Source organism: Etheostoma cragini, chromosome 16 (genome assembly GCF_013103735.1).
Source record: "Etheostoma cragini isolate CJK2018 chromosome 16, CSU_Ecrag_1.0, whole genome shotgun sequence".
Taxonomy (NCBI): Eukaryota; Metazoa; Chordata; class Actinopteri; order Perciformes; family Percidae; genus Etheostoma; species Etheostoma cragini.
The window spans coordinates 14,691,808-14,763,896 of record NC_048422.1 but is presented as its reverse complement, the minus strand read 5'-3'; the positions used below and the strand labels follow the sequence as shown (position 1 = coordinate 14,763,896).

The 72,089-nt window shown below is 41.3% G+C and overlaps 1 protein-coding gene and 1 long non-coding RNA gene across 3 annotated transcripts; one reads left to right on the top strand and one right to left on the bottom strand.

Annotated features, from left to right (window-relative positions):
* Positions 1-12,094: 12,094 nt before the first annotated feature.
* On the bottom strand, positions 12,095-62,066 carry LOC117959459. The gene is made up of 3 exons (XR_004659940.1): positions 61,709-62,066; positions 48,292-48,511; positions 12,095-12,449 (listed from the first exon to the last, which is right to left on the bottom strand). It is a non-coding gene; the product is annotated as an uncharacterized LOC117959459 (long non-coding RNA).
* On the top strand, positions 62,059-70,038 carry tbx3a (T-box transcription factor 3a). 2 transcript variants are annotated; one of them, XM_034896620.1, is made up of 7 exons: positions 62,059-62,450; positions 63,612-63,894; positions 64,401-64,547; positions 65,377-65,453; positions 65,989-66,146; positions 66,659-67,296; positions 68,218-70,038. In XM_034896620.1, exons 1-7 carry the CDS (start codon positions 62,059-62,061, stop codon positions 68,656-68,658), a joined length of 2,136 nt encoding a protein of 711 aa, XP_034752511.1. In that variant the 3' UTR covers positions 68,659-70,038. The 2 variants fall into 2 exon arrangements, with proteins under 2 accessions (XP_034752511.1, XP_034752512.1); XM_034896621.1 differs by having other exon boundaries at positions 63,612-63,879; positions 68,218-68,658.
* The last annotated feature ends 2,051 nt before the right edge of the window (positions 70,039-72,089 follow it).

Genomic DNA, 72,089 nt, shown 5'->3' with positions numbered 1-72,089 from the left:
TTTTTCTTTCTCCTTGCTGAGCATATTTCAGTGCCGCAGGACCCTTTAACCCCCCTGTCCCTCCCTTTTCCCCCATCCGGTCATCAAACATGGGCACCAGCTCCCAATGCCACCCTCTTCCCACCTGCCAAACACAAACAAACCCTCCCTTCTTTCATCTGTCCTCAAACAAAGAGCACTCCCTCTCTTTTTCTTTTTTTCCCTGTCACTCCTGTCCAGCTTTTCACTTACAATTAGCTGTGGCGGCCTTCGCACTCATCAACTGTCATTAGTTTAGCACCCAGTCATGAGGGGCCTTGACAGATCAAGCTAAGGCACCCTGACACCACTGGTGTGAAAGAAGATTCTAATTCTGGATAATTAGCTGACGAGAGCATGTAAGAGGGGAGGGGGGCAGAGGGGAGGGACGGGGGGGGAGTTGAGGCAAAGTGGCAGTGCGTCGTAAGCACTTTCTGTCAACTTACTGTTGATCTCTGTCCTCTCTCGCTGTGTCTCTCTCATCCATCCATCCATTTCTCTGTCTGTCTGTGTCTCTCTCTCTCTCTTTCTCTCTCTCTCTCTCTCGCTGTCTCCTTCACCTGACCTCATTTACACATCTCTCCAGGGACCAGCAACAACACACTTATTCCTGTAATGCCAAAGACCTCACAATAACTTGGAACCAGGTAATTCTATCTCAGCTCCATAATATTAATCAATTTGCAGTCAACGATTTAGACTTCTGCTTTTCAAAACTTCCTATTTGTAATACTGCTTAGCATTAGTGCAATACATCCTGCAGTAAGCAACAAAAGTGACGTAGGGTCTGGCCAGTCAACATTGTCCAGAACCTGAAATATCATTCAAAACAGAAGTAGAGTTGTACACAATGTGACTTGGAATTGGATTCCAGATTATGGGATCCCTTTGGAAATTCTAAATTGGGTGTTTGAAGTGCTTGAAAATGCTGGCTGCATCTGAAAATCCTGGTTTATGGTTGTAAATGGTACGAAATATACTGAAATATTAATAAAAGACAGAAGGCAGAGTTATCTAAATAATGAAAACTGACCAACCTGAAGTTTTTAATTTGGAAAACACTGGGAATAGTAGACCTTTTGAAAAGGGCAGATTAATGGCATACTGTGGTCTAATGTATAATACACTTCACACGTTGTGTGTATGTTTATTAAAACAACGCAACACAAATTCTGATGGCAATCTAACCAGCTAATAGCTGCCTCAGCACACATAAGTAGGTGCACCATATTTGTACATCTCCTTGGATCCGCTGACCCATATCCAGGTGCTGCGACATGGACTCTTGTTTGAAAAGGATCACCCATATCTGTGAGAATACCAACCCTGTCTCCTGAAAATGTTACATGCTAATTTCCAAAAGCAAATATGTTTTGAGAAAAACACTACGCGGAAAATATCCGGTCATAAAAGCTAAAGCAGATGTCAAATAATGCACTTTGTCTGACCATCATGTACCAGCATCTGTGCCTGATGGGCATAGTCCTTCCTGTACTTGTATGTGCGGCCAGTAAACATAATCCAGGCAGCAAATGCATTTCCTTAAAAGATATATTTGGCAAAATAATTAAGTAGTGTATAAATGGGATTCAGGAGACATGGTTGGTGTATATGTGTGAGCCAGCAAGTTTAACACTGGATACTCACTGCATCCTATGTATATTAAAATATAAGTGCCCCACTAGCTCTATAGTTGGCTGAGACAATGCATTCCCTATTATTTTTATGAACCTTATAATTTGCTTGTGGCAATTTGTCACTTGAAAATTCTGTAAGGAGACGGTGTCATGTGCTGTTTGGATGCCCTAGTTTTTGTGGCAGTCTATGGTGTATTAGCCATTGCAAATGCATAGATGATGCCAATGGTGTTGATGCTTCACTTTTATAAACAGAGGTCCATGAAGGCCAGTAACACAAACTGCCGAAACATGCCTGGCAAAGGTTTAGATGTGTGTGTCTGCTGTATGGAATATATGATTATGACAGGTGCTTGCACTGTGTATGTAGTTGTGCATGACTGAACAATGCAGTGAATGAGGAAGAACAGATGATAGTGAAAGGTTGCACAGGTATAAAAAAACATAACACATATATAAAGCCTCAAAGCCTCATAGATACACACACATGCACATGACCACGCACAAACGTTAAATACACACACATTCAAAAATACACAAACGTTCAAAAAATACACATTCGCATGCTCAAAATACACACACGATCAAAAATACACACACACACACACACACACACACACACACACACACGGTGTCTTGGAGGGAGTCTTGACATAATGTCGGCCTAACGCAAAGTGACATTTGTGATGTCAGATTCTTTGCACCACCGGCTAGGTAGTTAATGGCCATTAGAGACTGCACTCAGGCTCTGATTGGTGTAGGAGGACAATGCGACGTGTCTGCGTGTGCATCAATGACACCTCAATGTGATAGCTAGTTGAAAGAGTTACCAAACCAGACACGGACCATATCAGTGCATTTATGCCAAAAATGTCTTAAATCTTTTCTACGCTTGTAAACCTGCCTCACATGACAGTACTCATGCCTGACCATATTCCCAACCATCCAGCTCTCTAGCCATATCAACACATTTACTGAGTTAACCATCCATGAACGTCTACATATCAGACCGTGACCCAACAGTTAAGCCCGGCGCCGGGGCCCCTGTGTGCTGCACGCAGAGTATAGGCCCATCCAACCATAGCCAAGGTGGGCCCCAGCCACTGACTTGAGCCAGACACAATGGGCAGGACCGATGGTTTTGAAATGATATCTATTACTGTTAGTGACAGCAGTCCCGGACAGCGCGCTTTGATGCTCCTACGGACTGACAAGCCGAGCAGAGTGACACTGATGGCTGTGGGCACAAATCAGAATTGCTTTACTGCATCGGCGGCGCCCCTGCGACTCTACGCTCTCCCCAACCTCGGCCCCAAACCTCTCCTCTCCTCTTCTCTGCTATTCCCCCCAAACTGAGGGTGAGAAGTAGGAAAATCTGAATAAGTAGGAAAGCAAAAGGAAGAAACTGTGTGTTTGGTATAGAGAGACAGATTTGAATATTAGTATCAAGTGAGAGGAAAGAAAATAGGAAGAAGAAACAAGGGGAAAGAGGAAATGTAAATGCATTAGTGAATTATCATTAGGTTTGAACTTCTCAGCACCCTGCATTCAATCACCAACAATATCACCGTCTTCTCTTTTACTTAAACAGTAACCGTCTTTACTCAACACCTACAGTATTTTAGACTCTCCTCTTTTTTCTTTTCTTTGTAAGAGACTTGTTCAGATTTGCTTTACTTACGTTTTGACGAAGATTGTTTTTAGAGATAGAATACTTAAAGGGATGAGCAATGACTTAAAGTGCAAGAGTAAAGAAAATAGAGAGAAAAAGTTGAATTGTTCTTAATACCTCCAGAATGAGCCATGCTACTGGAACGGATTCCCCAGTGAGGAAAGAAACCAGTTATTTCAGGATGTGTTGACATTTCTTTGGCTTGAAGGTTCCATTTCCACCTTTAATTGAAAATACTTTACAATGCCGCAAATTAAGGTTGATCTCTTATGACAGTCTTAACTTTATACATTTGTCCAGGAATCTATAAATAGGACATGTTAATCAAAACATGTTAAAAGATGTTTTCTAAACAAAATGTGGAAGTATATTGTTATATTCCTCTGTGCTACTGTAGTTAGTTTCTGCCAACATACAGTCCATATCTATACCAACACACAAATATATCATGGCTATAATGTATCACGCACAGTTTGCCTGCTGGCGCTGTAAGAAATCTCATCAGTTAAGTGATGCTGTGGTCCCAAGATCTGAGGACTGATCTGAGGTAACATAATAAACAATGAACATACTGTACACACAAGCAAGCACACTACTAAATACATAAATGCGTGCCTGTGATTTAAAGTGCACAGACAGACGCACACACAGCCACACGCACACACAGCCACAGATAAACATGGTAGCAAGTGAATGCAGGCGGCGAGGCCACAGCGGTGTCTGACTCTGTGTGTGTGTGTGTCAAACACACTTCCCAGCATCTGAGGGAGAAAAGAGAGGTAGTGGTGCACACTCAGCTGAAAGGCCTCTGGCCACCATGCCAGCACAATCTCTTCAGCACTTCGGGACCCCCGTCACTTGCTGCATCTCCCTTACCCTCTCTGCCTCTCGCCTCTCCCCTAACCCACGTTTATTTCTGTCAGCTTCCATATTCTTGTCTTCACAGCGTGTTTGCCCGTACTCACGAGACATTTCTAGTCCGTGCAGACGAGGCGCTGCCGCCAACTGTGGGGACCCCTGGTAAGATGGTAAACAGGCACACCAGCATCTGCAGGCAGGCTCCCCAGTTGTAGTCAGGGCCTGAGGACACGTTGGAATCAGACGTTCCCCTTATACTTATTCTCTACAGGGACGATCAGTAGGCCTGCTCAGGCCCTGGTGTGACACCGCCTGTCCCATAAAATACACCAACATAGGCACCAGGCTCTTCCCTTGCGGTCATACGGCCTCCATATGCACACATCACTACAATGAGGGTCCTTCAGTGAAGGCCCCAGCTTTCCTGATATCAGGATATTATCTGGAAAGATTGTTGCCAGTGGACAGCAATAAAAGGTCAGAGGAGCATACGCTGATCATGACCATGATAAAAACAACAGTCTATGATAAGAGTGTAGTAAATGTTGGGTTTGAGAGCTGTATTGTCATATAATAACATAAATAAAATAAAAAAAATTCCATATGTTATAGTGAAGTGGATAACATACATTCAATAACCTTTGAACATAGTAGCATGTTCAGATTGTGTTTCCTCTTTGGAAAAAAACAGTTTTAACACTCTAAATATTTAGTGAAGATCTCATCGTGAGGCAAGAAAATAATTTAGAGCAACGTGTTATATTTTAACAACTTATAGGTGTATAAACTATAGTATATCAAATCAACATATTTATCAAAAAAGAAGAGAGTCCAAATATTTTTATTTTTGATTGTTGGAAATTGATGTCTGTAACAGAAACTAGCTGGTAATAAACCCATTTACTGACAACTAACCCATCTTTTATACAAAACATGAAATAAAATGGCAATAATTAACTGTGTCATTCATAGCCAGGTAAATGTTCGGCTTAATTTGAATCATCCTCATTTAAATTATAAACACAGCTTTAATCAGAATCCCTGCCTGAGTACAAAAACAATGTTTCCCTTTAACGTGAGCAATCTTTCCATGTTTCACTCTCTAACGAAGAGAGTAATTCTTGCTATGATTCAGGGTCATACAGAAGATCCGCAGCATCAGCTTGGGGTTGTCATGACTTATCAAGGCTGCTCTAAATAAGGGGAGACCTGAGTTGAATTCAATTCTACAACAAAAAACTGAGGTCAAAGCACTAAAAGCGCATATGCATGATTAACATATGAACCATTTGGGAATGAAGAGAAAAGAGTGAGGAGGGGTGGGAGAGAGGAAAATGATAACAGAATAGTGGTGGCCAGGTTGTCTTACATGAAAAAGGAAAGGATGTAAAAGATAACAACCAAAAAAGTCGCCACCATGACATCACAATTCTAAATCTTTTCCACCTTATCTTGCCTTTCCATGGGTTTTTCAACCATCCCAGCTTCCTGTAGTCTCCTGATGGTCCCTTTCTGATTGACGTGCTGGAGCCAGCAAGTCGATCTATCTGCCCTTTAATGAGATGAGCAGGAAGGAGGGGTTCAGGAATTGATAGCTGACATTCTTGTAGGTTCCCTCCTGCTCCTGCCTTCATACACCAGTTAGGGGAGGTAAAGGCTGTACATAATAATAAACCCCAGTGTACTGATTTACAATGCTGACCCTGGGTACACCCTTCCAGCAGAGACAATAGTCTCTACACAGGGCAATAAAGGAACATGTAACAGATCCCAGGGACTGGCTGTCACCATCCCTTGTTTGGCTTTATTTACTGTAGCAGCCAATGGCTAATTAATAATGGGGAGAAGATGTAGACATCAAGAATTGTCACATTGACTATTTGTGTTCAATTAAACATAATCAGCATTATTTTCCTGACACCAATTAGACATTGTTATATTTGGAGCAAAGAAAAGAAATTAGAATTTACTGCAATTATGTCTTAAAAAGATTCATGTTAACTGCCTGAAAATTTGAGAATGTAATTTTATATATAAAAATGCAGGAACCATCTAAGAAAAAGATGGATTTTTTTTCCCAATTGGTAAATAAAGATGTTTTTTCAAATAAACTGACATTGTGGGACACCTTGTGGTTGCCTATGGGTTAAAACACTGTCCTTGAACTGCATGTGCCCAGTTTGAGTGCGGCCAGAGACCTTTGTCTCTCTCCTCCTGCCATCTCTCAGCAGCCAGCTATCTGATACAGTCATAAAAAGCCAAAGAGGAAACAACTATGGCATTGACTTCAGTTTCTTTATCTGTAAATGCTGTATCTGCATATTGCTGCCCCTTTCAATTACATGCCTCCACACAGCCAGAAAGACCATAAATAAAGCATGTAAACAGGCATCTGACATTACACTGTGGTTTTGGCCACCGGTTGCCCCTCTAAAAAAAATATTTAGAAATTGAGAATGAGTATGGGTTTACAGCATAAAATGAAAGAAATGTAACACTTAATCCACTATGTACAGGGTCTCCACTATCTCCGCACCAAATCAGTGCTGGTAGGCTAGCTTCAAGGTTAGGTGCACGGAACAATAAACTAAATGTGAATCAAACATAAATGTTAAAAAAGGGGAGACACAAATGGTCTCAGGTGACAACTTGTGTCCCTCCTCCGAATGGGGACCTCAAAAGCCTCCACACAGCCAGTGTTTCTGGCAGGTCATAAAAGATAATTGCATTGCCTGGGCTTTTTAAGAGTTAGCCAACGAGTGCTTCGGGGTGGTCAAGGGGACTTAGTGTGTGTTTACCATGACACAGAGACAGTGAGACTATACTTAGCCACCCACTAGACAATAGATAAGACATCAATATACCCCTCCTCTCCAATTTAGGGAAGAAGGGAAGGTGGGATGGGAGGAGAAGAGGATCTGTTCGAGGGATGGGTGGCGCTTTCCCCATCCACCATGCAGTCATTTTGGGTTGCATGCACCATACCTACACACTGTAAACGTGTGTGTGTGTGTGTGTGTGTGTGTGTGTGTGTGTGTGTGTGTGTGTGTGTGTGTGTGTGTGTGTGTGTGTGTGTGTGTGTGTGTGTGTGTGTGTATTTATGTGTTTACTTATGTGTTCATGTGTTTCTGTGTGTGTGTGGGCCAGACCCAGCAATCTACAGGGAGTCGTTGCCCTATAGCCCCAGTCCTGCTGTAACTTCATTAGGTGTGTGTGGAGGTAATAGCATCGTGGTCCAGGAGCTCGTAACATAGAGCCAGAGGCCCATCGGCTGCCCGCCAGCCCAGCCCACACAGATACTGCACTGGTATGCCTCTGTATAAGCTCCAGTTATATGGGTAGAATTAGCGTGTAGTGAAGAGCCGCAGTAACTTAATCTGATACTGTGCTTATATACAGTATATTGAAGTGAGTGGCATGTTCGAGCAACATGGGGATTGAATTGGGGACATGGGGATAAATTAGTGGATTAATTCTCACTGGACATATATAATTCTGCTGAGCAACGTGAATAAAGACTTAGGGCAAATGTAGACAAAAGAAAGTAATTGATTCTAAACTCCAAGACAATCCATACCCTTCACACCAATGATGTAATAAAGATGGTCCAAATGCAGTCCAAATTCCGCTGACAGCTAGATTGTGGTTACTGCTTTGTTGGAGTCAATGAGAGAATGAGCAAAAAAAATGTGCTGCTTCTTCAAAAATAATATATTAAACTCTTAGATAAAGCAATATAATCTTAAAATGTTGCACCCCAAGGTGTAACAATCGATACCAAGTGGAAAGGATTAAATTGCATTATGTCATTGTCTGTAGCCTATTGTTTTGTTAGTTGTCACTCACCATTGGCAGTCTGCCAGCTGAACACAAAGTCAGAAAAGAAGAAAGTGTTTCTATACAGCACGGATATATTTATAGAAGTTGTAGGGACAGATACACAGTAGATAATGCAGTCTATCATGCATGAAGATGTTGGTAAAACTTGCTTTTAACCTCCCTAATTAACATTTATAAGCAGCATTTAACATTTTATAAATCATTTATAAGACAACAGTGTTTTTATCCAGATGTTTCTTACTGAATGCAATGACAAACTAAAATGTTTTAAATCTTAACTTGTTTTGGCACTACAACTAAAACTAATAAAGAATTTGAAATGCAATATGATATTCTATATTATGTCCAAACAGGTCCTTTGTTTCTATTGAAAGTGACTCAGGACTGACGACAATCATACAACACAAACTACTTGTCATTTCTGGTTTCTTCCGTAGACTAAAAGGTACAGCTTATTTGAATAATCAGAGAGAGAGAGAGAGAGAGAGAGAGAGAGAGAGAGAGAGAGAGAGAGAGAGAGAGAGAGAGAGAGAGAGAGAGAGATTGAGTGTGCATCCCACTTCCCAAGGAAGCCTCTGTTTATTTATTTGCTATATGTCTGAACTTGCCTGTCTTGATGTTGTTGTGTTGTAAGTGAGTCAGAAAGGGGCCCTTTATTAAATCACTGGGCTCTCCTGCTGGAGTGAGACTATCCCACAGATCTATGGTAATACACAGCCTGGGGTGGAGGACAATTCCATTAGTGGAGGACAGGGGCTTGGGCTGATAGCTCTACATACAGGGCCCCCTCCTCACTACAATACCTCTTGGCTGACTGGCCGTCAGCCTGTTTAGCCTGAAGTTTTATAGAGCTAATCACCACTGTTTGCACAAGTCAGAATAAATCTGCCCCCTGCACCTGAGTGGTAGACACACAAAGTATTGTCGTCATGATCCAAGTACCTGGCTCTGAAGGTTTGTACAATATAGAGACTGCAACAGAAAAGTTGATTAAAAGGGAAATCTAAGTTTCATACAACCTTGGTCTCATTTTGATTGTTGTTATTGCTACTGGTAAAAATAACAATTGCTGAAATCTTGCAAAATCATTAAAAAAAAAAAAAACTTATAAAAGCAAGAAACATGAAAAGTCAGGCCAGACAGGTTTTAAGATTAGCCAACATTATTTTGATGAAAAGAAAATTGTATAGGGCACCCAAGTAGCCTTGTGGTTAATGTGCATAGCACATGCCGCAAAGTCCATTATTTGACCCACAACCGACGGACCTTTGCATTACTCATACTGTCTGTTGTAAACATTCATCACAGTTTACAGACTGACCCTATACTTCAACTTTGACCGATACTTAGCATAGCTTAGTGCAAAATTTCCATGTGCAATGAGAGACTAATAATGCTATTTTGGGTGTCCTAAACAAGGTACATTGTCAACTGTATGCAGGTTGGAGCCACTTCCAGCGCACAGCTCCATTTAGTTTACATTTCTGAGTTGCCCTTTACATAGTTAGGCCAAATGAGTGCGCAAGAATAGGCCAGGATTTGGTAAAGCCTGTGATGAAAGCCCACCACTCTTGTTTTTATTGTCCACTCTCCACCAGGCGGGGTGTTGGGTGAACTCTAGAGAGTTGTGGCTGCCGTTTGATCACACCATGGGAGTCTGACCTGTCAGTAAGTGGTGGCAAACATGGCCCACACACAGAGCAGTGAACAACTATGCATTTATATGTGTGTATGTGTTTCCCACACACATTGCTACATACCTCACCAGAGGAGGCAGGTCACAACGTGTCAGAGTGTTGAGGATCCATAATGGCCATTTAGCCTTCAACAGCTAATATCACCAGTGCTGATTTACAAGCAATTGGGCTGTGTGGTCGCTGGAGTCAGGAGCTGCATTCATCAAACCTGTTTGACTTTAGCTGGTATGAACATAAAGCCAAAAAGAAACACATAATATACCAAATAATTAAAAAAAAATGAAAAAGAGATAATGAATAAACTAGTTACTATGCATAAGCTGCTCCCAGTACTGCATTTGATACCAGCATGTACCATACACCCCTCCATGTGATGGCACTGGCTCTGGTAACCAGCTGTTTCCAGCCAGGCGGAGTGACAAGGGACCGGAGGGAGCCATCGAAACTCCGGGGACTATGACAGAAGCGTGGTGACAAGTGACGACGACGCCCTCCCTCATGCATGTGTCCCTGCACTGCACAGGACAGCACCCTCAGCAACAAGACAAGACGGAGATCACGCACCATGCTAAGCTAATAGCCACGATATGCTCTGCTGAAGTCAACTCTGATAGAGGGCTGGCTCTGTGATCACTGCTGATAGGGGAACAATGTGACTCGTAGATGTCAGTTTGCATATATGGCAATGGCAGCTTCTCTTGTCCCCAGAACAGTTTCTTTATCCAGCAATGAAAACTTGAAAAAGAATGCATAACTCCAGAGTTAGATAAATAAGGATGTGTAATTGCTTAAAGATTGGTGATCTGCAGGACTTGACCAGAGGTTCACCTTCACCACAAAGTGTTGGGAAGTATCACACTGGTGCTAATGAAGACTGTGTTTGTCAGCTCTATTTGTTGCAAAGGCATGATGTAAACAACATGTGCATGTAGGTTTAACTAGACACACACACAAAAATTAAATCTCAGCATTAAAAGCTACGACTCTTTGTACACAATCATGTACACACTGCACTTGCCCCTGTGACCAACTGGAGACCAGAGAGACATTGACATGACCCAGATAATAGGCCTAAAGTATTGCCTCTACAATTTGATCAATTTGCAGTTTCCTCACAATAGCAGCCACAGCGCTGTCCCCCGCAGCTACTGTGTAGCTCCCCACGCCTAGCCATGCAGACGCATCACCGCTCACCACAGCAAGATGCTCCGCCTTTCACCCCTTTTCCCCCCAAATCACCGCTAAGCCTGCCTGATGCCTGCTGCCGGGACACAAACGTGCTCTTGCTCCTGTCATCTCTAAGCAAGCACAGACAGGAGGGAAAAAGGCTGACAGTTTGTCTTGTACCATATGCCACGTGGCAGCAAAGCCTAACTGATATGGCTGGAGTTTGGGCCACAGCCAAGGGCTCTTTTTTTATCCATTTTATTCTCTTCTTTCTTGCATGTGGCTGTGTCTTGGGCGGAAATGTGAAACAAAATCACTGTCTGGCCCTCACCAGGCTGGATTTACTGTCTGGGCGAAGCCAGTACAGGGAGCTGCTTTGATCATTATTTGTGCAATATTTCAGACAGTACTCACAATAGGTCCAGCCACTGAAAGCGTGAATAGCCTCTTCACTGCTCATGGGAGACTTGGCGTGCTGAGGGGAGTCCGAGAAAACACTTTTCCAAAAGGAAAAAAAAATGTGATAGGAAGTAACTATCCCATTTGCCTGAAGACATGTTTGTCTTCAGTAAAGCTCATCAATCATGGATTCACCTGTGGGGTCTTTCCACCCAGTGAAAAGCTGGAATTTTAACAATGTTGTCAATAGTTTAGAATTTACCTGTATAGCAGGCTTAGTGGAGACAAATTTGTTACTGCTAATGTTTTAAACCTTTAAGAGTAGCATTGCTTTGAACCTTTTCCTCAAAACAAACCCTTAGGCCACAAAGAAATCAGAAAACTATGTTGTCACAGCTGCCAAAAAAGAACAACTTTATATAGGTAAATACCTGTGTTGCTTGGTCTCCTGAAACTATGGGAAATTACCAAAATGAATGTGAGATCTTCCTTTGTCTTCAGAAAAATAAGACAAATCTGTTTTCTCACTGAGAAAGGATCATGTAGAAAAGACATGAATGGGGTGATGAATGAGGATAAATGTTAAAAAATTATCCAATTTGCGGCAGAGAATCTTCAAAGGTTTTGGTTCTTATTTCAATTTACAGTAATACAATGAATCAATAGCAAAAGGAAACAATAGTTTAATTAAACAAAATCTTAAGAATCTTTTTCTTTCTTTCTAGCGCATCTCTGATTTCTCATTATTGCCAAGTACACTAAAAAGTATTGATATGTCTTGGTAACACTGGTGCAGGACTAACAGGTCCCTGATGTGTCATAATTCGCAGCAGCTAAACCTGGAACTGGGGCAAAGTGGTCACCATTTTCGCTCCAATGGTTCCCCCCCCCTCGCCGAGGCCCAATTCAAGAAAGAAGGATGGAGGCAGGAGTTGATGAGAGAAATGACAGGTGAGTGACAGATGCCGTGAGGAACAAGAGGTGGGAGGGATGGGGGAGGATAGAAGCGTGCTAGCCAGGAAGGTGCAGCGTAGTGCCACAGGTAAAGAGATGCCAGGGTTGAAGATTGACGCACCTTGATGGCACTGGGAGGCAGATGTGACACAGGTGAGGGGCAGAGTTGGGGGACCTTCCAGGCTCCTCACAGCTGCTTCTTTGCTCCTGGGAGACAGATGCACAGAAAACCACTGAAACACTGGAAAAAAACGCAATCATGTGTGTTCATTTTCACAAACAAGCTCACACTCACAGTTTTATGAAGTCAAGACAACACAGAGGAAAGGACCAGTCTAATTCTAGCTTGAGTTTTCTTCTATAAGTGAATTATTAATTTAGACATCAACCAAAGTTACTGGCTATTGACCACCTCCTACCACCTATTTTCTTTCTCTACTGCCTCTTTACTTCCAGCCTTGCTGCCACAACTCCACAACAGGTGCCACATGTAACCCTTGATCGTGTCACTTTCTCCTCCTTCCTAAATCTATACTATTGCCATCTTCCACACTCATTAGAATTCAATTTTATGTTGATTTAACTCATACAACATACCCCTGACATAGGCAGTGGATTCTAGCCATCTTCCTTCTTCCGAATTAAATAATGTGGAGCCATCACAACCATCTGTGGGTAATCATGATGTGAGCTTTGTGTTGTGTGGATAGCAAAAGTAGTAGGAGTAATTTCATTGGCTCCACAAAATCTTTGTTGAACAGTGATATAATAGGTGACATATAAAAAATACTACAATTACCGAGGCAATAGGTTGTGAGTCAATTTGCAGAATTAAGCTGCAAAGGCAGTTGAAATGAAAATATTCTTCGTAACTGAAAAACTCTACACAAATCTGATGGACTGTACAATAGCATTACAAGAGAATGAGACTAATTAAGAGAGAGACAGCAACAGAACACCACCTCTCCAGCTCACTTATTAACAAGTCATATATTTTTTTATTTAATCCCTACAAAATAGGGCTGTCAATTGATTAAAATGTTAGTGTTCATTTAACTGTTGTTAAATGTACTTTAAAAGGGATATTCTTTCAAGATTTTAATGCTCAAGTGGTATTTGAGTCTCTACTATTCCGCTGCTAATTCCGTTCATATAGACAGTACATGCAAAGAACTTCAGTCTCGGGGGAGAACTATCTGAAAGGTTCTGAAACTCATTCATCCATTTTTGCTTGAGAAGCTTTGTTTCTGCCAGCCATCCACTCCCATTCATGGTTCTAAAGTATTATAAGATCCGTAAGAACCGCTCCTGTTCCGCTGCTTTGCCTCCAGTGCAGGCAACCCCACCCCTACTGACTGCCTGCGCAGTGCTGCTGTGCTGTGGACAGAGGGGAGGAGAGCAGCACTGCTTAGTGTTTAACAGAGGGTGGAATGCATGCATGGGAATGAATAACACAAATGACTTAACAAAATTATAAACTCAACACTTTTGTTTTTGCCCCCATTTTTCATGAGCTGCACTTAAAGATCTAAGACTTTTTTTACGTACACAAAAGGCTTATTTCTCTTAAATACTGTTCACAAATCTGTCTAAATCTTTGTTAGTGGGCACTTCTGCTTTGCCGAGATAATATATCCACCTCACAGGTGTGGCATATCAAGACGCTGATTAGACAGCATGATTATTGCACAGGTGTGCTTTAGGCTAGCCACAATAAAAGTTATACTGTATTGGGGGGGTCCTAACTGAAAACCAGCAGTGAGGGTTAGGGTACATCCGTGAAGAGAACACCTCTCCAAAGTGTCAGACGCCATCGAATGTGAAGTCAAGTTGGTCGGTTACGACAACGAACTGCAGTCAGGTAGAGAGAGAGATCCCCCCCCCAGTACAGTGAAACTGTACATTTTAGAGTGGCCTTTAATTTTGGCCAGCCTAAGGCACACCTGTGCAATGATCATGCGGTCTAATCAGTATCTTGGTACGCTACACCTGTGAGGTGGATGGATTATTTTAGCAAAGGAGAAGTGCTCCCTAACACAAACTTAGACAGTTTTTTTTATATTTTTTGAGAGAAACAAGCCTTTTGTGTACATAGAAAAGTCTTAGATCTTTGAGTTCAACTCATGTTCAGTGTATTTATGAGTTGCTAAGAAGGTCTGAAAAGTCGTAAAATCTAGCAAAAACGTCAACACAGTCTTGCAGCTTCTTGAATTCCCTAACAGATAAAAATCACAGGTGCGTGCGTTAATTACCCGTTAAAAAAGTGGGGTTAAAAGGAATTTGCGATTACTTTTTCTTAATGGAATCATTTGACAGCCCTTAACATACTAATTAAAATGTGTAAGAACAAAGAATGGTGGTTTTACAGAGGTATGAGTTGGAGCATTTCCTGACCAGGTGCAGTGACTTCACAGATCCTTCCCCCCTTTCTCTCCCTTTTCATGTCTAAGCTTTCCTAATAATAAAGGCCTAAAATGCCCAAAAAAGTAATCTTAAACATAACAAAACAAGTATGATCAATTAAACATTACAGATAATTGTTGCATAGTGTAATGCTGTTGTAAAATCAAAATGACTTGCTTACGATTTATTTATATCATCTTTGGACCAAAATTATTAATTGAGTGACTGGAATTCAATAACTTAAGTGTACCATTTAAAGTGTAAACAGACAATTCATTGAATTAACCTGAATCAACAATAGATGCCATCTGAACGGCATCTAAAAACAACAATGCTTTTCTCTATGCAGATAAAAAATGAATTAATCAGAAGTATGATATTTTATTCAGGGGGCCACAGTAGCGAGAGGGGCGCCCATCTGTCTCTCATCTCTCTAGTCAGTCATGTGGGACTGAAGTGAAAGAGAAAGAGAGCCTCTGATTGCCTGCCACCCAGCTCTTTGCTGCTGCTCAGTGTCACTGCCACTCACTCGCCGTTCTGATGTGTTCGTTCCTCTCCACCTCCATTAACGTCATTCTTGGTCGACACGCTCGCAAATGGAAAGGCGTACAGGCCTCCAAAATATGGAAAAGTGAAACGCTTCATTTATGTTTTAGGTGTACATGGACACTTGAAAGGCAGAACAAGAGTGATATATTTTTTTATTTCCTTAAGTAGACTTGCATTAACGAAAATGTCTCTGAATTTCTGCTTTGAAATGTTATTCTCGTACTCTGAGGAACTGGTCTACAACTAGAATCCTGCAGTTGTTATCCTATCAGCCTGGCTTAGGCCCCACTGTCAGTGAATGGAGATGTTTCAAGCAGACTGAGTGACGAGGTGCATAAGAGGTCAGCATTCTAAAGGGGGCTACCAATTGGATCATGACCCATGAGGGACAGATATGGGCAAGGGATTTAGTCTCAAAGGTCACATTGGGGTCAAGGAGTGTCTTGCATTCCAGACTCCTAATCCTCTCCCTGCAGTCTGGAACGCCGGGCTTCGCTGCTCTACACACGCATGCCCACACAAACAAACATGTACACCTTCACATACTCTGAGCTGAGTCTCTGTGTCAACATATACAGGTTGTGGTGATAGATTGGATTAAGAGACTTAAAATAAATGTATGCCTCCTCCTCTGCCTTACGTAGAGAAAGCATGGCTTTCGGGTGCCCTCGCCACTCAATTCCTTGACCTTGCACTTATCTAGCCACCTCCTACTGGGCCATCAAGTTTCTGCCATGTTAAGAGACCAGAGTGCCGTGGATATGGGTAATTTGTCAGGGCAACCCAACCCCCACTTTTCAAGCCCCTGTGTGTCAGTATGCAAGTATGTGTACGCACCAGGGGCTTTCTCCGGGAATCTCTCAGACCATGTCGCCAGTCCAGGCAGTCCCAGACAAGTCAGTGTCAGTGGCTGTGCAAGCACTGCCCGTGCTAGTAGCATTGGAAGCTGGGGTATCCTGGTCACAGCAATCTGAGCCATCCATCAGCCCAATGTCACATGCATGTCAACCAACACCGTGCAGCATTTGTGGGCCCCCCTCCCCTAAACACTTATACATGACATGCACAGACACAGTATACAATGGAGACTATACACCACAGATGATTTTGGAAGCTGAACCTGTTGACATTTACACTGCAAATCCCAATACACACTTAAAACAGACAAACATAGTGACAAAATTGCTCCATCTGTGACTTGGTCTGCACCTAACACAGCAGTATGTGTGCAGCAAGGCACACCAGGCATTAGCCTCCTACTGTTTGTGTTGGAGTGGCCCTCATGCTGAGCCTTCAATTGTAACCCCCCCTCCCCCTTCCCCACTTCCTATCCCACTACACTCTACCAAACAGAGCCAAACAAAACACAGGCTAACATAATGTAGCAGCATGTCAGTGGTAGGCCCTGAAGCAAGGATGAAACATGAACCGCTCTGTACCAGCCATTAAGACAAGAGTAAACGCAGCTACAATTTCTTTCTAGCCGTTCAGCCCTTATGCTGTCCAGTGTAGAGACTGTGTGTGTGTCAAAAGCAGATTGAGTAATGTATCCTTTGTGGCTGTGGTGTGCTCAGTGGGCCAGAGAGAAGTCCCAGCAGGGAACTTATACTCCCTTGGCCCCCAGGCCACTGCACTTCATCAATCTCTCCACTGGGAAAGGCCTGCTACTGGATTGTAAGAGTCTCTCTCTAACTCACACACAGACACACACACACAAACATATACACGCATGAACTTATTCAGAGAGAGGATGCAAAAGCAGAAAAAACAATGTATACAGACTACAAGGAATAAAGTAATGTTCAAAAACTGTTTAACAATGGTTTGCATTAGAATGCCATGATTTGTACAAATTAGTAAGCAATTTGTTGCACACAGTTGTTCTTGTCAATGACAGCTGTCAAGCTACAAAGCTAATGTTACATTACAACATGAGCAATCTTCGATGTATTTAAAATCTCCTAGATTTAAAAAGAAGATCATCCAAATGCACATCACATTTTTTTTATAGACTGTATTAATTCTCTCTGTCGGTCGGAGGGCCCATGTTTGTGAAAGGGTGTGGTGGCGGAGAATTCTGGCGCTGGATCCTATAATTTGCTGGAATGACATTGATGAGGTGAGAGCTGATAGCTGCGGTGTTCAGGTCTAACTCTTCTCACGGTAAGAAATACTTTTGTCTACTTGCAGCATTGACAAAATCCCAGTCAGGATTACAGTGTTTAAATCCCACATGACGCTAATACAATAAATTAAAAAGACATTTAAAATACAATCTGGTTTACGTGCCTTGGAGTAAAAAAGGAAGTATGAGCACACACACATGAACATGTAAACACACATGTTCTGGTACAGTTCCTGACCTTATGAGGGCTGGGTGTACAGATTGAGCAAAGGTGAGAAATAGCTAGCCTCCTCTTGAGTTGATGAAGAGCCCAAAACTTGAAACATTTAGAGAATTTCTCATGCTTCAGCGGGAAGCAGGAATCGCCTCTCACTTGTTCACGTAGCCCTCTGCATTCTACAGCACACAGATTTAGAAGCCAGGTAATGCCAATGAAAATCTTCTGGTTATGACTTAGAAAATTGGGTATGATGCACACTCTTGTCAAGTAGGATGAAAACAAACTCATTCCTAACTTTAAAAAAGAAAAACGACTGGGTTTATAGGTGAACATTAAATATCGACATTCACTGAGCAATCGGTGGAAACCCTTAAAAATAGAAGCAGAATCTATGGCAGACTATTCCAGCTAAGCGGCTTTTAGGAGTTGAATCATTGCATTGTCAAGTCAAGAGGAAACTGTGGAAGGAAAGACCAAAAGAATGAACGAGTAAAACGGAACAAGAGCCAGAGCGGGTGAGGAGAGTTGGTTTACAGTGCAATCAGCATTAAGGAAATTGGGTAGCACTAGCGCTGCGAGTGGAGAGAGGTGATTGATGCTAAGCTAGGCTAGCAGGAAGGAAGTGGAGAAATTAGCAGCAGGCCAGGGCACTGAGAACTGTCAACTACTTCCTGGTCAATCTGGGGTGTGAAGTATGCGTCCACTGCCAGCGCTCAACACACACACACACACACACACACACACACACACACACACACACGGCAGGCATTTTGCATCAAGCATTAACTGCATTTACAGCATTATGTGAAACCTGAGCACAACCCAACTCTTCCAATCCTAAACCCGAGTGGAATATATTGATTTAGTAGTGAGTTTACACCAAGGGGTATATCTTATGTGTTAACTGTGTGCTTAACATGCTGTGAAGTACACATACTTTGACATACAAACACACACACACACATGTAAATTAAATGCACACACACACTCTTAAAATACCCAATTTTTAACTATTTTAAATCACAAAGGGCAAACATGACCCCTATCTTGAGCTCAACTCACTTGCCTCTGCACACAAGCCTTCAACAACAAATACAAACAACACAGTGCAGTCTCCAGGGCACTGTGTCAAAACTTGGCTTCATGCATGCCAACAGTGAAGCCACGTCAAGCCCCTGACAATAGCAGTAGTAGCGTACATTCAGTGTAATTAAGCAAGGCAACAGAGGACAGGCACAGAGGAGGAGAAGACACAGAGATGCCCTTGATACTTGGGTGTTGGCACTGACAGCATTTCCTCTGACAGCTTCATCTCGTTGGCCACCACAGAAGCTCTTACGTCTCCTGACATGTGCTTTACTCATGTCTGCCTCACTTCTCTGCTCCCCCAACATGACAGTAAAGAAGGGATGGTTGGAGATGGATGGGGGGATATTATGATGGCCAGTGCTTGTTGGTATCAGCGATAAAAAAAAGGAGTTATTGTACACATTTGTCATTGGCCAACATTGAGACTGAAAAAAGGACATTTATTAGTGTTATGTTATGAAATTTAAGGAATAAGGAACTAGGTCAGTATTTATGATTTAAAATTGTCATATTAATCTTTATAAGTTTAACAATAATGAACTAGTTGCTTATGATCTTAAATTGTCCTATTAATCTTTATTGAAAGTTCATATTGGTGCACTAATTAAGAAAAGAAAGAAAAACACTGCAGAGTGATCCTCTAAGAGCTACAGTGTCTGATGAAGATTGAGAGTCATCATTTAAATCTAAATGGACTTCCCTCCAGAAAAGTAAAGTATGGGGGCCTGAGTCCTCAAATATGTCATGTATAATAAACTGTATTATTTGAAGGTGAAGGGTGCCTGAAAAGTAATTTAGCCAATGCTGCACTGAAGGCAGATCTGGTATTCTCAAGTTGTGTAGGTTTCTTGAGGTCATGCTGCACAACATCACTTTGGACAACATTTTGGAAGTATAAAGAAAGGTTGTGTAATATCTATCTCTGAGATTTTTGCCTCCACTTCAGTTTAGTGAAGGTCCATGAAATTGCATTTAAAGATTCAATACTCTCTTTCCAGAAACAATGTCCGGTTTACTCCTGATTCACAGCCAACAGTTTTGGGGAATCTTTAGAAAGTAATAACATTAATAATGTCGATTTATTAATCCCACAAGGGGAAATTACAATTTACACTCTGTTATTACACACATTACAACACACAGGCCTGAACTACAATTCACTCAATGGAGAGATGTCAGAGTGAGGGAGCTGCCCATGAAAAGGCACCCCGAGCAGTTTGAGGTTCGGTGCCTTGCTCAAGAGCACCTTGGCAGTGCCCAGGAGGTGAACTGGGACCTCTCCAGCCACCAGACCAAAGAAAACTGTTTTAAAGAAAACTGTTGAGCAGTAACTGGGACACTGATTCTGGACATGTTGGTGTAAATGTTTTTAAAAGCCATTTTTTGTTAAATGCAATAAATACCACAAAATAAATTTTGTACCAATTGTGTCAGGGTGGAGGCAGATCTCAAAACTTGCTCAATAAAACCCTAAATCTCTGTATATAGTTTACTTGGGGTAATTGAAGAAATATGATTTTGTTTTTGGAATTTGAACGAACATCCTTTAAAAAAAGTAGGGAAAGAGACTTGCATGCAGAAAGAGAGATGGCTATTTTACAGAGGCCCATCTCCAAACCCCTCCATTCCTCTCAGGCAGGATTGAGTTAACGTCCCTTCCCTCCCTCTCATCCCTCCCCTGCCCCTACTGTTTCACTGTGACTTGCTGGCTTGATTTATCTGATGGAAGGAATTCTGCAGAGGGCTCTGGTGGTATCCCTATACTGTAACCTTTTCCCCCCACCAGATGTTCCTCTCTCAAAACCCGGTAACGTTCATCCTGAAATCCCCATACAAACATATCAAGTGGTCACTACTTGTTGATGTAGGCCATGGCTGACAGGGACAGTGACATGAGTACTGGGGGGTTAGAGATCAGACAAGGAAGAGCGACACAGACAGAAGACAGACAGACGGAAGTGTCGGACATATGTCCACGCCAGCTGACAACACCAGGATGACCCGAGGATTAAGCAAAGACTGGGGCAAGAAAGGGGTTGTTAAATCGCAAAAATGTTGTAAGGGGTGATACTTTGAGTTCGGCAGTTTGCCTGGTTGAGGGCCTGAACTGATTTATTGTGTCCTTGCTTTTTACAATGAATTTTCCTTTTACATGCTTTTTCTTTTTATTCGGTACTAAGCGTTCCATCAAGGGGGAAATATGGCTAATGGTTTACCCGCTACTGGATAGTAATGATCATGAATATGTAAATTAGTAGAGGTGTATCAAATGCGTTGCAGAAACTTGGCATGCCAATTGTTATATTTGGAATAATTTTATTTTATTTTTTTATTGTCTAGGGTCAGATTCAGCTCTTAATCAGGCCTTAAAGACACCGGTAGAGGCCAGGTTTAGGTTGCAGTTTTTGGCTCATGCGGAACTGTACTGTGCATGCTTCGCACTGTATTTGTGTGCATGTGTGTGTTCATCCATCTGTAGATATTGTGTTCCTGTTGTTAGGTAAAGAACACATACAACATCAGCAAGAGAGGATAGGAAAGAGAGAGAATGATGACAATCCCAATGATGGGGGGTAAGCTATGTCAAGGCTTTGACCGCCTCAGCCAATATTTGTCACTTTCTGTGTGCATGAATTCTTGATTTGATGTGCCTTAATTGATTCAGCTCTGCCTGGCACTGTCTGTCTGTCACACTCCCCCTGTCTCTCTCTCTCTCTCTCTCTCTCTCTCTCTCTTCAGCTTTGTGTCTATCTATCTATCTAAAATCACAAGGAGTACGGTCTAGGCAGACTAAGATAAATGCATTGCAGGAGGAAGAGCAGCCAGCGATACTGCCCTCTTCATGACCTCTTCCATGACACAATAAGCCCCAAATGGCAGACATAAGTGAGGATCAAGTGCTTCAAAGTAAGCCAGGCAGAGATAAAACCCAACAGGCCCCTCAGATGATAAACGGGTTTTGTAGCAGGAAAAAGCCATCATGTAGCTACCATGACACCTGGGCTTTGGTGCACAGGCCCAACACATGTTGCATCATGTAGCTGAAGAAGGAAAAAAATAAGAGTTGTTCACGGGCTTAGTTTGATTTTATGATTACAGCATATTATGCCAGTATTTAGTGTACCGGCTGTACTAATTTCTCAAGATTTAGATTTGTAAGATGATTTCTATGTACAATACCTTTACTTTGCAACAACATCATGCAATAATGATGAACCTTCGTTAGGCTTTCCATTCATTTCTATTCATTCTGTAACCAATTCTTGTAATAATCACTTTCTTAGGTGTTTAGTTCCCAGATTTAAAAGAAATATCACTTTAAGCCATTTATGCTCCGTTACCATGGTGTTCAGACCAAGGTTTGCCATTCTATGTTTTTCACAATGGGTCTTTTTTCGGGCCTGCATTTTCACAGAGCACATTTACCTTGGTTGTATTAATCCCCATACCCACTACAGAAAGAAACAGCCCAAATTGATTTCCACTTTATTTGTTGTGATAGAAGAAACATGCAAGGTTGCATTGGCTCCCACTAGAAGGGATGGCTGCTGCCTCCTTTTCTTAGCCTTGGACCAAAATGATTAGTGGGGACTAAGAGGGCCCAGCAGAAACTTGTATCGTAAACATACGGCTGTCTATATGTTGTCTATATTTGTTTGACTCGGGGGGAGGTGGGGGGTTGATGGAATCACAGACCACTCAATGACAAACGTGAAAAAATTATAGTAAAACCTCATCATGTGATACATTGGCGTTGCAAAAAAAACGCCTTTGAACAATGGTGAGGATTACTCGGAGCACAAGGTACTTCAGAAAACTCCGCCACAACACCCACCATTGTCCATGTGTTGAAAGCTGGTAAATTTCCCATAAGTCTCTTTTGAACAGAGCCACAAAGGCCAAGACGAGAGCTGCCCCACGCATGTAGAAAGCCACTGATAAATGTGAAGATGCTTGCATGCTTTTTTACAGAAAGCATAATTCTACTTTATCTTCCGTTTCATGTTGGGTCCATTCAAGTAATGTGAGATACCTTTAATCTCAAGCCAGGGTAACTCATTTTATGATGAGTTTTGAGTAATACTCAAGTGGAGAAACAGAAGTAACTGCGCCTGCATTACAATAATGCACAGAAGACCAGTACTGAACCTGTCAGCTTGCAATTTAAATGCATACTTGATTGCTTTTAAAGTGGGTGCCACGGATATCCGGCCAATGTTAAGGCTTCTTTTATGTGTGGTGAAAGCCTGAGGAATAATTTTCAGGAAAAAGATCAGAAAATTTGAATCGCATAGAACACCTCGTTTTATTAAAAAGAAAAAAATTGTGCTCCATCTCCGCTCCACTCAAACCCCCGCGCATTATGTTGCTGTGCTGATGTCACATTGATTATGCTGATCGTAAACTGCCTTTGTTTGTCCCTCGCTTGCTCCCGTCAGTCATCCAACTGCAGGGATGAGCAGAAGTCACCCTAAAAGCCATCTTTTCCATGTTTTCTGCATTTTCAAGTTGTGCTGCAGATGACGCCAGTCCCACTGGAGGCCTAGGCGAATCCTCTTTTCCTTCGCACTCCAGTATATTAATTGCTTTTTAATGTTTCCCTTCTCTCCTGCAAGTTGTTGCATACTAACAAATCAACAACAATAAGGTTCTATTTACTGTTGCGGGCCACAGCCAAGACTAAAAGGGTACAGTACTAAATTATCCATGCATTGGAAAGAAGGCTTCAAGCTGGTAACAGAAGAGTTTTAACAGAAGGCCATTTGGTGTTCTTTCTGCATTGTCCCAAGTGTCCTATGCTCCCAGCTGTGCGCATGTCGCAGAATGGGACTTTGGTGTGAGCAAGAATGGGATGTAAAACTGATCCAACTAATCCAGCTAACCCAATGAAGCATTGTGACATGCTTGTCTCTCTTGAGCCACAACTTTGGGCAAAAAAAGAGTTTTTAGCATTTATTATTAATCTACAGTTCTAAGAAATGAGCTCCCTGTCATGCAGAGCCTTTTATAAGAATCTGAGGGAAATGCTGTTAAACTTTACATTTTAAAGAACAGGGGAAAATGCTTGCCATTTTTGTAATAGAACATCGTGACATGTTTGTGAACTTAAACATTTTCAGACAAAATAAGTTTAAACAACACACATATTTTGGCATTGGTTTTATCGTTTTATTTGAAATGGATACATGACTACTATCAGTTTTATGACAGCAGATCCCCCTTACATATGGAAAACTCTAAAAATATGTCTGCCCATATAGTAACAAATTATGTAATTAATGAATTTGTTGCAGGCTTAAGCAGCCTTTTGAAACCTCTGCTCAGTAGCCTGCAGCAGAAACAAGAGCAATCACAGCTTAAGCTGTTAACCTACAACTTGCTGCTGCCTGTAACATGATTCTTTCCCCCAACATACAAGGGAAGCAAAGGCGGAGGTAATCATATGTATTTACAATTTTGTAAAAGGAAAGGTCATACTCTAACCTGACATGATTAGCAGACTTACTGTAACTAATGACACAACACATTCAACTATATCTGTGATTTGTTTAGGGTATTTGGCTCCTACTTTACAGCATCTACTGTAGTTACTGAAACGTATCATCCTATCATAATTTGGGGGGCTTGTTTTTCACCATAGAAAATATTTTTAAGATGTACAGTAGTAGAGAGAACATCTTATACAGAAAAAAAATTATGTACTGTATATTCCAATCCACAATGACATCGGGGAAGAGAAAGGATCCTTTGTAGTGGCTCATTGCAAAAACCATTGCTGACTGTATTCTTGGTTCTGTATTATGTGTATGGTACTTTTTTACTTTTATCATCCATAGAAGAATGAATAGGCTACTTGTGTAACATTAGACAATCTGTACATATCTTTCAGTGTAGAAAACAAAAGTACAGTTTGTTTGGCAAGTACAACTTTGCATATGCGCACCCAAGCAGCAACATTGCATTGAGTGAGGAACGCACGGGGTGCAAGGGGGGTCATCAGCGAGTGTTTGGAGCTTGAGTTACAGGGCCGGCATCTGCCATCCGGCCATCAGGCCCTCATATCCATCACTGGCCCATGGCGTGGTGCAGCCCGGCGTTTGTAAAAACACCCAGAGGAAATGGAGTCTCTGGGCCAGACAAGAATAAAATTAGCTTGATGACTAAGTTCCTCCTCAGGTCCCAGCGGGAATAGAACTCTGCCATTTGTTTTCATTACTTCCCTTGGCTGTAGATGGGAGGACAACATGTGTGTGTGACTGTTAATGTGCATGTGTGTTTAGAGTAGAGGGTGCATGTGTATGTCTGTTTCCATGCCTGCAAAAAGTGCAGTGCACAAAAACAGCCTTTTGTCATTTCCAGTACTGTATGGGTTTAATCAAACATATTCACTCATAAACACAGCACTTGTCTATAGAGGTGACATTACTGTTTGGAATTGTTCCACCACCCTTCATGGCATAGAATATTGGCTGTGGCCACTTTATTGCATTTGCCTCAGAATATCTAATAAACAAGCAAAGGTTATAAAAATTGATTTGCTCGCAAATGTGTTTTCATTCATTCACAGTGCTATGACCTAAGCCAACTTTTACTGAACTAAATGTGCAACGTTCTTATTTTTGGTGGCTGATATTAATGTCAAAAACATAACATACCTCGTCACTTCAGGCCAAATATTAAATTGTGATATATATCTATGCAAATCTTTACATTCTCACCAAGTTGATCATAGGCACATAATCAATTTGGTTTTAAAATATTGCTCCGCATGCATAAAAACAGATAATGAGACGGTTCTGCTCATGAAAAAAAACAAAGATCACTGGAGCAGAGGAAACAGCGGAGACAAGTAAGGTAAAGAACAAAGTGTGATAGACAAAGTAAATAAATTCAAATGGATACTATGTATACAGGGTAGACTCTTAATCATAAACGTCCGTACTTTATAGAATTATTTACATTTGAGAGTCATGCAGTATCTGCTGAGAAACACTATTAAAACATTAATGGGAAACTTAACAGCGACCAGTGCTATTCCAATGTCCCCGCATTTTTACGGTGCAGAGTGATTGGCCTTGTTTGTACAAAAGTAGAACAGAATCCCAGAGACCCTTTTGTGCAAAGAGTGAGAAACCTCAGCACTACAGAAATAATGTCAGCCATATTTACTATTAAGCCATCAGAGCACCTCTGAACTTAACCTACTTACAAATGCATTTCTCTGCCACCCACACACCCACACCTCAGATTAGTTCCAGCTTTTACCCAGGGTGCTTGTTAGAACTGAAGTGAAGACATCTTGTACTTCTTTAAAGCATGTAGCATTAACACCTTTGCCCCCTGTGTAAACCCTGAGTACTGACCCACAGCGGAGAGTGAGATGGGATGCAGCAGTGTGTAGCCATTGCAACCCGCAGAGCTGTGTTTAAATGTTACTACAGCGCTTTTCAGTCAAAGCTCTTATAGGAAGGAAGGAATCAGGAAGTGGGGATATTGGAGGTGATGGAGAAAATGAAAGTGTGTGGATATGTGCATGTAGGCGTGTGTGTGTTTTTAGGGAGTCAGTCTGACTAAAAAAGGCCAAACACTGGTGAGGCAAAGGCCTTGAACCAGAGGTGTCCGAGAGATTTGCTTGGCACCTCAACACGCAGTCAGAATAAGTTTGTTTTTCTAGTAAGACCATTAATAGGTCAGTTTACCCAAATTAGGCCTACATTTTTTATAGTGGTATTAAGTCATGCAAACGGTTTGTTTTATGTACAGGTTGTTGAGATATTTGTCTTTCTGCCACCAACACAAAACAATTGAAATGGATGGCATTATCTTTGTGTTGCTCACAGTATTGAAACTCACATGGATTTTTGGATGGCTGGAATGTTACGTTTCCATGCTGTAAATTAAATTCCATTCACCAGGAGTAGAAGCAAAGATGTATAAATAAAGCCAAACTATTCACATGGCCCGATTTCTTTTGTTTATAATTTAAAGACCCTTTTAATGTCCGATGTTTTTCCATGATCAGCATCCGATCTTTAAGAAAAATATATACAACTGCTGCTTTTAAAAACACTGTATCTCCTGACATAACTGCAGAGAGAAGTAGACTATGCAAAGTAGATGTAAAATATGGAGTGTATACATTTAACTGACCATGGCACAATGAATTCAAATATGCAGTTATAGGAAGACTGAGAGAATACAGATCACGGACAAATAACACGACTTCCCAGAACCATTGTTAGCTGAAACGGGGAAGTGATTTAGTCTAATGTATCTCTGTGTTGTGTCCTTGTCCTCCCACGACTGGTCTACACACCAACAGTTAGGAGTCCTGCAAAACAAGGGTCAAGGAAAGTGTGAGTGTGTGTGTGTGTGTGTGTGTGTGTGTGTGTGTGTGTGTGTGTGTGTGTGTGTGTGTGTGTGAGTGTGATTTAGACAACAAGAGAAAGAGAGAGGGAGAGGGGGAAAGAGAGTTTGCCAGTGACAAGGAAGTCAAATAAAGCAAAGAAAAGCTCCATTTCCCAAGCTAAATGTACCCCTGGGAGGTGTAAGGGAGGGAGAGAGAGAGAGCAAAAAAAGAGAGAAAGGTTATGAACCGACAGTACTCCTGCAATGCTTTAGATTTACAACTACCAAGCCCTAAAAGATCTGCCATACTTATTTCTACAGGCAGTTAAAACAAATTGCAGCCATGTTTCAATCACCCACATCCTCTTCTTGCTCATCCGCTCAGGCCGGGCTTTTGGCTGCTATATTATTTCTCTCAGTTACTACGGAATAAATACTTTACTCTAGTGAAGTAATCTTCATCCACTGGAAAGTCCCCACATGCTGTACATACAACCACATTCTCCCAAACCTCAAGAGCTCTCTCTCCACTCCCCTCTTTTCATCTCATGTCAACTCAGTCCGGGACATAGAGTGATTTAAAAAGGAAATGGACGCGGTTTTCAGAAACAGCAGTGTGCAACTTTTATTTTTGGATACTAACGGGTTAGCTGGTTCTTCACTGATAAAATTAAAGTTAATCTGCTTCATGTATGCTGTTGCTTTTAAAAAAACAAATTTGGAAAAACAGCAGTTGCTTCCATATCGAGTGAAATCCTGAGCTATGGAGGCATGGCTGAGTGCACAAAAAAAGGAATAAATACTCCCGCTTTTGTACGTTTGATTGCGAGTTTTGGTGGAAACCTTTCGTAACCTGATACGCCATTTGATTTGGGTTTGAATGAGCGAGAGCAACATCAGGCACAAGGAGCAGGGTTGGGATAGAGGATGGTTGGGGGCAGGTATGGGGTCACAAGAGTGTCTTTTTCATGTTGCAGATTAGAAGCAGATGTCGATGGGATTACACCGCCAGTGTCATCACTCACCCCACAGCCCCACTTCCATCCATACAAAGTCAAAGTACATGCACACACACATTCACATGCAAAGAGGGTTAGAAAAGATTCACAGTGCTCTCAACTGTCCACACAGCTACACAGTGAATAAGGAACATCAATGGCTGATATGATGCACTGTGCAACAGCTGAATTAGCCCAATCCAAGTTGAACCAAAGCAAACTGAATTGTATTAAAACACCTTGAGCACGGAAGTCTGATCCTGATGCCGTAACAAATCTTTCAATTTAACCTGTACTTCAAATAAATAAATCAAATCAAATCAATTCAAATACATGAACAACAGGAAAGAAAGAAACACACGCAGAAGCAGCTGCTGGAATGTGATGTACATGAAAGTGTTTAGCCACCAAATTGTGATTTATTGCTTCATGAAAATTTGTCTTAATCTAGATATGTAAATTTGTGGCTTTTCACTGGTGGATCAGTTTGAAATATTGTCAAGGAAGAATCGATTTCATAGCAGCTCTGACAGAGCACGAAAAGGTTAAAGCTTTTTGCTGTATGCCTGCGGGAGTCTGGTGTGAAGGACAGGAACCTAGTTCATGAAGGAAAGAACCAAATTCTCGCTTTGATCCAAATGAACCTAACACTTGCTCCCTCAATGACACAGTGGAATCAATTCCACTCATGGATAAAGGATCCAAGTCACTCATTCAAATTAGTTTAAATTAAAAAGTCGCTTTGGTTAAAAGCATCAGCTAAATGACATGTAACATGTGTAACAAATTCATCATAACGTGTGATGGATTTTCAATAATGTCCATGGTCATAACAATGTCATTTGTGACGGAAAAACTTGTTCTGAATGATTAGCATCTAATGAAGTTGTTAGCACTGGAAACTTTGAAAACTTGGATAATCAAGTTTGTGTGGCTTTCAAAAAAAAAGGCTTGTCATTTTTCTGCCTCAAAATAAAATTAAAAAACCATTAAATGTGACTTTGGGTAAATGATATTATGTTAATGATAACAGTATTGCTGCATCCCTTATTAATGTCTCTACGGCATTAGACTCATATCCACAGACCCACCCTGACCTGACCACTGGCCTCAGCGCTATGCACCTCCCAGGGCCTTGAAGAGGTCCTGGCCTTAAGGATAAATGATGTGACTGCAGAGAGCTTATTGGAGCACCTCTGAAGATGCAGAGGGCTGATGGGATCTAATTCTGAGATCACTGGAAGCCTACATGTTCAAATGTGTTTGTCCACATGAGAACATTGAATGTATATAATGCCAATATGTGAACCAAGCCTTTGAGTGTGGCACTAGCAGGCGTGATCTGTTTGGTCCTAGCCGTTTGATGCTAGGAGAGTGGTGTTGTGTGGTGTTGGTACAGAACACAGAGCCGAGAGGCTCCATGAGCGATAGCTGTGAGGAGTTAAAGCTGAAAGCCACAGTGCGTATTGTTCCTGACAGAAACCACACTGGGGCTGTGAATATGGTCACAATTGCTGAGAACATCACAATACATTATTTTGACCACTGCAACCAGCTAGTGAAACCTGGAAGCTATTTTCGGTTGGGGGGGGGGGTCAGAGGTTTTGACCGGATGTTGGAGGTAACTGTGGATCAACTGTGACCTTAGGCATTCATAAAGAATTTTTTGTCATATGAATATAGGAGCAGCTTTGCTGAAAGATATAGAAATGGGTTTGTCTACTGTATAAAAAAAATGCATTTAAGTTTGTCACACCAAACAATCACAAATTACAAGGACAGACCATTTTACAAGGTGTTTATCAGGAAGAAGACACAAATGCTTATAAGATGGACTTGGTGTGTGTGTGTGGGTGGGTTTGTGTGTGCGTGTTCTGAGATCACAGAGTGAGGACAGTTCCAGGCTCCATTCCGAAGCTGGGAGATTTGGAGGTGCTGCGGTTGTGGCAGACTGACTGGTGGAGATTAAAGAACTTAAGATAGACAGACATTCAGAGAAGTTCAAAGACTGAAATACAGCAGGTTTTTTTTCCTGAGAGGTTGTCTGAGGAATGCAGAGCACTGCAGCACTTAACAGACAGTGTTGCAAAAAGATCCATTCGGTCTCATTTACGGTGTGAACATGTTTGTCAAGGTATACTCCATTCCACACCAAATCAACTTATTTCAAGATTTTCTGTATAGCTTGCGTAGTTCTTTATAATTAATCTTATTTACTAAACAAATGTTTCTGGTCTGTTTAGAAGATATTGGTTTTGGAATTCAATGATGGATTAAATGACCAAAATGGAGATTTTCGCAGCATGAATATCACGCTATTCCTGGCAAGTGTACTGGAGCCATGGGATCAGATCCACCCTTTGTTGTTGTACCTCTTTATCTGTATTCAGCAATAAATGTTAAAACACTTCAACCAACATATAGAGTCATGTACCAAGTTACTCATACAAGACTAGAAAACTAATGGGCACCAAACAGACGGTATGGGCATGAGACACAACCTAAATGCTGCTTGTCCTGACCTATATTTAGTTTCAAAGGATACCCTCTTATCTCCTCCACTACATGGTGACTGCATGCAAGCCTTGAGTGCTTTCTGAGAACAGCTATAGAGCCCTGAGAGCCCCCTCTTGAGTGACTATCTCCATGCTCTTGACCCAGCGGTACAGCACGTAGATGGCCTTAAGTTTGGTAACTGATGCACAGAAGCAAAACACATCTCTTAAAAAAAAAACTTATTAATTTACAGTACATGAACAGTTCTCAAGTTGTTTGTTTTGTTTTCTGCTGAGATTTGGTATCACCACCTCAGGGTTATGTTTAAACTTTTACTATATGTCATTTCAGGGGTGCACAACATCAGGGGCCCAAACTCAACGGTAAACATGTGCATCTTGCAAGGTTCATGCATCACATGTATCACACACACCTATAATGTCCCACAAAAAGTGAGACTATATCTCATACATTGTGCATTTATCCATTGTGTTTTTTTTCCCCCTCAGACAGCGGAATACTTTATTTGTATGTCCTATGAAAAACAAAGATCTCTGATGATCCTTCCTACGAGATATGAGCAGTATTTTACTGTATTACGCTGTCTTAAATGGGTGCTAGAGGTCACTATGGACTAACCAACAGATTGTGGTTCACTTTCAAAATGATTCTTAATATTCATACGAGAATTTAAAAAAAAAAACTATTGTAAATTTTCAGGTTTCATGGTCTTGCAAACAATATGACCATATAGGTTGTTTATTCCTACCCTCTTAATATGACCTTTAGGAGTGTTTCACGAATTAGCAAGAAATACGACCCACTGGACCGCTTTCCAACCTGTAACGTGGTTTACATACGTTGTTAACGTTGTGAAACGTCCACAGTTTGGTTAGGTTTAGGCAACAAAACCACTTTAGAAAAAGATTTAGAAAAATACTGTGGTTTGCGTTAAAATCAATATGTTTGTTACGTTACATCACCTCTGGTTACACACGTGACGCAGAACACAACATATTCCGTATGTTTAATAAAAACTTTTTACTTTTAATTTCAAGCAGGAAACAAACCACAGTCTTTGTGCTTGTTTGACCCATTCACCGCCACAGCCTGTACTTTAAAGAACAATCCTGTGTTTATTAAGCTAGTATCTACCTTCCACTCCAGGCACTCCTGCAATTGAACTCCATGCATTCACTTTCTTAGCATTGTCGGTCTGGATACTCTCGCTGTTTCACTTCCTGCCTGACTGTCCGAATGGTCTGCACCTTGCATGAAAATAGACCTGGCTTTTATCTTAAGCGGCGCTGGGAGCCGCTTCACGCACGCTTCCGGGACACACCCTGCTGCTGCTGGTGTATTATCAAGCATTGATTTGAACGGCCACGTTTGCTCACGGGGGTCGCAACGCGCCGATAACGCAGAGCTGACGCACCTATTGGAAAATAGGGGTTATACTTCATCACCTTACTTTGTGTTTTGCTCATATTATAATTACCACAGTCACAAGAGGGCAACGCCAATATAAAACGTAAATATGGGTCGTAATTGCTGCTTGAATAAACACCTAACAGGGTCGTTATTTTTGGGAGGATGTCTCGTAATTTGACATGGATTAATGACTTGGGGGCAAACTGGGGCAAACCTTCAAACTACCTTAACAGCAGTTATTGTTACAGCAAAAGGCCATATATTCATGTTTAATTTCTCTTCAATGCCCTGACCTGCACCCGTATCGTAGATTTATATCCCAAATCTGCTCCCTCTGACCTACAATTAAAGTTAATGGAATCAGGAAGACTTTTGTGTTTCAATACGTCTCTTAAGTGTGCATGCATGTATGTTTTTCCACATCCTCTCCATGCCCTCTTTTCTTTTTAGCGTCTCCATGTTACTTTTCAGCAATTGAAATCAAGGTAATGACTGGGCAAGGAAAAAGAATGTTCTTTCAATAGATAATTAGGGAGATTGGTTTACCAGGGCCACTCAAAGCCTATTCAAATGCAGGGCTGAGGCCAGGCCTTGTTGTCTGCTGAGCCCAAAAGGCTCCCAAGAGAGGCATTCGCCTTGTCTTCATTTCTCAAAGCAGGTGCCTGGCAGGTAGTCAATGGAGACAGCCAGTTGAGATATATAAGAGACCCATCCCCCTGGACAAGGGGTCAACATCACAGGTCAAGGGTCATGAGCAGAGGTCACAAGGTCAATGTTTAGCACACAGGTTTGGCCAGATGACTGGAAATGCAAGCTGGACAGCCAGCTATCAGTTCTATGACTTGACTGTGTGCAGGAAGAGGAGGTACTACTGTTGTTGATTGATAGCTACCATTTTTATCATCTCTATGGAAATAACTTATCTGGATTTACCTAACAGCACACTAAGTTAAAAGAAAAATTTAAAATTAAGTTAATCAAATTAAGTTTTAATTGACCCAAAATGTTAAATATAACAATATTTCTAAAAGCGAACAAGTTGAGGTAATTTAAACCTCTTCTTTGTGTAAACTGAAGTGAATGTAGAATTGATTGATTGCTACCATCCTTGGCATTCCTATAAATTTTCTCATCAGCTTTGACAGCTTCATTGGAGCATTGTTATTTTACATTATATGGAGACTGGTGGTCCTAGTTTACAAACTAGCTTAGAATTCCTCCCCACGACATGAGCAGTGCAGGATTAGAGGTCAGGGGTGATGTGCACTCTAATTTCTAATTAAATCTCAGTGTGGAAAAGTGATCCGTCATTGCCCATGGGTTACCATTGACAAGGGCTAAGCTACCATGGCTTCACACGTACAGGGCTAAACCCCCCACCTTAATACCTCTAGCAGCCACCGTCCCTGGACTCCAGCCACCTTGGGCCCCCTGGCACCCAAAGGGAAACACTATATAAATTTCAATGCACTGAGAAGCTGCTACTAAGGGAGTCTAAGCAATCACACAAGAGGAAAGCACATAGAGTTCTACAGAAGCTTTTTTTCACTCTAGTGGTGGTCTTTGGAAATGCAGCAGTGATTTAGAGTCAGATCTTCTTACATAGCATTGGACCTGAGCTTCTGTGATACTGAAACTCTGTTGGGTTGGCAAAATGTGCACACCCAATCTCTGCTGGGTGCACATGTACCCATACACATGTAAGGGAATGATTACAGAAGGGACAACAGTATACAAAGAAATCTCAACTCAAACCTTATGTTATATACACTGTTCAGGTATCTGCAACACAATTCCCTATTAGCATTTGTGGCAATAACCAGAGCAACATATCCAATATGCATGTCAATTTTTCTCTCTCTAATCAAATAGAAAGCCTGTGAAGTAAATATCTATTTTCTTACAGCCTAGCTGTTTACAACATGAGGGAGCGGCTATATGAACAGCGTGTTGCAAATGAGGAATTTCTTTTAATGTATCGGCCTGGCCAGCATATGCTAGATATAGGAAACCCATAGCGTCAGAGGCTCCATATCGGCTGCACAGGTCAAAGGCTAGGGAAGGTCAAAGGTGTCATCCTCCTTTCTCATCATAAAGTGCATTAACATCTTCACTCTGTCCCGGCTTATCCAGATGGCTGACCAGGCCACAGGGCAGATGCCCCATTTTAAAATATCTCAGGGATTCAAAACGCACCACCGAGAATAAATATGGCTCCATCTTTAGGACATCAAATTTCAAAAGAAATATGGATACGGGTGGATATGGGCTGCATACTGTAAGCCCAGGATCTGTTTAGCAGACCTTAATTGATTCTTGGTCCAATTTTAACAGCTTGCTCTCCTCAGTTTGTGTTTTAACTATTAAAATGTTCATTCATGTAAAGTAGGAGGAAGGCAGTTAAGGAAGGAAAAGTGTTAGATTTGAGACTGCATGTCATAGATGAAAAATCATTAGATTGAGTGTGAACAGCAAGTACTAAACATCTCACGTTTGACAAAAAAGTCAGGAAAAAAAGTGAAAGTTAAATATTTTCCAAAAATAAACTACAAATAAACATCAAAGAACATAAACTTCAAATCGCAGAGTAAGCTAATGTTAAGTCATTTTTCACCATGATACTGTACCACTGTTGAAATCAACAGACTAATTAGGCCAGGTTGTTGCTATTGGCAGTAGACCATGATCCGTGTTGAGAAAAAGGCATGGACCTTACCAGGAGAAGTGACCTCACTTGTGTGCCTAAGTAATTAAATTCCAGGCTCTTGGAGTGCGTATATGGCATGCTTCCACTTTTTGCTGGGATATGTCACATGATAGCCACACATACATGATTGATGTAGGAGAAAAGTTGGCCAATTAGTCACTTTACAAACTGAAGGAAAAAATATCGAAAGAGCGCCAAAATTCTACAAGTTAGTCCATCGTCAAAACTCATCACTCAGTGTCCCTCTTTATTCAATGAGCACAGCTTATAAAGAGATAACCCCACCTTTCAGAGCCTGTCATTATTTTACCTTTAATTATTTAAACTCTTCCAGGCATGCTTGCAGTCAAATAAATGGACCCTCTCCAAGCCAAATAGACCAAGGCACCCTGCTGCGAGCTTTGGGTTAGGGAGACACAAACCCACACACACGTGCACACAGACGCACGCACACACGTTACCCTGCCCAGAGACCTCTGACTTGAACCTGCTGCTCTCACTCAGCAACACATAAATCACTGGGCTCTCAGCAGCACTGCTGACCCTCAGTGCCATGCTGAACTTGACTCCATGGGAATAAAAGTCCGTAACTGGATACAAAAACTAATCCAGGGCACAGACAATTGCTGGCATACGGAGCCCCGAGAGGTGCTGAAACCCCTGTGACGATATTTCGTTTCTGTCATGAGACCTTTGACTTTTGCACTAAGGCAACAGAGGCCTGCTAGGTGCTACTGGTCAGAGAATAGAGAAACAGGAAGAATGAGTGAGGACACGAGGGAAAGGGGATGATGAAGAGAGAACCTGTCAAGTTGCTGCCATTATTGGTCTCGCCATGTGTTTCTCTAAATAGGCGGGAGATTTTATTGCATTTGAAGACTATGGTATTTTTTATATATTAAACTAACCAACAGTGCAGAAAGTTGTTTCAATTGTTACAAAACTTTACCCCAACAGCTACAACATATTGATGCATCTGTAATCATAATCAACACTCTGGATGGGGCTACACCGTGCAGTGAGTAATTTTACTATAAAAAGAATTGAAGCCAGGACCTGCACAATATTATTTTACATAGTGTTATGGGTGTTAACCCTGCAATTGCACAATTAATGTTTTTTTAAAAAACTGGAACAAACATGGAAACAAGGAAAGCAAATACCAGTTTTATCGTACAACATGAAATCACATAAATAACTGCTTATGTGTCACACCTTTGCATAGGCACCTAAAACTCTCTCCATAAAAATGTCAAGATCACTGTTAAATACACTGTTGAGCCTTCTGGAGGCGATGCCCAATAATTAAACATGTAACATTAAACAAAGGTGGTCATTTGTTAACCCCAATTGCTCACAGTGATTAATGAAAGTTAGAGTAGGCAAGAAGTCAATGCTGCCTTTGTCATGGTCCCTGAGATTTATGAAGCTATAATGAAATACAAAACTTTATTTGGACTTCTCAGTTTCCCTTTGTTGCCCTGTTAGTCTAGTTAAGCTGTTGACAAGCCAGCACAGAAAAGCCCTAATAACACCCTGCGGTAAATAATCCAACGGCATGTTTTGTAATGTGGCAACCTCCCCAACTGTCTTAACTGTGCCGCTGCAGTGTGCTCCAAGACTCCATCCCAGCCCCCAGTAGCAGCTACAGGCCTGACACCAGCTCCAGTAATACAGGAATGCCTCTCTACTCCTCTGTCCTGATACAGAGGCCATTGTGATAACATCAGGCACCAGGGCCTGCACAGCCACAGGGCTACAAGACACACTTTTATGACTTAAGTATCTGGGACTGATATCTGCAGCCATCAGCTCAATACACCCTCATCACATACTTACAGACACACTTGCCTCATGCACATGGACACACAATCTCACGATTTATTCTACCTCCCCTAACTGGACACACACACTTCTTTATTCCGTAAGCCACATTTAATCTTTAGTCAACTAGTATTGAATTAGCTACAAATTGTAAAATGATCCCTAATCCTGAACAGTTAAACCTGACCTAGTTACTTACTAATCATAAACCTGAGTCTGCCTAACTGTAACACAAGACAAAATGCTACATTGTAAATATGGTAACTCTGAACCTAAAGTTTACTTTGCTAATGTGAGGACCAAAAGATAAAACAAAAAATGTGGTCCTCACATAGATAACGTGTAAAAACAGGCACAAGATGATCAGTCTAAATCAAACAGACTTCAAACTGAGTGTACCAGAACCATATCACTGGGAGACAGAAGAAAACAACAGGGAGTCTCCTGATAACGCTGACCTTTCATTACAATGTCCACCTGATTAGGAGCCATGCTCACTCAATACAGTCAAATAATTAGGTTTTTCATTCACCTACAAATGCTATTATTAGCACAACCAAGTTGTATTTATCCTTTAACTAACACATTCAGAAGTATACATCTATTCACATTTCAATTTTATGAAGAAGGATTCTACTGTATAACAAATAACTTTGGGGGGGTAATTTGGAAGGAGAAGACATACTTTATTAATCCTGCAAGGATAAATTTCATGTTTACACTCTGTTGGTGTTACATATTTCACATAGCATGGAAATCCAGACCCAAATCCAAAAGATTAAGGGTCTGGCATTGAGTTATGAAAGCCGCCCATCTTGAGGGGCGGCACCAAGCGTCCATTTGAAAATCTCAATGCCCGCAATTGGATAAAACTACGACCAATCACAACTACACACTACATATATCCAGAGCCCCATATGCTTAGCTACCAGCGGAGCTAATTCATAGATTAAACTGTCGTCATCTCTTTAGCTCGTCTCAATCCCGCCTATATCCGATACATTAATGTAACTACTGCGGCTTGGCTACAAGGGCATAGTTAATGAGCAGCATTACTCTATGCCATTCGCTGAGCAAATTCAAATTGTGCTCTTGCGAGAACTCTAAATTTTCAGGGTACACAAGCACGAAATACACTGCATGCAATGGAGAGATGTCAGAGTGAGGGGCCTGCCAATTGAAGGCGCCCTGAGCAGTTGTGGGTTTGGTACCTTGACAGTCTACAGTAGGTAAACTGGCACCTCTCCAACTACCAGTCCACACTCCGTAGTTGGTGTGAACGGGGACTTAAGCCGGCGACCCTCCAGTTACCAAGGCCAAGTCCCACAGACTGAGCTACTGCCATGCCCAATGTGATAAAAGATTCTAAACTCAAGGGTTACTTATTACCTTTTTCAAGAGCTTCAGTCGTTATGGGCCATGGCCTTCTTCGGAAAACACAATACAACCTACTGGGATCGGGATATAATGAAAACATTATCCAGATGTATGAGCCTTTTTCTAGGTACATTCACTTTGATGTTGCACACATGATGGGATTTCCAGATACATTCGAAAGGGGCCAAAGTCAGAATCTAGAGATTATGTGATGGATATGACTTGGAGGGGAAATGGACTTCATACAACAGCTGCCATATGAATGTCTAAAGTCAAGTGTGAATTTTATATACTTTTTTTCTTGTACACAATTCTGACAAATTTATTGCATGAACGTCAATTTCTTACGTGCTTAGCTTTTAGGGATATAGATTAGTAAAAGAACAAATGGTAACTCAAAATAAAAAAAGTTCTTTATGACAAACTAAGCATTCTGACAACTTTACTATACTGTATTATACTATCTGATCCATCCAGTTAAATGTACTGCTGTCAGAATGTGGAGACACCGCAGATACCCGTTACTCCTTTTTGACCTAAGAAAAGGCAATGTTTGCCTTTTGATGACAGCCCCACTTCACTCTTTCACATTGATGGTCAGTCACACAAACAAAAAGAGGGATGAGATGAGTTTCTCAGGGGAGTGAGGATAATAAAATCAGGGTGTCTGTGTGTCCTGAGCGGGGGCCATATTTGATGCTCTAACAGAATGAAGGTCTTTGGCGGCCCGGCCTGGCAGTCTTTTAGCTAAACCAAGCAGATTTCTTTGAAGCCTGGCCACCTTGGCTGAAGAGCCATTACTCCCAGGTTTTTCTATACATTAACCATGCTACAGCAGCACAAGTGCATTACAGGCTGCCGCCCCAGAAGGGTCCAATTGTACTCCCTCTTGTTAAATATTACCCCAACAGAGCTTTTGATTTTATTGTCATTTTTTTCTCCCCATAGCGCTTATCCTCCTCCCCTCCCCCGATCAGATTAGGATCGATTGCTGCATGGCAGAGCTGGCCCAGACATGAGGACCAGAACAACGCTACAGCGTGATTGTGCTCCTCAGACCCCGCCTTGGAGACTATTCAGGCGACTAAATAGAATGATTTGCCCTTAGATGTCAAATTTCCTCAGAGACAAGGATGTCAATACGAATTAGATTGTCTGCAGTTGCCTTAGTTACGCCAGCCTGCCCCACACAGCCACCCCAGCCTCTTTTCCTCTAAAGATACACTCGCTCTCTTTTAACATCTCACTCACATCTCTTTTTTGTAGGCAGAGTGGTGGTCTCGGCACCAAGCCTTTAGCCTCAAATCAGTTTTATGGCTGGTGCTGTGCAGACATTAGGCTAACTCCATTAGCCTCTCTGAAAGAGATGGCCTGAGGGGATACTGAGGGGCCAAGATGTGCCTGGGTAGGCGTGTGTGTGTGTGTGTGTGTGTGTGTGTGTGTGTGAGTGTGTGTGTGTGTGTGGGTGGGTGTGCATGCTGAAAGGGTGAAGGGGTAACATTGTCTTACAGAGTCTTTTGGCATCTCCTTAAAGGTCAATGTCTGCTGGTTCAAGGAGGCAAAGCCCACTGGAGCAAGAACATAAACAAGAAAGAGAAGTAGGCAGAAAATGGATTAATGAACAAATGTAATTAGGAGAAAGGGTGGATGGGGAGAATGGGAGAGAGGACTCTGTCTCCACTTAGTATCGTGGCTCCTGAAGGCGCTTAAGTGCTAACATGACAAACAGATGTGGCCATGCCTGGCCAGACATGGGGCTGCACACACACCAGCGTACAAATACACCTACAAATACACAAATGCACATACTGATGCTCTTTCGCCGTCTCTTTCTTAGCTTCCTGAAAAATTGACTTCAAGCTCACTGTGCACAAAATGCAGTAAAAAAGCATTTGGCTTGTACAATTCCAACTGAGTATTACAAAAAGTATTTGATCTCCTGCTGATTTTGTACGTTTGTCCACTAACAAATAAATAGAAGTCTATAGTTTTAAGGGTAGATTTATTTTAACAGTGAAAGACAGAATAACAACAACAAAATCCATAAAAACGCATATCAAGATTTTATAAATTGATTTGCATTTTAATGAGGGAAATAAGCATTTGACCCCCTCTCAATCAGAAAGATTTCTGGCTCCCACGTGTCTTTTATAGAGGTAACAAACTGAGATTAGGAGCCCACTCTTAAAGGGAGTGCTCCTAATCTCAGTTTACCTGTTTTAAAGACACATGTCCACAGAAGCAATCAATCATATTCCCCACTCTCCACCATGGCCAAGACCAAAGAGCTCTCCAAGAATGTCAAGGACAAGATTGTAGACCTACACAAGTCTGGAATGGGCTACAAGACCATTGCCAAGCAACTTGGTGAGAAAGTGACAACAGTTGATGAGATTATTTTCAAATGGACGAAACACAAAGAACTGTCAATCTCCCTCGGCCTGGGGCTCCATGCAAGATCTCACCTCGTGGAGTTGCAATGATCATGGAAACATTGAGGAATCAGCCCAGAACTACACGGGAGGATCTTGTCAATGATCTCAAGGCAGCTAGGACCATAGTCACCAAGAAAACAATTGCTGCTGCTCAAGAAAGCACATATACTGTATGTACATGCCCGTCTGAAGTCTGCTAATGATCTGAATGATTCAGAGGACAACTGGGTGAAAGCGTTAGGGTCAGATAAGACCAAAATGGAGCTCTTTGGCATCAACTCAACTCGCTGTGTTTGGAGGAGGAGGAATGCTGCCTATGACCCAAAGAACACCATTCCCACCATCAAAAATGGAGGTGGAAACATTATGCTTTGCGGGTGTCTTTCTGCTAAGGGGACAGGACAACTTCACCGCATCAAAGGGACGATGGACGGGGACATGTACAGTCAAATCTTGGGTGAGAACATCCTTCCCTCGCCCAGGGCATTGGAAATGTGTCGGTGGATGGTATTGCAGCATGACAATGACCCAAAACACACGGCCAAGGCAACAAAGTAGTGGCCCAAGAAGAAGCACATTAAGGTCCTGGAGTGGCCTAGTCTCCAGACCTTAATCCCATAGAAACTCTGTGGAGGGAGCTGAAGGTTTGAGTTGCCAAACGTCAGCCTAGAAACCTTAATGACTTGGAGAAGATCTGCAAAAAGGAGTGGGACAAAATCCCACCTGAGATGTGTGCAAACATTGGTGGCCAACTACAAGAAACATCTGACCTCTGTGATGGCTAACAGGGGGAACAAGTCATGTTTTGCAGAGGGGTCAAATTCATATTTCCCTCATTAAAATGCAAATCAATTCATTAAGTATTTGACATGCATTTTTCTGGATTTTTTTGTTGTAATTCTGTTTCTCACTGTTCAAATAAATCTACCATTAAAATTATAGACTGAATATTTCTTTGTCATTTGGAAAATGTACAATATCAGCAGGGGATCAAATACTTTTTTCCCTTCACTGTACATACATACATACATACATAGCTCAAATCAACCAGGACAATCATGGGTAAGCAAGAAATTCAGCAGCAGAGGAAAAGTTAAATTAAAGCTACAACTGCTCCAGTATGTACAGTAGAAAACATTCTTACGGACTACTAAGCATCAGTACGGATACCCTTGAGTACTAACTTATACACAGCCTGATTCATTTTTTGCAAAATAGCAAGTCTCATCTCTGCCAGCTTAAAACAGTGGTAAGTCAAAGCAAAAGGTTTCTATAAGTTATAAATTTGACAGGTTTTAAAAAAGGTAAAAATACTCAGAAATTTCTGAAAGGCCAATCATTACTAAATTCAGAAACAGATGTTTATTACTATTGCTATACAGCAGAACAAATGACAAATGTTATATTTTTTCAGCCTTTGATCTCTCACGTCTGGTGATCAGCGCACTGTTCTTTACTCAGCTGTCCACCAGTTATAGCTTAAGTGTCTCTGTGAAGGCACCTTGTCTGAAATTCAGCTTTAAACTGTTGGTGTGTTTTTAAGAACATAAAGGGTATTTTGCTTCAAATGACATTTATTCAGGGGAAGGTTTTCTCACAGCTCTCACAGCAATTTTTACATTAAATATTTGTGTTATGGGCCTGACTGAGTGATTAATAACTTCCTCCTGTTTAGTTTTCATTGTTATTCCTGCAGGAATATGAAACCTTATATTTTCTTTTCCAGGTTTCAATTAGCATCTAAAGACACAATTAACTACTGCAGTTGACTAAATCAATACCTTCCCAGAAAGCATCAAAATAAGCATGAGATGTAATCAGGTTGGTTTTCAGTTCTGTCGTTAGTTTACCACAAACACAAGGGGACTTGAGAGGATCACATCCTATAATAATTCTAAAGTGAAATACTATTTCATGGTTTTAGGAAGTATGAATCACTGTTTGAAATGTTTGAGATACGGACAAAAAAAATGTACTTCACCATTTGTAATGCAACCCAGTTTTAGGCACATTCTTTCCCTCAGTTTCATGTCAAAGGCACACTGCACAACCAGCAAACCCTAATGCCAGCCATGACCAGGGTTGCAAATCTCCTTCTTTCAATCCCTTTTTTGAAGAGCAAACACTACAAAATCAATTCAGCAGTGAGGAATGGAAACAGGACTTGCATTTTGAAGTTGGTTTAACCTTGCAGTGACACCTATTGCAGATGCTTTGAAATGGTTGAGAAGAATAGTTTCCGCATGGTAGGATCTGAAATTAGGCGGCACATCTGCACCAGCAGCAGAACCCCAGCATCCCCTCAACTTTTGAATCTGGTATGCTCAGAGCCCACTGTTGGTTGGCAGCCAACACAAACTGTTCCCATTGCATAAATGTAAATACTTTTATGAGATGAATTTCAACTGGGCAATTAAATGGATTTCAACTGTGAATATTTCAAGAGTGCCTTGCATTTCACTTTCCAATGGCTAAAAGAAGGGACCATTCGAGGGAGCGAGAGAGACTCGGATACAAGTGGCAGGACATGTCGAGCGAAGTGAAGAGAAAAAGAAAGATACACAGAATGATGAAAGAAGGGGAGGAGAGATAGGGACAGCCATGAGACAGAAATTTACAACCAGATCATCAATTAACCACTCCAATCATAATGGATCAAGCCATTAAATGTGCATTTCTCCCAAACGACCCCCTGACTGACAACAACTACAGATCATGACCTTCGATTGATGGCTGTTGGAACACTACGCAGTCCCAAAGTCTGAGAAGTTCACTGTTTGTCAGTTAATTCGGCACATACGGTCAGGAACAAAACAAATGTCTGCCCTCTCAACTTACATACGTCTCATTAAATGCAATCCAGTTATTTCAAGCTACAAGACTAATGTCTTGTGCTCTCAACTTGGCAACTTGTTTACCTTGCTCTCGTTTTTCTTGTGCTGAATAGGCACAGAATGTGACCATTAAATATATTGCTGATGGAGAGACAAGGGTAGGGAGACATCAATATTAAAGTGAACTGGAATTACTGCCGGCTGTTATAGGCTCTCTCTGGGTGGCGTCATCTCCAGGTTAAAGAATATATAATTAATTTACACCCAAAGTTATCAATATAAGCATTGTGATATAACATCAATGTTTACTCAAATATTGGAATACACCAATGCTCTGTGAAATCAAGTATTGTCATTGGTAATTCTTTAACATACGCTTATCTCCCTATATCTATTCAAAATTGGGAAAAAGTTACTTCCATTACAATTGCAATTAGCCTCTGTGTAATGAAAAAAACATGTGAAATAACAGGACCTTAGGACATGGCATACTCTATAAAATCCTACTTTCAGCACGTCTGAAAATTAGACCTGAAGTCCCCCCAGAGGGGCTATTAGACAATAAATCCCTGTCATTGACCAGCTTCTGCCCTCTGCTTGCTCATGACTGACGTCCCAGCCTCTTTGAAGTCCCTCGCCACAACAACACCAGCACCACTTCATCTGCTCTAGAAAGACTAAATGTGAGGTGCCCTTAGTAAGACAGCAGAAAAGAACCGGCAAAGGTTTAAGGGAGGAAGGGGGACCGACAACATTCAAAATAATCCAGATGTTTGGATGTTTGCGTCCCCGTTAACATGTGGAGACATGCCGGGCCGTGGGCATGCATTAATGATAGGCAGAGGGAATGCTGTGTGATAGGCCGTGGCACATACACACACTCACCCGGGCACATGTGCTAGCAATAAGTTAGCCTCACTGCCGCTCTGGTCAGACAAACAGATGGAACTGGGCTGAGGCTCTGTTGCTGAGATTGGGATATTTCCCATTTCAACAATAAAAAGAAAAAGAAGCATTTGAAAATAATTGTCTGCTGTTGTTGGGTTGAATCGAGTTACTTCTGCTAATCCATGCAGCAACAGCGTACTTTTCCTTTTTTATGCTGGTAAAAGTAACATATTAAACTTGTAAGATTGCTGCAAACATGTAGTAGCTAGTAATGACACATCTTTTTACCTAATGATTTTGTTTTAAAAAACCTTTTAAGAAAATACACAGTGTAGTGTTGTACTGTTGCTCTCAAGACATTTTATCTAATCATTGAGGGTTTCACTAAAAGGAAGAAAAAAAACTAGACTTTGAAACACAGGATTCCAGTGATTAAACTCAGTTAATTAGAATTTCAAAATAATGTATGTCTTGCATAGGCCTATTTTCTTATTCCAGTTGCAAATTTAGAATAAAGTAAATTAAATTAGAATTTCTTTTGGCAATAAAACTTTTGATACAGAAGAACAATGTTCATGGTCACTGTGTGCCCTCAAGTATCACTACCAACCCGCTCATGATTGAAAATCATTTTTGTCTGCTGGAGGACTACAATGATGGGTATTTCTAGGTTAATATATAACTGATATTTTCAAAAAGGGCTGCTTATTAAATCATAATGCTATTTTCATGGCAATTATGCCAATTTGAAATGAATTATATGATAATTGACCAAAAAGTGCGTCTTCTTAGCAAAATTGTACCACTCTAGCAAATAGAAAGATCACTCCATCACAATGTTATATTTTTTGTATACCATTAATATAATCTGTCCTTTCTGTATTATCATTTTGGCAGTTATCCATAGTGTAAAAAAGTATAATAGTACATATTTAGCAAGACATGAAAGAACAATTTTCATCGTTATTTATGTTGTAAGCAGTGGTGGAATGCAACTAATCACATTTATTCAAGTACTATACTAATACAAAGTCTTTTCATGCCACTTTCTTCTTCTAATCCACTGCATTTCAGAGGGAAATATTACTTTACATTTATATAAAATTATGTATATTTAATACTATATATTTTGCACTCAAAACAAATGTAGTTTGTAAAATATTGTTTTATTATAAATTAAACTATCCAACAATATATTAGCCTAACGTTAAAATGATTAGCTAAATTAACACCTAGATGATTGAGAGAACAGTTTTGATCATTTCCAGGTGCTAAAAATGTGAGGATTTTTCTGCATTGACTACTTTTACTTTTAATACTTTAAGTGTATTTTCCTGATGCCGCTTACATATTTTTACTTAAGTAACATTGTCAATGCAGGACTTTTACTTGTAACAGAGTATTTTACTCAGGGGTAGTACTTTTATTTAAGTAAATGAAATGAAAAGTTATTCCACCACTAGTTGTAAGCTTTATTTGCAAATGAACTAATAGTAATTGCCAAACTGACTTTCTGGCTGTAGTAAATAAAATACTTGCCCAGCTGCATGCCTGTCTGTCTCTAACTTCTTTGTTAGACTTGTTGGGTTAAGTGTTTAGAAGAGGCGTTCAGAGGGGCACTGGGGTTGCATGTGTGTGTGTGGTAGTGCGTTTTGATTGTATCACAGTAGATAACAGCAGTGCAGTTCAGAGACACTTCAGAGTAATTAGGGATCAGTAAACAGCAGTTACAGTACATACATTTTTGTGTGACTCAAATCTTCGTCACGGAAGTATCACTCCTGGGCATTCAGCAAAGCATGCAGGATGCATTCTGAAAAGTGAATTATGTCAACAGTGAAGAAATAACCATTCATAGATATTAACTTTTCAAAAGAGAGAAGAAATAAACTCTACAATTAGCGAAGGAGCAAAGAGAGGAAAGGGGAAAGAGCGTGAGGGGGGTGAATGGAAACATAAAGACTGCATGGAATGCTCTTGCGTGAACTGTAAATGAACCCCTAAACCCCAATCTCCACCTGACAAAATCCGTTCTTTGCCCTGACACACAACCACAAAGAGCCTTGCAGCCAGCGTGCAGGAATGCCATATAAAGATCACAAGTGCATCTCTCTAAATAAATATTTAGTTAAATATTTATTTAAATATTTCCATCCCAGGAGGCTGCAGAAACATTATATAAACAAATAATTGAGGATCCTTATGCACTCAATATTTTATAATCCTGCTTTCTGTGATTGTTTTGGAGGAATGAGGGAATATTTGTTATGATACTTGAAACGTATACATTAAGGTCTCAAAAGAAAAGGGTTTGAGATTAGGGTGTGCTTATTTATAAAAAAAATACAAGAAGAAGAGGATAAAAACATGACTCAAGAGCAAAGACATGCAAATGACTCTTCTGGGATATTCCTCACAATTTCATTCTAAGTTTGAACTTAATTAGCCAAACATTCAGCCAAGAAAAACCCCAAGTTGTAACATTTTGTGATGGTTTAACAACATCAAGTTTAACACGTCTCCAGTGTGAAACTGCACTTTAGGCTTTGTGATCTGTCCTCAGCTGTCATCAGTGACACATCACATTTAAACTGTGACTGAACTGACGTAATGATAACCACAGTTGCTTGGTTAGAATGGTATTTAAGCAGCCTAATGCCCTGTTTGTTTTCCTATGTGCTCTCCCAGTGGTGCTCTCAATCTACTGAGGGTGTGTTGAGTGCTGTGATTGGTGTTTTGTCTGTGCGTGTACTTTCAGAGACACTCCCTCTCCTAAGCTGGGCAGGTCTTCTCTGTGTGTGTGATGAGGGACTGCTAGTTGGTGTGTGTGTGTGTGTGTGTCCCTCCTTCATTCAGTCACTCACTTACTTTCCCTCACTCGTTCTTTTCTTTCCCTTTTTACTTCCCCTCTTGTCTGCATGTTTCCTCCTCCTCCTCCTCCTCCTTTCTTCTCCCTCTCTCCTCCCACTGGGGCTGTATGCATTCCTGCCAGGAGGGGCGGAGGTGTCTGTGATCCAGGCTCGATGGCCTACCCTCCATGTTACCCTTCCTCATGTTCACCCTCACCTCCTCCCTGGGAAAATGGGTCCACCCCCCTCCCTGGCAGGGCACCGGCTCCCCTTTGAGTGTGCTGCCAGCCGTGGCAGCAGAGACTTAACATGATTTGTTTGTCTGCTGCTGCGTGTTTGCACCAAACTCTAGCGCCAACCCCCATTACTCCAGCCAGAGATCCAGAGGGCTGGTTAGCTGGTACAGATCTGGAGTGAGGCTTCTGAAGGCGGGGGGCGGAGGGTTAAAGGGGTGTTAAAGAGGGTGAGGTAGGAAAGGTGGGGGGAAAGCGTAGGGAGAGATCAGGGTTTAAATGAGTTTGGAAATCATCCACGGGCTGGAAACATTTCTTGAAAATAAGTTGGTCTGCAATGGTCTGGACTGTGGATATGTGAGATAGCAGGAAAGCATTCACATACATACACAAAACTATTTCACTAATCACTCAGTTAGCAAAGATCGAGGGTTTTCTCATTCCTTTTTTTCCCTTGGTGTTTTGTAATTGGCTTGCTTCCTGGTGCAGCGGCGGACAGCAGGCACAGAAGCGGCTGCCCAGTCGGCCTATTGATCTTTCATCAGCCCATCGAGTTAAAACTGAAGGCATGAGGGAGAGGCAGCCCCTCTTTTTATGGCAGCTCGCTGGAGCCTGCCTAGGATTGTTCCCTGTTTCCTCAGATTGTTTTTCATTTAGTCAGGGTGCAGCACTGTGCCGCTCTGAGGAGGTGAGGTGAAGTGTCGCAGACATTTAGGAGAGCACGTAACCGCTACAGTCTGGGTAGGTGGATACAATGGTATAGCAGGGCTCGTTTGCTGATAACATTTTAGTTTCTTTGTATGACAGTGTGTGTGAGTATGTGCGTGTGTGTGTGTGAGACAGTGCCTGTGTGTTTTGGCTTAAAGTGTGTTAAGAATGTATGTTGTATCTTCTTGGTATATTTCTCCCTGTTCTAAAGCATACAAAATATTACAGGAACATTACATCAGGAAGGTGTTGGTGGCAGTTGATATGCAGCCTAATAAGTAATTACTGTACATACATATGAATGTGTATTTTGAGTGGGAAGTATGTACAGAACAATTTCTTGCCTTAAGCTTGGCAATAAACTCAGATGACACACAGCAGCACCACTAAGTTAGCGTAAGAGATACATTAAACTGTTGCACTTGATATTATTTCTCCATGGACTCCCACTATTAATCAAAACCATTTTACATTAACAAAAAGTAGCAAGAGCTCTTAACGCAAATTAAATTTCACTTAAGGGGCTACAATTACCTTCATCAATTTGCATGAAAGCCATAGTAGTGGTCAAGACATCCATGTGATATCCAATCAGAGGGTCTATCAGTGTATGGGTGTGGTCCAATGTATCCCCAACAGTATTCCACTGATGCAAGCTCCGGCGCTGTGCTGCAGCAGTCGTGCAGGCCCTGAACTTGGTCATCTAACTGATATGTGATATTAGGGTCCCTCTTTGAGGCAGCTCCACAGGGATCTGGTCAGAGAGGGAGAGAGAAAAACAGACTTCAGATCAGCAGATCAATTTTCACCGGACCTTGAGTATTTCATGTAGGGAGTCTTGCAGCAGACACACAGATGAGCTAAATAACCATGTCCAGTTAGATATATACACCTAATTGCGCATGCTTACAAATACACACACACACAGCCCGCTCACACTGGAAATTTGTACAAAAACAAATGTCTTTAACAAACCAAAAGAAATGTGGGCCATGTTGGCTTAACCAGCATGTGCCCAACTTTACCTTCCAAACTGAGCAACAAAAAAAATGGCCCCAATTGTGTCCCTAAATATAATGTGAAAACATAATTTAATTGTAATGCTACAAAAAATGAGACCGTTTTGGTTCGAAATGTCTGACAAGACATTTCCGTGAGAAGATGTTGCACAGGCACACACACATTTCACCCTAAGGGCTGGGTTAGGGGAATCATGTCTGGATCGTGTTTCTAGTCCCAGCAAACATGTGGTCAAAGTAAGACTGTGAAACTGCCTCAGCCCTGGTCCTAGAAGTAGACACAGAGGAAGACATGCTCAAAAAGACATATTAACAGGCGTTTATATGTCCAGTAGAGTGTTTTCAAAAAGGGACTTATTTATTCATTTGTATATTTATTCTATTGATTTGTCCTTCGACACTGAAGTCTCACTAAATGGTGCAAGATCATAAAACCTTAGAACTTAAATGTCAGATAATTCTAAATTAAAACTTAAATTATGACCTGTGTAAAATGGACAGTAAATCTATACAGAGTATTAGCCGTAACAATGCAACGGGATGACTAGCTCTTGCAGCAAAAAAACCACACCTGACCCCAAACCTTCACCCACAGAAAGGATGTTGTTTCACCGACCGTCTTCAAATACTTTCCTCTCGGAAAGACATCAGTGAAACCAGAGCTTGTCAGACCCTGTATTTGTTTATTAAGTACGCTCTTGGACTGGCTTACTCCCAAGATGGCTGTAACTGAGAGTTTTGTTCATGTAGGCATTAGGGCTGGCTATCAGTGGTGAATTATTTATTGAAAAAAATCTTCCCGTCCTTGACGGATGAGAGAATATGTAGGGCTGCTCACTGACTCTGCCATATATTAAAGGAATGATGAAACATTGAAGTGCTGCACACAAAATCTATACAATACTCTTAAAACTACTGATAGTGAAAGTGTGGTTATAGTAATAAAGTGACATAAATACAATTGGGAATACTTCTGCCACATCACTTGTGTAGTATTTCAATATCCAGAAAAATCTATCAGATTTAAAACAAACATTTTATAGAATATTATGTTCAAGCATTACAAATAGAAATCGTTGACTCTTTATATGTCATGTTCTGTGCCTTTGTAAACACCAATTATTTTGGAATCGTCCCAAAGTTCTGTCAGCCTGTCAGTGCCTCCTTAAAATGTGAGACTGATGCATTGTTTTTAAATGCTATCTTCTAGAATAAATATGAAAACCTTCAGTGTTCCCTACGACAGGAACATCAGGGACTCCACGGGGAAGAAGCAGTAGTTGTCAGTGTTGATACCGTGGGACCCCCAACCCCTGTTGTTTTTAGCAATGATAAAATACTATAAAAAGGCACAAGTCACACAAAATCAGATAACTAGAAATCCATTAACCATTGATATTTCTCCTGCCAGATTTAAATCACAATGATTGGTTCAAATCGGAATATACCGGTATATCTCATTTGGTAATTTTCGCAGCCCAATTTATTATGTTAATTTTTATAGTCTGCAGCAGAGAAAGAAAAAGAGACGGGCAGAGGGGCCTGGCTATTCTCAATGGCCGAGCCATTTTGGAAACCACCGCTCTCGATTTGCTCCTGCTGTCTCCCTCTCTTTTATTCCCTTATGGCTGCACTAGACGGAAGGCTTCCTATTGTAATTTCAAAGTTTGCACATATGCCACCGCCCCCCCTCCAGGATAACATACACATGTCAGAGGCGGAGTTGAATGTTTGTATGAGTCAATGAAAGACGTAAAAAATGATGAGGGACTGCTAGTTGTAAATGGAATTTGCAACCCCAGGATGCATCTGTTGATAAAATAAATAACCCTTATTTAAAACCCCACAACAAAAACCAAGTTGGGTTCTCTCAGGATAATTTACCACTAGAGACGTCTATATATTGTTTAAAGCAAAAAGCTGTTCCATTAGCAGAGGGGACTAATAATTGTGATCTATGCCTGCTCGCTCAGCAAATAATCAATCAGGCTTATTTAGTGTGCTTAAACTAGGATTGTGCTTAAACAGACCATCGGCGTACACATAAGGGGGCCACTTTTAAATGTTATTTAACGTCCAGGTGACATTGTCTAAAATAAAACTTTTTGTGGGATTTAATGTTAGTTTCCATGGCATATGGGTGCTTTTGTACGCTCCAGACCTAATTTGACTAAAATCACTCTGGCCCTGTGACCCAGGCTCATTCAAACGCTCTCACATTGTCACACAAAGAGCCACTAAAAGGGGGCCTATGACCCATTTTGTGTCTTGGCCCATATTTCAATAAAAAAGTATAGACAAACGTTTCTGCTATCAGTAAGTCAGCATCCTCACGGAAAAAAACTCACCAGAGATCAGAGGAAAAGGAGCGTGCAGTGCACAGCAGCAGATTAACAACGCAAGACAACTGAAGAAATAAGAAAACAGTAAAATCCAGGATATTCTAGCGGCCATGTGGATGCTGACAGCCTGATGACTTGAGTAATTGCAGACTTGATTTAGAACTGCCTGCATGTTAAGACTTTAATTTGCAGAAATCCGGCAGAGATCCACAGTGCCACTCTCACAGTGAGTGAGGTTATTCTCATCAATAGGACATGTAATTCACTAACCATTGGACACCCTGCCTGTTTTCAGGTCAACGAAGTGACCAGTGAAATGATGTGCCAGTGTGTTTATTTAAATTGTGTATCAATGTGTGTGTTTGAGAGAGAGAGAGAGAGAGAGAGAGAGAGAGAGAGAGAGAGAGAGAGAGAGAGAGAGAGAGAGAGAGAGAGAGAGAGAGAGAGAGAGAGAGAGAGAGCGAGAGAGAGAGGCTGGAACTGAGGTGTAACCTTTTGACATCTATAGCATTCAATAACTGTCGTTTCCTGCATTTTAACAACCAATGAACAGTCAGATGATGTGACACATGTGAAAATATGTAGAAAAAAGTACAGATAAATAAAGAATTGTAAGATTGCGCCTAAAAGTGCTGTAGAGAATGCTGGAGGACAGGACTAAAAAATTGAGATCGCCAGACTGATTACTAAGACCTAATGCACTAAGGACACTGCCTGCTCCAATGTGATTAATGGATTTCACTAGGTTTAAGAGCAGAATGCACATTACTTTAGAAAAATGACAAAAAAGCGTAAGGATACTTTCACATGTGACACCCATACATAGTCATGGTAGCAGAGTGTCCCACAACCCTCATCAGTTATGAGAAGAAACGTGGCAACAGGTAAAACAGGGGTCAAAAGAAGTTAGTACAGAAGTATCTAAGTATCCATACGTGTATTTATGATGTAGGTCATAGAGAAATCAAATGTGTGCTTAGGCAGGACATGTGAGATACTGTTCTAATTAAGCTTTCTAAATGATCACAGCTCAAAGTGTGTCGTTAAATAGATAAAGATCCATTAAACAAGCTGTCCTGCTGCAAGTCCAAAAGCTCTGAGAGGAGGCCTGCGGAGAAATGTGACTCTTCATCTTGTAACAAATGTCCTCAGCCGCCTCCCAAGAGTCTCCCAAAGCCGCAGCCATGACATCAAACGCTCGCCAGTATTAACATGACCGGGAAGTGTCCAGAGAAGTGCGTGTTAAATGGCTTGAAAAAGCATGACCAAGCACAGCCACCCCCCGCTGCTGCAACCCATTGCCGCTGGACGCGTTTTCAGCGCGGAGTATGAGCGCCGGGCAGAATAATCTGTTTACAGTGTGCGCGTTGATGGTCATTTTTTATGATGCTGTTTAATCCACGGTGGTAGTGGAGGAGGAGGAGGAGGAGGAGGAGTGGGCTGTCTAGCAGAGCCCCAGACAAGCTGGCTCCAGTGACCATCTCTGTAGGCTATTGGCTTCTCTATTTGAGCAGAGAGACAGGTGTAAATCTTTGCTGCAATCTTTACTCTGCACTCTCCGCGACACTCACCTGAAGGTAAATAAATGGTTTATGGCCAAGTAAATGAACCACCTCTCTGGTCTAGTGTACAGAAAGAGAGAACTAACCCGGGGAATGAGAAAAGAGAATTAAAACATGCTTAATGAGAAAATAAATTCCTAGTTAATTTACCTAAAGACACTTATTATAAGCTTCTCAAAATGAAAGTAGAGTGGAAGGTTCCCTAACAGTGTACGTTTGACGCACTCGTGTATCAGAAGTAGAGAGGTATAAACTTTGGTTTATAATACAATATAGTTGTGTAAAGGGAATATTAAATAAGTGTACCTGAAAGAGGTGTTTGAATATCTGGATGCATGTGTGTGGAGAGTGAGGGGCGGCTATTATGTCAAAGTTCTGCAAAGTAGGTCTGTGCCACTCTTGATTAGTGACTGTTCGCAAAAGATGGTTGCTGACATGAGGTAATGAGGTCCTGTGATAACGCGGGTCTCCTTTAAGTTTTTCCCATGAATCGAGACTGTCGCCAGTCCACAAAACGACACTGTGCACCGGCACCACGCTACTCACTTCTCATTTGTCGAGCACAAAAGCTGATCCACCCCAAATCCGCACTAACAAACCAGGGGCCGGGAGCAAATCATATAATGTTCAACCGTGTTCACTTCTCCACTAATTAACTGGAATCCCACCTTATTCTTAAATACAGTGAACAATTAAACTGCCATGTATGCCAAAGGTCTCCGGGGCCACAGTCGGTCGCCAGGAACATTTGTGAAGGTCTGCAGCTTCACTATAGGCAATGGATCTTATTAGGTGGGTGACCTCGGCGAGGAAAGGTTACAGACTTTTTCACTGCCCTCGGTTGGAAAACTAAGATGTTTCCTAATCGGATTTTAATTGGTTGGGTGGTTGGTGCCTGTGTCCTCTCGGTGTGTGCAGTGGGATGATTGTTGTATTTCAGCGCGGATGCACAAAAATTAAAAAAAAAAAAGTGAGTGCTGAGTGGTTCAATCTCATTATATCATCATCATATGACATTTTACTTTAATAAATGGCGTCATGTCCAGAAGTCATATCAACAGGTGTTGACATTCGTTGTTTTTTTATCACTTTACATGATCATTTGTAACTACTTTACATGGCTGCAAACCTCTTGTTGCAATAGGCTCTTTGTTCTACTCCACAAGTTAAGCTACAATAGGCTAAAATAAAGTTAGGAGATGTGGCCATAACCACAAATGACCGTCAATTCAACACTTCCCCCAGTAAACAGGGAACGTTCACATGTTTTCCTAAGGGCTACTTTGTGTAACCGTTGCACAGATTCAGCCTCCTTCGTGCTTATTTGAGGTTACTGTAGAACCATACACAAGTTAAACCAACCAGGTTCAGCTTACGTTCAAATACTCCCCCTCATTACTCCAAAAAGCGTCTTTATGCAAAACATATGTAGGGACTTCAATAAATGAAAGCACAGCTCCTAACCGCATCCTACTCGTTTTGATTTTCATGTGGTTTTCGTGTATTGTCCAACTTAGTAAATACGGCCAGTCTCGAATTTTAAATGCCACAAGTCTCTGGCGACTTGAAATTTGAACATGAAAAAGCAGCAAAGGCAAACAGCTAGTAAAAAAAAAAGAAAGACAAAAAGGTGGCTCCGAAACTGTCTAACTTAAATCACATTAAACTCCTAAGATCAAAAGAAAGAAAAGGCTTGTTTTATTCCACGTCGGCGGATATAGCAGACTAGAAGATGGTAAACTGGTAGTGTTTTGCCAAACTAATAGACTATTAGGCTAGAACTACATACGGTACAGTAGGCTTTGCAATTCACATATATAAGCCAGCAGCACACGCTCATATCGCAAATGTGCACCAAGCCAGATGAACCTGTTGACGCACACCATCAGTGGCTACATTATACACCACTAAACAAAAGACACAACTTAATCTGCCCAAACACACAAGTATAAACATGATTCAAATGCGCCTGTTCACATTCTGAGCAGTCCAAAACAATACATAGCCTATAGGCCTAATAATGCTTTTACTTTGCATTTGACTAAATGGATGCAAAGTAAGCTGCTTTATACTCCTAAAAATATATATTTGTGAAATAATATGCAAGAAGATAAATGTAATTTTAGAAAACTCTTATTTTTATGTTCTATTTCAGTAAAGAAATATCTGATGAAGAAAAAACAACTCCAAACAACTTTACGCAGGGCTTCATACCCAGTGGAGTTTTACGCAAACATTTACAAGGTATTATGGCTTCAACAGTTAACAGAGGGATCCATCCGTCGCAGAGAGAAGCATGTGGGAGATTCAATTGACCGCACTCAATTTTGCCGCCGCGTGAGCTTGCCGCATACACTTCAAATTGTTGTTCTCGCTACTGACAAAACCGTTAATTCACCCAGAAACAGGAGGTCAAGTTTCAGCAGGAGCAGGAAAAAAAGAAGCCTGCAACTTACAGGACCATTTGTGTCAGACCTCAAAGCTTTCTAAGAGCCCGCAGTTCTCCTAAAGCGATCATCATAAACATTTCACACCTGTTGTTTTTATTTATCAGTGTGCAACGAAAAAGAAATCAGAAAGAGGTCTGTAAGAGACATATGAGTTGAGAGATTTCAATATATCTAGAAATTCCCTCAAAAAGTAACTCTTCCATTAATGGAACTATGAGGAATCTGACGATAAATTCCACAATTGCCAATTTGGAAGGGCCTATTTTTAACTTGAGTAAAGAAAAACCTGCTTATACTTATATTTAGCAGTGCAAACCTAAATACTAAACTGGATTTGTTATTTATTGTGGGAAATAAACCAATTTACATGGAAATTAAAATGTCAGTTTTCTTTTTCTTGATGTCTAATGTTCTGAACTGACTAATTATTATGTTATCTCTTAATAAACTACAGAACACATTTTACCACTTCATTGAAAAGTGACACAATATGCTTGATACATAAGCATATGCTGTTTTTACTCTTTAGTTGCTGCTTTACACAACAGAGGAAAAGAAACACTAGTGGGACGAGGTGCAGCGAAATCCACACTGAAAAGGGTGGATTATGGGCTCAGGCCTGCACACAGCACCTATGGGGAGTGGCTGGAGTATTTTTCCCAAAATAACCAAGAGAACTCATCCCAGCAGGTCTGGAACAAGGTTGAACAGGGAAAAAAATGACAGACCACCTGAGGCCCAAATCCAGGAAGGCCTGGCTTACCTTGAGGGGAACTGACACCTAAGAGAGTTTTTACAAGGTCATTTAGGGATGGGGTACTGCAGTTTATGTAGCATAACTGTGCAGCAAAAAATCCTTAACTGCATTAAGGAGCTCCCTTGAAGCAACAGTCACAGCTATGATGTGCTGCATCTGTGAGCAAGAAGCCTGAAACCTCCTCATTTCCTACTGAACGTCTATCATGGTACTTACCATGGATTTACTTTAAGGATTGGTATTGCACTTGATCCATTTACCTCAATCACCATGCTCAGTAATAAAACGTCTGATTGTGGGGCAGAAAAGACATAAAAGACATGTACTCAACCGTCCCGTCAGTGGAAATCAGTGCTGGTTTCTTTTACCCAGCCTTTCAGACTGCATGGCACTTGCTTTTCCGCCTATGGTTTTCCATTTCAAAGCCCTATGTCTCCATGTAAATACCAAAACACAGTAATCCAATCTGACCCCATTGCAAATTTTCCACAAACTATTGGGGGGTTGTGGGGTTGACATGAGCCACACACTTATCCCACTTAACCTCTAGAGAGAAGCCACCCTAACCCCTTCTAGCCTAAGATTCCCTTGGTGGAGGAATGCACTGCTTTCTACCAATCTCCTCTTAAAAACACTGGGTCTTGAGGTTAGACTCATTGGTAAAACCTTATAACTTTGTAAAGTCTGTAAAGTAAAAGCAGCACAAAGCAGATGTTGATGGCGGGGAAGCTAAATGGACAGCAGATATCCACATAGCCCTGCCCACTGCAAACCCAATTTCTTTGTTGATTTAAACCCAAAATAGTCTAACTGATGCCTCATGAACATCGCAGGAACACTGTGCTAACTTGATGACAAATAACCTGAGGATTTTGCCATTGTTTGCTTTTTAGCATGCAAAACTGGTTTCAGTAAGATTCTCAGTGCTCCGAAAATGAGGGGAAAGATGCTTATCTCCCATGTAGGGGAGTGGTAAGGCAAGCTAAAGACTTTTGACACATGGTCCACATCTGAGGCATTTACCACAAGCATCTTGATCCCACAGCTTGTAGCTACAGAGAAAGCCCGATGGCTGTTTATTGGGTTGAGCAGACAAATCTTCTGCATTATGCTCTACAGGTGGTGTATGGCACAGGACTGCTTTGTTCTAATAATGCAGCATATAATGTCCCTTCGAAAAGCAGCAGTTCAGTCCTTACTCTATTCTACAACTACAGGTGTTAATGAGAATAGTTTGTTTTACTTGAACACAAACCATTAAGCTAGCATGTAGTGGGCTTCCTGCTGGACAATGCAAACTTATATAATAGGAATATGACCTAAATATATTATAAAAACACCTACATGCATGCAATCTTAATATTTAGAATGCACAGAAGATGTTAAGTCATAATTCAGGTCTAATTTATTTTGTGTACAATATCAAACTATCTTTTGAACTCATAAATGTGACATCAGATTACTTGTTGCCTATTAATTTATGAACAATTCAGACTGTTCTTTAAACTTTGTGTCAGGTCTTTTTAATGTTTAAAGAGATTAGAAACTGCAGCATTTGAGCATCAATATTGACATATTTAAATAACGGATCAAAAGCAAAATATGCCATTTTGCCCCCTTTTCAATTGTCTCACCGACGATGTAGTAACAATAACGTTATAAGCCTGAGTCACCGTTGATGAACAGCCACAACCAAGGGAACAAATGTCTCCCCAGCACAATGCCATTTTCCTTGTCAATCCGTAGTCAATGCGCTGCCATCAATAAGCACATCCCCTAATTAACTAAAATTGTTTTTCATCAATACCTATAACTGGCCAGTACAGAAACCGATGAGAGCAAGGGTTAACTTAACTAAAATAGTCCTCTGACAGGGACAATTGATCAACAGGTAAATAGTTTATCATTCCTCCTATCAATTGACAACAACACGTGTGTGATTCTGGAAAGTGCCTTCTACAATCTGCACCCTTTTGGGGCAATATAGCCTCAATGGATCAATTTTAGCCCCACCTAAATCTTGGATGCAAATGGTTTGCATTTAGAAAGTCATTACGCTGTCAATTGAACATCTCCCCCTCCACTTTGTGTCGGGATGTCCATAATGAAGTTTGGAGTCATTCTAGTAGTTGAATTTACTAATCTTGTGATGTTTCCTTTGCCTATCATGTCGTGTTAGGGCTGACGACTCTCACCAGACAATCTCCTCCATTCAGGAGTGGTGCCACCAAGTCTGTCTTTGCTTATCATTAACAATCTGCAAATAAACAGGACAGCATACATTACATCACTTGCAGTTCCATGATCAATTCCAGGAATGTCTTTGAAGCTTTGCTTAATGAACCTACACAGTAGATCTGTTGTGTGTAGTCAGGGCATTCAGGCTTCATAACCCGTGACCTTAATGCAGTTTTTTGATCATTTCATAGATAATATTGGGAGGTTAACAAAAAGGTAATAAGAATATTCAATAAAAACACAGTGGCAACTTGAAATGATTGCATTGCAGAATCACGTGAAAGAAACGGCTTTTTCACTTAAACATCTAAAAGCACATTCTTCGAAGCTAAGTAATTGTGTGGACAGTACTGTATGATGCTTTAGCATACCGGACAAAACCCAAGCTGTCCCTCTGTCAGTAATCACCCACCCACATGGAGTGAGAGACTTTAGAGCCTGTCCAGTCAAATATACTGCCCCTTTTGATTTTGATATGCATGATCTCTGTAGATGTATAAAAAGGGAAGCGCTGACAAAGTTGGCTTCATCAATCAGTAGTGTCAGCTCAGACCTTTTTATAGCCTTGAGTCCCTGAGAGCCCTAACCCTGTAAAAGTTTATATAGTGTATTGACCATTCTCTACTTGCTTAGCTAATGAAGCCAGCTTGGATATAGACACTGAAAGGCTGCTGCCTTGTCAACACTGCATCCTATTTGATGACACCTTCCACTAAATTGAAATGTGCCGTTAATGGGGTGAGTGTTTAAAGAAGAATAACCCACAGTAATTGACACGGACCTGACCTCACTCGCACAAAGAAGGTTGGAAGGCCCCACATAGGCTGGTGGAAAGCAGCACCTTCAGTTTGGGGCTTATGCCATGTAAAGGTTTAGCTACTGGCTTAATGTTAGATTTTCATTCAGTCAAATGCTGCGGTGGCTTATCAACAGCTATCACATTTGTTTTCTCTAGCAAATCAATAACACGCAACACATAAGCCAAATACCCTTGTGCATCTCCCATGGGCACTAGCTATGCCACTCCACTTGACACACATTTAGCTGCTTTTTAACACACACACACACACACACACACACGCACGCACACAGACACATATATACACACACACACATATATATATAAATACACACACGCATGTATACATATGTGTGTATATACACACACACGTGATACATACATTATATCTATCTACATATCTCTATATATATAGACACACACACACACACACACACACACACACACACACACACACACACACACACACTCTCTCTAGCCAATTCTTTGCTAAAAAGAGTACAAAACTCATGCTTCACAAAATAAAACATGTATCTAACTCATACATGCATTGCATGCATTAGCAGTGCTGAATGGAACTTCAGTGGAAGTTTATGCTGTCAGTCAAGCTCCAAACTTTAACATGTGCTGCGTCCATACATTTCTAGCAACCAGAATGCAACAAGTAGCTACATCACACCTTTTACTGTTTAAAAATAACAGATTCGCCACTTTGCAAATGCAATGATATTGCAGACTGATCCAAAATACTGAGCAGAGCCCGTTGTCAGGAGACAGGCCTATTGCTTCTTGCGTGAGGATTCCCTCTGCATGCTCCCCCCTCAAGGACTTTGAGATCCCCCACCGCTTTGGAACCAGAGAGACAGACAATTGACTGAGAATTGATGGTCAATATTTATCCAAGTTGGCTGACAGGCCACGGCTCTCTAGTTTACTTGTGAATTTGTGGTTAAATAGCATTTTAGGGAGCACTAGTGTGGCTTTAGGGTCGCACATATCTTTAGACGCTTTGCAGTGAAGCAATACAGTGCACCCAATAGTGAGCCACTGCAGGCTTGTATTTGACGTTTTAGCTAAGGACTAAGTCTATAAAATGTATTACGGATTAACCTTAAAATGATGCGAATGGACAGGTCAAACTGCATTTTACTTCACATAACCGAAAACATTTGCTCAGACAGAATTAAGATTGTTTTTTTTCAATGGCACCTACTTGGTGCAGCCTGTGCAAGTGTCACTTTGGAGACTGGGACTACATTTTCTGTTCCCAGAGACCGTTCTGCCCGGAAAAGCGTGCTATATTTAACAACAGAATTGATTGGTATGATTCAAAATGCAGACGTTTTGATATAAGAATTGATAACACGAGCAACAGCGAACACATCCTCATTAGCCCTGCTGTTCAGCGTGTGTGCGCGCAAACTTGTAAAGATTAGGCTCCAACTCTTATAAAATGCTATTTCAAGTCAAAATGAAAACATCCACTAGAGTTGGAGACATTTTGCCGCTCATCCAAAAGGCTCCATCAGCTCCTCGTGTTGCATTGATATAAAGATGCGAAATACATTTCTTGAAAATACACATTCATAGCTTTCATAACTGACTTCACACTGTGAGTCAAATACAAATTTAGGCTGCGAAAAAAAGTTGGAATGAAGAGCTTTAGTTAGCGTGCCTATGTGCAAATATCCAAGATGACAATAAAATTAAAATAAACATTTTTTTAGCCATAAGTAATAAATAAACTAAAACAATATCATACCCTGTAAAACAATTAGGCTATTGGACGTTTTTTAGCGGCATCATAACATTTTAATAAAGTTTGGACTAGTCTACATTATGAATCACCGAGCGCCTCATCCAGTCACCCGCTATCTTTCAGAGCTATGATTCCAAAGGAGGATGTTACAGGAAACGTCTCAACTCGGCTGCATTTCGGCGCTGATAATTATCTAAAACAAATAAACTTACAAGACCGCGAATTGAATGCTGTTAATTCACAGAATGTGCGTAAATGAATTTATTTGTGGTCTTAACATTCAAAGCATTAGAATACTAGTGTGCAGTGAGACAGAGACAGCCCCACCGATCATAACGTCTCGCCGACAAAGCGAGTCGGTTCCCCGGCTTTGATTCCGGTCTGCTCTCTCCCCTTCGCTGGCTCTCACAGACCGACCGATAGCGCAACTTCTATAACGATGTTGACATATTCACACAACACTGACTGGGGCAGGGTGCTGTTTCACGGCAAAGCCCTTTTGAGTTTCCAAACACCTTTTTATAAGTGAAGTCTGTCCCCTCCACCCGACCTGTTAAAACCACGCCTACGCAGCCACACTATTGGTCCGAAAGCGTCAAAGAGCCAATCAAACGGAGCGCTGCTACTCGTAACATGCAACACATCCATACAGTATGAAGCCCTATGGGCCACAGAGGCGCTAGGAAAATCACGGAGCTGGGACCTTACCACCTCTCTCTCTCTCTCTCACTCACTCCCTCTCTCTCTCTGGCCGTCAGCGGACTCCTTTCTCTGCACACGTCCTTCTCTGAAATGTGTGTGTGCGTGAAAGAGAGAGGAGGAATAAAGTGTGTGTGTGCGTGTGAGGGTGCATGTCCGGAGCAAGTAAAGGCAGGGGGATTATTCGGCGCTATCGAAATATTTCAACACGTCGCCCTCGCTGCAGGACTGAAGCCAATAAGAAGGAACGCATTTTAACAGGAATGCCGATATTGTAAACAGCAGCAGAAGAGAAAGAAAGCGCAGCAGTCAATTAAGTGACTCACCCAAGTTGGTTTAATTCGACTACTGTCCGCGAGCCAGCGAGACACAGAAGGTGTCCGATGCGCGTCAACCTCTGAAGAAAATCGGTCTTGCAACACTTTCGAAAAAAAAATAATAATGGAGATCGTTTTTACATTTCTCTTTCCAGACTTTTGATAACACAGCAAACGACTGTAGTTTCCAGACAACTTGTGAAAAATAAGCTTCTGCAGAGCCGAAGGAGGAATTTCCAAAGCTTTTCAACGTCAGACCCATTTTTCCCCTCTTTCATTTTGTTTTACTTGCTCCTCTTACGCAGGCTTCACTGTTGGTAGAAATATTTTTTCCCATCCAACTTGTCGCCTGCACTTGGATGAACTTCCTGATGAGAGATCCAGTCCTGCAGGGATCAAGCATGGCATATCATCCGTTTATACCTCACCGGGGTCCGGAATTTGCCATGAGTGCAATGCTGGGTCACCAGCCTCCTTTCTTCCCGGCTCTGGCTCTCCCTCACAGCGGCTCCTTCTCTCTGCCGGGCGCCCTGGGAAAGCCGATCATGGACCAGCTGATGGGAGCCGCGGAGTCCGGCCTCCACTTCTCTTCGCTGGGGCACCAGGCAGCGGCCGCCCACCTCAGGCCTATGAAGACCCTGGAGCCTGAGGAAGAGGTGGAAGACGACCCTAAAGTTCACCTGGAAGCTAAGGAGCTTTGGGAACTTTTCCACAAGAGAGGCACCGAGATGGTGATCACAAAATCCGGAAGGTGAAACAGATTGTGTGTGGCTGTGTGTGTGTGTGTGTGTGTGTGTGTGTGTGTGTCTGTCTGTGTGTGTAGGTGTCTGTTTGTGTGTGTGTTCCTCCCAAAAATATAATGCATTATCTGACATGCAATAGCCTGTAGTGCATATTGATAACTCATAATGAAGGAATTAGTTATTTCACATAGATAGATATTTATCCATACACTTGGAGTCAGGTAGCTTATCTCTACAATTCCTCTTTATATTTTATGCAACTCTTTCGAGCCTTTATGTGTGTTAATTAAACTTAGATTACAGCATAATTGTCCTACATTTGTAGATATAACGTATTACACAATAGGTTTTCATTACAAAATAAAAACATGACCCAGAAATATTGTAAATATTATAAACGTTTAGCTTGGTAGAAAAACTGAGACAGAGCTGCGAGTTCATGTGTGTTAATGCAACCTGCAAACTCGGAAGTCGCTGATAAATGTAACATGTGTACAAACCGGTGTTTAATGAAAGGAACTTGGTTGTTAGCTGTAACATTATTTTGTTATAAAAAGGAGGCTTGAACGTGCTATTGCATTAATAATAAGCCTCCAATTACCAAGCTTCCAACTTCACGAATCTATAGGATGTTCACGTATAAACATTTGGCTGGATTATTATCTTATTGTCAATTTTAATGTCCGGTTTCTCAAAATTTTACACCGAAGGAGGATCCCACTGAAATGTCATATTTGAGTGTGTGGAGCTCTGACTGAACTATCGTCATCACAGTAGCAGTATGCAACGATGGCGGCTGTAGTCTGTCTGTGTGTCTGTAGGCCTTTCATGGCATTGAAATCAAGACACCTTTCAAACAACGTTGACGTGCTGCTAATCAGGAATATAGCCTAGCACCAGAAAAATATTTGCTTATTCGACTTTTTATTCGAGGGGCCTTTTTTTTTTGGCTCAATTATCGTTGGCAGATATATTATGAGCAAGCTATAGGCTTTTTAGTTTAAATAAGATGGATCATAGTTTAGAAAACTAACACAACACACGTGTCAAGATGAAAAGCATGTGTATGTATATCTAAAAAAAAGAAGAATTCATCTTTTTTATATTATTGAATGTTAACCATATCTCAATTTGCCATTACTTATCATTTGTTTGCTTTCTTTTTTCAGGCGGATGTTCCCCCCGTTCAAAGTGAGGTGCACTGGTCTGGACAAAAAGGCCAAATATATTCTCTTGATGGATATTGTTGCAGCCGACGACTGCAGATATAAATTTCATAACTCCCGCTGGATGGTGGCAGGGAAGGCCGACCCCGAAATGCCAAAGAGGATGTACATTCACCCGGACAGTCCGGCCACCGGTGAACAGTGGATGTCAAAAGTCGTCAATTTTCACAAACTCAAGCTGACAAACAACATCTCCGACAAGCATGGATTTGTAAGTTCAACTAATGTATGTCAATTTTCCTATTTATCAACTTACCCTTTTATAGTAGCAAAAATGTATTTTCTATGTTGATGTTTTTATTTGTATTGTGTTTTACCGAAGCACAAGAAGTCATGCGTTCAAGATTAACTATTTTGAAGATTACTAAAAACACATCATTAAAAAAAAATTAAAAGAAAATTCCACACTTCATTATCTTGCATAATTTTATTTGGAAAATTATTGAAAGTATTAGGCAAGATAATTAAGCCTATGCCTAGGCTCTATAGCCAACTTTATTGAACAGATTAAATACTACACCATGATCTATTTATTTAATTGCAATTATTCAGCATGGCCTACTGTGCGGCTAAAATTGCAAATATTTACACTATTTGATTCTTCTAAATGAGTTGACTTCGTATTTCAAATAAGAGCATTTTCAGAAAGTGATTTAATGTAATGTAAGGATATGCTGGAACAAGTGTTCCTTCCAAAGTGCGCTCATGTTTGTTTGTGATTGTGTGTTGCAGACCATACTTAACTCGATGCACAAATATCAGCCTCGATTTCACATTGTGAGGGCCAACGATATTCTCAAACTCCCGTACAGTACCTTCAGGACTTACGTTTTTCCTGAAACCGATTTCATTGCTGTGACTGCTTATCAAAATGACAAGGTAAGCACAATCATTGCTCACAGGATACCCGGAATATTTTATCAAATACAGCTTGGGTTTCTCTCCCTGTCAGACGCCTCTCATGCTCTGCACCATTTTGTTGTCATAAAATATGTAAGACGTCATATTTCTCTGAGAGTGGAGTATTATAATGGGGGGGGGGGGGGGGGGGGGGTTGTTGCGAGTAAGTGCCATATTCACCAGCCTGTGGTAGGAAAGTAATAATTCTAAGGAATGTACAGGTTGTCTTCATTTTATTTAATCACGTGGAAAGGATTTGGCACAGACCCAGAACCTTTCTCTCTGCGCGTGTGTGTGTGTTTGCGTGTGCGTGTGCATGTGTGTGTGAGAGAGTAAAATTAAAAGGGTTGGGGGTTGAGAAATGAGAAAAAAGAAGAGGGGCAACAGTGCTCGGTTGAATGGAGAAAAAGAAAGAAATGGTTGTGTCAAGCATTTTGGTTGTGTCAGACTGTGCTGCGTGGTAACATTTTATTCTCTGCGAGACATAAAATTAATGAAAATCATCTCCTCAACCCTTTGATATTGTTGGGAAACCATGGAAGCCTCCCCCACTCGTGGTTACAGTGCCGGAAGCAGTGTGGGAGTTGAGTTTTTCAAAAGTTTAGACAAAAAGTTGAATGTTTCGCTCATGGAAAACGTGCCAATTTAAGGACTCGTGCTCTCTTTGCGCGCTTGAGAACTTATTGTACATTTTATTATGTAGCCTGGTTTGTTGGTGGCCTTTACTGCAAGTGTTTGAAAAAAGACTTGTTTATTGAGAATGTGAAATGCCACTCGCTAATATTACGCACAATTTCAATTGTTTCAGATAACCCAGTTGAAAATAGACCATAATCCATTTGCCAAAGGATTCCGTGACACAGGCAATGGGAGACGGGAAAAAAGGTAAGACAAGGGGGGAAGTGTATTGCAAAAAAGAAAAAAAAAAAAAAAAGTCTTTATATTCACACACGGAGACAGACAGTGATCTCGTTGGATGAGATCCGCGTCAAAAATTCCTCGTTAACCCGCAGGGAGTGTGGCTCTTCAGTTTCTAATCAAATAACTTAATAAGCTAAAGTTCACTATAATTCGTGTGATAACCGAAACAGGGTGTTGCAGTTGATTTCATTCCCATCTTTACTTTTTTTTTTCTCTCAACGTTGAATGCTTAAAATTTGATTATGCTCGAACTGATAATGCGCAATGTGACATGACAAGAGCGATGCATTCACGGGCCTACTAAAGCAATGGCATTGTAATGGGTTTTGTATACTCACCTGCCGCATAGGTGAGTCAGTCTATAGTCAGAAGCCTCATTGCTATCTCATGTGTTTAGTTTAAATAAGCTTCCACACCATCCACCGTGCTGCTGATATTGTTTCGGACCTGAGAGCTGTGATCCTCATCCTCCGATAATAACCTGGGTACCTGTCCACAGGAAACAGCTGGCTCTGCAATCCATGCGTTCATACGAGGAGCAGCAGAAGAAGGAGAACGGGGCTTCAGACGACTCCTCTGGAGAGCAGGCCTCATTTAAGTGCTTCGGCCAGGCCTCGTCCCCTGCCGTGTCTACCGCGGGCCCCCCACACCTAAAAGGTAAGCTGACAGACCCCACAAGTCAAAGCCCCGATCACAACTCGTGTGTAAAGTCTTGCAGTTTCAAGGCCATGTGTTAAAAACAGTGGAATACACTTTAGGAATGCCCAGCACATTTACACTGGGGAAAATGATAACAGTCTGCATTGACTGTTTTATGGAGACAGTAAAACCTGAATATGTTTACCAGTTGTTGACACAATAAGCTGAAATGCTATACATCAGTCTACTTCAAATCCTGTTTGGTCAATCTCCAAAGCAATAGGGTACACAATAACGTAGCAAGCCTCTCCATAGCATGGAAAACAATGTACAATTTAGTTAATATTACAGATCATATTGGTCACAAATGTGGTTTTCTACAGTGCACATGTGAGTGCTTTGGGTCTATTTCTTATTCCACCTGTGAGAGCCGGCTACAATATGGCTGAGAATGGGAGTCATTCTTTAGCCTAGATGATTCACCAATGTGCAGAAAGACAACTGATCTTCTACTCCTCCTACTTTGGCAGATTTCTGTGACAGCGATGAGGACAGCGACGATGAGAGCAAAGATGGACACATCAAAGATGGCCCGGACTCCAACAAGATTTCCACGACTACGAAGGACGGTAAAGATCATGAGGCGAGCCCAGCTAAGGGGCATCCCTTTAGTGACACTGACTCTACCAGCAGGACCCGGGACAGCGGCCCTAGGACTGAGAAAAGCCAGGCAGACTCGCGGCAGAGCCCCATCACGGTCATCTCCAGCACCACCCGCTCGGGAGAAGACCTCAAGAGCCCGAGCCTGGACCAGCCCAAAACGGACGAGTGCAGGTCAATAGGCAAAGACAGTTTCATGCCTTTGACTGTTCAGACTGACAGCCCGCACATAGGCCACTTGCATAATTTTGGATTTCCAACAGCTCTAACGGGACAACAGTTTTTTAATCACCTTGGGAGCGCGAATCCGTTTCTCTTGCACCCCAGTCAGTTCAACATGGGAGGCGCATTCTCAAACATGGCTGCGGGCATGGGACCACTATTGGCAGCTGTGTCCACGGGAGGGGTGAGCACCATGGACACAACTAGCATGGCATCACCTTCGCAAAGCTTGACGGGAGCGCCAGGCCTGCCCTTTCATCTGCAGCAACATGTCTTAGCATCACAGGTAAAAACCTGTTTTCTTGGGCCTATAGGCCTGCTCTCAGCCTCGAGTTAAGCACATGTTAAGTTGTTAAGTACACTGTAGGCGTTGGAGGCCCATATGCTAGATTCAGTATGTCAGATTATTACATAACTAACGCTCTCCATGTTCATGCGTTTATTTTGTTTTATTGCCACATGGTTTCACATTTAAAGCAAATTAAGGCAAGTGTATTTTAAGGGACTAAGCTATTGTATCAACTACCAGTTGATTACTATTCAGTAAGAAAAACCGAATGGAAAGACAGACGTGGCAACAGCTCGATGTGTTAAGCAATCGTTGAGCTCATTAAGTCGCTTTTAAAGCCACGATGGCGAGTATTAAAATGCCTCAGAGAAACAACATGTTTTAATATTCAGCAAAAGTTGTCTCTCCTTTCATTCTTAAAGCTTCATAGCTGCAACGTATCGTGTTTCATTTGAGCATATGACAATAGGATGCCTCCACATTCTTGAGCAAGCACCACAGCTGTTTACTCGCCATGCGGTGAAGCTTGCTGCATATTATTTTAATGGCACTGGATTTGTAAAAGCCTGAGTGAATGGCAGCATTGAAAACAGACTGACTGTGCATTGCTTATGTTGATCAGAGCAGAAGTTGTGTTGTCCATGGGCTAAGTGTAAGACAGCGTCATTAACAATCCATTACCAACATCAGTAAACAGTCTTGAGGACTCAAAGTAAAGCCCATCCCGAAGTTAAAATCACTAGTTTCACGCATTTTAATCCAAAACATGCAGGAGGATGTAAAGAAGTTCATCATCATATATTTTCCCTCTTTATTTTCGGCACATTTTCTGTCATAATAATAATACAGTTGTTTTAGCTGTCTAACACCAGCCTTGTGGCTCACGCTCAGTTTCTCCACTTCTCCACTTCTCCACAGGGCCTGGCCATGTCTCCGTTTGGCAGTTTGTTCCCCTATCCGTACACGTACATGGCAGCAGCCGCGGCAGCCTCCTCCGCTGCGTCCTCCGCGGTGCACCGGCATCCTTTCCTGAACGCAGTGCGCCCCCGACTCAGGTACAGCCCTTACTCCCTCCCCATGACGGTACCGGACAGCACCCTGCTCACAACCGCCATGCCCTCCATGGCCGGCGGCAGAACCGAGCTAAAAGGAGACGGTATCGTCCCGGCCAGTCCCGTGTCTGCTGTCACCTTGGATTCCACCTCGGAGGTGACCAGTCACTCGTCCAACATATCCTCGGTTTCAATGTCCCCAAAAACTTGCAGGGAGAAAGACGCCGCCAACGAGCTGCAGAGCATCCAGCGCCTGGTTAGTGGACTCGACTCAAATCAGGACAGGTCACGGAGCGGGTCCCCATAGGGACATGGCACCTGCTTCTCGTTTTGTTGTTGTCGTGAAAAGTGAAAACTGTTGACGGTGATGAAGACATTACCATCAGGAGGACACCCTTGTAGATTCATGCAGGTTTAAAAAAAAAAAAAAAAAAAAAAAAAAAAAAAAAAGAACTGTTGGACGTTTTAGTTTCTGATATGCACTTTGGTTAACACACATCTGTTATGTATAGGCTAGGCCTATGTTTTCTTCTTTTTTGTTGTTTAATTAAACAAGACTTTAATCCTGTCATTTGAATACCGTACAAGTATTGAAACTGAAAAGTTGGCATGGGTGTGACTTACAGATTTTGGAGAAGTTGCTGCTGTGTCCTGTCTCCTAACTTTATTGTACACGAGGATAAATGTGTTTTAATATGCACTCTGAATTGATTTGACTTATTTGAATTCACTACCGTTTAACCTACCTTATATAGACTGCTGTATTTTGTTGTACACTATTAATTGATCGATTGGCCAATTGTTGCATGTCCCCTAAACCCCCAACGGATGTTATTTTAACACCAAAAACATTTAAACGAGGTATAAAACATATTATATTTGGAGTATAATTAACAACACTCCCATTGCTTAAGTTTCTTCTTAATTGGGTTATAACATTTTAACACGAATTAGTTTTTCTTCATGCCTTTTTGAAACCAGATCAAGCCTATTGACATGACTAGTGCTCCGGGACTAAACTACATGGCCCAAGCATGCGGATTTACCCCAAATGTCCAACAGGCAAAGGGAAGCAGACATTTAAATGTTAAAAAAATGAAAAGGTAGTATTGATTAAAAGGTGTACATAGGGATATATAAAATATTTATGTAATTATTTCATATTGTTATTGCGTGTAAATACAACGGAGTAGTTTGTTTCTAGGGATCTGTTTTTAATTTATTGTCGATATACCTGTGTAAAGATAGTTGTGGGCTTGTATCCTTTTATTGCCATCTGCATTTATACCCCTCTACAAATATGGACTCTATTCCTCCCCAAATATCCACTGAGCTAGTTATTCACACTCATGTGCCATTGTATTTTCTGTTGTCCCCGTGTGTGAAGTGCTACTGTTGAAAACCGAATGAAAAAGCGAAAACGCACTGCACCAATGGCTTGGAAAAAAACGATATATTATTTTCTTGAGAAGAGCAAAAGAAGTGTGTTGAAGTGTGACAAATGGACTATTTTTCTCTTATTAAAATACTTTGCGAACCTGATCGTACAAGTGCCGCATACTCGAAAATATGAAGGTTTCTTTTGTGTTTCTTAAGTTGTCAATGGGTTATGTTGTATTGGAGTTATGTCTAGTTTACAACATCGACATCGTGTTCTTGAAAGTTTCAATAAAATATTGAAATGCCATTTTTTTTTTAGTGTGTGTCCCTCGCTTTAACCCACTGTCACCTTAAAAAAAAAAATTTAAAGTCAGCGGATTTAACGCTGGCATTGTAGAAGACGTCCATAAATCTATTTTTTTTGTAACTGCTGGCACCATGTGTGTAGTTAGTTTTGGGGGGATGAAAAGTATCTCTGTCCGCTTACTGCACTTCAGCAAACTCATGTGGAGATATCCGTCTGGCTGTGTTCAAAGAGCCCAATTAAGATAAGTCAGGGTGAAGCAAAGGCCTGACTCCACAGATCATACCTGGGATTCCTACCTGGACAAGGGGCCGCGCACTACAGCTGACTGCTCTTTATTGGTCTCATGGGCGTCAATTGAACGTTAAGGCATTTAGGAGGTACAGTTCATACTTTTTTATCTTATAATGGAAAGAAACAAAATAAAAGAAATAATCCTAAACTGTATTTGGAATTTATTCTATGAAAGTAAATGATTTACAAGAAAGTGGCCAATATTTCTTTTGAGGTGAGTTGTTTGGTGACAACTGGTTTATCACATTGACCAAATAGTAATTTGAGGTCACCCAAAATTGATAGCTCCCCTCAATTCCCTTCATGTGCGGTTGTAAAAGTTGGGTTCCAAAGCGACAGCATGAGAGGACTTCAATTAATCTTACATTTGTGATGAGGCTGCATCATCTACTGAAGATGTGTTGCCTTGAGTAAAACCGGAAAAGACTATTAAACCCTTGATTGCCCTCTCTATTGCACCTCGACTCATGAGTTTATCAACACCATATCTTTATTTGTATATTGTCTGGTTAATGTGTAGCGGGCCTGGCGCTAGTGAATTGGTGTAAAAATGACACATGCTGTCTCAATTGGTCTGTCTTATTGCTCACCTGGCGCCCTCGATGAGCATATCTTCCATTTTATTGCACGGAAGGCGACAATGCGCCTGTAATCAAACAACATACGACGCCCCCAAGCGGCTGCAACAAACCAAAGGACACATGCTGGGTGAGATCTCACAGAGGAGTCCGGGATAAAGACCGTCTGACCTCGTCCTGCAGCTAAAGATATTTGTAATGTGTGGTGCTGAATGGCTAATAAAATGCGTAATTAATCGGTTTTATACAACGTTAGGCTCAAAAATAGCCTTAAAACAGTGTTTTAGTGTTTGCTGGTCAACATCCCTATGCGTATTATAGTCTGATCGCACCAGGCGGACTGGAACTATTCATAGGCTATAAGAAGTTATGACATAAGTAGCCTACATAAAAATATATTTAAAAAAAGAGATAGAAGAAGAAGAAAAAACTCGTTTAGACATTAAACCATGTAGTGTGTGCCAAACATGTGTATTTACAGCATTTTAGTTATGACAACTGCCCAAACATAACACCATAATGTTCCAATGTATAGGCTACCAATTACTGTTAAGATATTATGATAAAGTAAGAGAAGATTAGGCTTAAACCTGAAGGACTTTACATGTTGATCTGTGCACCTTTGCTGTGTTTTATAGCTTATGGTTTCCGCTTGTTGCATGTCTGTTGAATATTTGCTGCTTCAGTTTTGATCTTGTTCCTCTCCAGTCAGTAGTGGTGTCCAACTGAAAACAGGATTAAAATGTTGGAATCCCGCGTCCAAGGCCTAGATTTATGGCAAGTTTGTCTGCTTGGTGATGGAAGAAAGTGTCCCCTGCGTCGGCTTATACTCAAGAGGCTCGGTTTGTACTGAGCAGCCTGTCTAACAGGTTCCTTTCACTCGCATGCATGTCACGGGTCCGCTGCGCCATCTAGTGGCAGTAAATCATAAACGACTTAAACAACTAGTACTGCGCCGTTTCTCTTTAAAACTCTACTGTGTACTGAAATGTGTCAGCTATTACCAGACGATTGTGACTTTTTTAATTTCATATTAAAATAGGTCAACTTTGCTGGTAACATATAATACCTATATAATTCCAAAGATGGTGTGTGTAAATAAAGGGCATTTCACCCATCACCTAAATAAATACTTTGTCCTCATGCAGTGTCACTGATTCTCCTAAATTATTCAGTGTTTAA

What these genes read in the sequence shown, in the direction of transcription:
- tbx3a (XM_034896620.1), top strand. Translation starts at nt 62,059, where the DNA reads ATGAACTTCCTGATGAGAGATCCAGTCCTGCAGGGATCAAGCATGGCA. An exon ending in CTGCTTATCAAAATGACAAG is followed by an intron (nt 64,548 to 65,376) that starts GTAAGCACAATC and finishes CAATTGTTTCAG; the next exon opens with ATAACCCAGTTGAAAATAGA. An exon ending in AATGGGAGACGGGAAAAAAG is followed by an intron (nt 65,454 to 65,988) that starts GTAAGACAAGGG and finishes ACCTGTCCACAG; the next exon opens with GAAACAGCTGGCTCTGCAAT.